This window comes from Sciurus carolinensis, chromosome 18 (genome assembly GCF_902686445.1).
Source record: "Sciurus carolinensis chromosome 18, mSciCar1.2, whole genome shotgun sequence".
NCBI classification, from domain to species: Eukaryota; Metazoa; Chordata; class Mammalia; order Rodentia; family Sciuridae; genus Sciurus; species Sciurus carolinensis.
Genome location: NC_062230.1, coordinates 30,939,755 through 31,011,843, shown reverse-complemented (window position 1 = coordinate 31,011,843; position 72,089 = coordinate 30,939,755). Strand labels below are relative to the sequence as shown.

The following is a 72,089-nucleotide window of genomic DNA, read 5'->3' as shown; positions in this document are numbered from 1 at the left end:
CTACAGACTCAAAGGAAAAACATATGGTATGATAGGAAGAAAAAAATGGTTTTGAATGTCTCCAAGAAGCAGGGCTAATCAGATGAAGGAGAGGCAGCCACCACCATGAAGCAATTTGCGAAAGAGCAATCTCCCCTAAATGAAGACACACTAAATAAACAGCTCCCAGCGTACACAGAAAGAGCGCATCTCCATGCCAAGCATTCTGGTCAGGGGCTGCCTGGGACACTGCGCCAGCCAGCGCTAGGGACTGGAGGTGTACCTCTAGAAGAAGCAGTGCTCCTCACGTTAATTCCCCTCTTTACATTCAAACTCCTCTGGGTGGACTTGACCCTCCTCAGAGGAAACAGGTTAGGAAAGCAATCAAGGCACCATGTTGCCCTAAGAGATGACCTATATTAACCATGGCTCTTTGTTTTCTGTACCTTGATGCTTTGGCATCTGGGTCTGACCTCAGACAACATGCTGATGAGTACCAGAGAGCAAATGACAGCCCTGGGTGCAGCTTCACATGCCAACAATCAATCCAGAGCCCTCAACCTCCTTCTATATGGGCCACCATCCTCTTGCCTAATCACTCCTGGGCCAGGTACTACAACCAGAGCCTACTGCAGATACACCAACCAGCCACTCCTAACCCACCCACCCTGCCTCACCCATCTTTACCAAGGAAGTTGCAATAACAGCTCCTGCCCATATTCCCCACCCGCCACCTCTTGGCCAACCCCTGTGTCTCCCAAGAGGCTTCCCATGGATGGAATGCCCCCTTCTCTTGGGATCTATGAGTACAACACACTGTCTGTCCAGTGGCATTTACCTGATCAGTTGGCCTTGCCATACCTAAATAATAATAAAACCTTATTTTAAAACATAGTCTAAGCCATCTCCCCAAAGCCACCCCATCCATTAGATAATTAGTCTACTGGTCTTGGAGTTTCCTTCCATGCAAGAGGAGCCACTAGATAAAAATCAGTTGAAACAAGGTAGATTTGCAAAACATTAGTTGACTTACAATGAAAATGACCCTGGGGAATTCCCTTCTCCTTAGACCTCAGGAGTATTCTCCTGAAGTCACTGTCCTCTTGGCTCATCCCTGAATCCACTAGTGAAGAGTCCCATGAGGAAGTGACATTTAGACGGAGATACCAAATGAAGGGAGGAAGTCAGCTACATGTGTATCTAAGGATAAAGTTCCAGGCACAGAGAGCAGCAGGTACAAATGCCCTGCGATTAGAACAAGACCTATTTGTGTCTTTGTAAAACAAGTTGCCTAGCGTAACTCTTTGAAGATTCATCAGGCTGAATGAAAGAAGCCAGACACTAAAAGCTTACATTGGGTTGGGGGTGTAGCACAGTGATGGAGCACTTGCCTAGCATGTGTGAGGCCCTGGATTCACATTTTGTATGATTTTAATTGCATGAAACATTCAGAATAGGTAGATCCATAGACACCAAAAGGCTACTAGCACTTTCCAGGGAATTGGGGAAGAGATGAATGAAGTACCTATTTAATTGGCACAGGGTTCCCTTTTGGGGTGATCTAAGTTCCAAGACTCATTATGACTTAGATATGAGGTGACCCCCAAAAGCTCACTTGTGAGACATAGCAAGAAAGTTTAGAGGTAAAATGTGTTATGGGAGCCTTAACCTAATCAGTGCAATAATCCAATGCATTGATCAAGGATTAACTGGGTGATAACTGTAGGCAGGTGGGGTGTGACTGGAGGAAGTGGGTCTTTGGGACATGCCTTTGGAATATATATTTTGTTCTAGGTGAGGGGAGTTCTCTCTCTGCTTCCTGGGACAATGTCCTGAGCCACTTTCCTCTGCCATACTCTTCCACCATGATGTTCTGCCTCACCTTGGGACCTGAAGAATGGAGTCCACCATCTATGGACTGAGACCTCTGAAACTGTAAGCCACAAACAAAATTTTCCTCCTCTAATTGTCCTTGTCAGGTCTCTTGGTCACAACAGCGAAAAAACTAAGACAGGATTAGACAGAGGTGGGGGTTGCCCAAGACTGGGAATGTATCAAATGCAGTGGAATGGCTCACTTTTAAGTGGCTAAATGGTCAATTTTCTATTTCATGAATTTTACTTCACTTTTAATTTTTTTTTTAAATGGAGCCACCTTTGTATACCCTCACATGCTTCTCTCTAGTCAGACCCTGCCCCCCAGGAGAATCTGTCTTTTCCTCTCCTTGTTCCTATTTTTCTCTGTTTGCTTTCTCCTTCCATTCCCCCTCTGGGATATCTGTGTAAGCATGACTAACTTTCACAGGGACCAATTCACCCAGAAGATGAAACCAAAAGACTTATCTGCCAGACCTTCTTCGAAGAAAACCCAGTATTTGAAGAAAAGTATAGGTTGCAATAGAGAGAGAGGAATGGACGAGTCGAACAAAACAGCAACCCTGACTAAAAATGCAGCAATGAACACATCACTTCATCCGTCCCATGCCTCTGTCCTCCCTTCTGCCCACTGAGGAAAAGACCATCATTAATCAAAAGACCACCTCATGCCCACTCTTTGTTCTCTCAATACCTGTCTAACCTCAGCCTCTTATGTGAACCCTCAGCTGGAACTGCCTCTTTTCTGTTTCCTTCTCTTCTCCTCTTAGATCTTGCAGGCTCAGGCAAGATCTGAATTCAGAAGAATTTTTAACAGAATATTTATTATGTTAATACCTTGATCTCAAACGTCAGATGGCGCCACCATGATATAACCGAGTTCTGATTCCAAGAGCAGACGCCATTGCAAGATGAGGCCAACTCCACCCTTCGGGTTCCAGCTCCATTCCTAACGGACTGGGCACTGTCTCCACATTGTTTCAAGTTTTCGTCATTGCTTATCCTCTCGCTGTCAGAAACACCTGTCCATTCATCCCTTTCCTGTGTATCCCAATCTGTCTCATCCTTCCAGGTCCACTCCTGCCACCTATGTGGGGATGTCACTGAGTCTCATGCTCAGAGTTCACCTCCCTCTTCTCTTGCCATTAGCACCAGTGGGGCTGATGTGTTTGTGGTAAGGAGTAAGCACATCTCAGTTAAGAATGTCTTGAAGATGGAGACTTTGCCTCTCTTAGCTCTGTGTCCCCAGCTAACACAGTGATTGGCACATGTGCACAGAGATATTGCTTTGTTGTTGAAACAAACTGTATTGAAAGTTCTCAAGGACACCTAAAGGATTTTTAGCAACATGTCCTGGACTTTGTGAGCCTTGTTGCTTCCATAAAAATGAGATTTGCAGTGAAGACCTTGGAAACTAATTAAGTGTTAGAACATTTCCAGGCTCAGACACAGGCGCCCGTGCACTTCAGTCACACTCCCACAGAACAGCACTATTGGCCCAGGTTCTCCCCTCTTAATTCATTAATATTTGACTTATCTGGCTTTCAGATGTCTTGAATATTTTAATTACAGAATCTTATTACATGCTCAGGGATTTTAAGAGAAACAGACACAATTTTCATAAAAGTTTTATGAATCTGACTCAATATGTGAATATATTTCAATCCAATAAGTATTAATAATAATTAAAATTTATGGCACGCTTACTTGGTGCCAAGCATTATCTCATTTAATCCTGACTACAGTCTTAATGGGGTTCAGAGAAGTTAAGTACTTGCCCAAGGTCACGCTGAGCCAGACCCAACTAACGCACTTTGCCAATTTCCAAAGTCGACAGCTTTATTATCTTTGTATTAGTATCTAATACTTATGGACCCCTTGCAACCCTCAAGGCAGTATGCTTGTTTTCAGAAATTCCAGGAAATCAATGCTGCTCTCTTTTCCCCAGGGCAGCCTCCAACCAACGCTGGTAAGCTGGTGGATTCATGGCCCTGCTCCTTCTGCCCCTCGGAGCTGCACCTGAAGGCTTCGTTCTCCACTGACTGCCAGAGCTGCCCATGGCAACCCACCTGGATGCCACACCTTTACTCGCTATCTTCCTTTTCCCCAGGTGACACCGCTGTCATCCAGTGGTCGCCCTCACAGGAGCGCCTCCCAAAGAAAGGGACTGACCCAAGTCCTGGAAGGTTTGCTTCTGGAAGATCCCAACCCAAAGTAAAGTTTTACACTAAGATTGGCAAACTTGCCAGGCGTGGAGACGCACATCTGCAATCCCAGCGCCTCAGGAGGCTGAGGCAGGAGGATCACAAGTCCAAAGCCAGCCTCAGCAACTTAGCAAAGCTCTAAGCAACTTAGTGAGACCCCCATTTCCAAGTAAAATGTTTTTAAAAGGGCTGGGAACATGACTACATGACTTAAGTGGTTACATGCCTCTGGGTTCAGTTTCCCCATACTAAAAAAGAAAAAAAATTCATATATATATATATATATATATATATATATATATATAAAATAATATATATAATATATATAATATATATATATGCAAACTTCTTCATAGTAAATATTTTCAGCTTTAAAGGCCAGACCCCTCTGTCTCAACCACTCAAGCCTGCCACTGTATCACCAAAGCCACCAGAGATAATATGTAAAGGAGTGAATGTGGCTATGTTCCCATAAAATCTTATTTATGGACACTGATGTTTAGATTTCAAATAATTTTCATGTGTTTTAAATATTATCCTTCTTTTGATTTCTTGCAACCTTTTAAAAATACAAAAGTTCTTCCTGGTGGTAGTTTGCCAACCCCAGCTTTACAGCCTTCTCTTGTAATCCTCCTGTTAACCGTACAAGACAAGGTCCGTTATTGTTTCCATCTTCCAGATGAGAGGAACAGAAGTTTAGAAAGGTTCATGGCTTTAATATTACACATAACATGCAAGCCCCTACCAATAACAGTGGTCTACCAAGTCCAGAGGTGGTCCTGCAGAAGATCTGCTCCAAAGCCCCCGATACCCCACCGCTCTGGAGAACGGAGTGATGATTTTAGTTCCTAGTCTGTACCTTCTCTTTGCACCTCTCAGCTTAGCCTGCTGACAGCAGCGTGGTGACTCAGTGTTCAGTATGGCAGGCAGCAGCTGCACCCAGATGCCAGCCGAACATGACGTGCTGATGCACACCCTGGTAACAGCTGCTGCCTCTGCCTTTGCTAAGAAACCACACACCATCCCAGCAGGAAAGAGGAGATTGAGAAGATCCCAGGGACAGCCAAGTGGCACCTTGCAGCCAGGAGAGCTGGAACAAGTCCTTCACCTGCCGTTCTGTTGGCACGACATCGACCTGCACTTCTCCTTAGTGTTTTTGTGTATAGGACCCACCTGTTTGTGTGATTAAGAACACAGTACATTGAGCACTGGGGACTCAACAGAACCTGGCTCAGACAAACTCCAAGCTTGGAGTGTGCATGCCAAGACCCACATCGAATCAATGTAGCACCACAGAAGCTCTGCCACGTGTCTCCCAGTCGGCACAATGACCAGGCGGAGAAATAACACTGCATAGGACTTATGTGGTCCTTGCCCTGGGCGAGGCACTGGCCTAAGACTTTATGTACATGAGCTCATTTCATCCTATGAGGCAAGTGTTATTAAAAATCCCATTTTATAGACAAGGTCTCTGAGTGGTCAAGGAAGTTTCCCAGAGTCACAGTCCAGTGTGTGGCAGCTGGATCCTGAACCCAAGACTAACTCTGAATCTATGCTCTAATCCAGGGGTTGGCAAACATTTTCTGCAAAGGGACAGATAGCAATGTTTGGGGCTTTGCAGGCCACAGATGTTCTCCTTCACAGACTCCTTTTTTGTTTTTTAACAACCCTTTAAATATGTGGAAACCATTTTTAGCTCAAGAGCTATTCAGAACCAGCCCTGTCTACACCATTATCCTATGGAATGAAGGTGCTATGGTACAGATGTTTGTGTGTCCCCAATCATATGCTAGATCTTAATGCCCTGGGTGATGGTATCAAGAGGGGAGCCCTCAAGAGGTGATCAGGTGATGAGGATGGAAGCCCTCATGGATGAGATTAACATCCTAAAAAAGAGGCCCCAGAGAGCTTGGTAGCCCCTTCTACCATGTGAGGACACAGCTAGATGTGCCATCCATGAAACAGGAAGCCCACACCTCGAAGAACACAACCGTAGCAGCATGTTGGACTTCCCAGTCTGCCAAAACTATAAGAAACAAATTTCTCTTGTTGTTTATAAGCTACCTCATCACTGGTGTTTTGTTATAGCAGCCCCAATGGACTAAGACGAGAGTCTTGAAAAACTAGCCCCAATTCCCCACCCCTACCTGTGCCTGCACCCTTTGCTATCTGACCTACAATGCCCACGCACTCTGACCTTGGGCCTGACCATGTAACTTGCTTTGGCCAATGGGATTTAGGCAAGAATGACCCACCCTGACCCACACATCTGCACAACTCTGGCTCTTGTGCCTTGTCTGCCATTGCCATGAGGATGGGCTGTGTTGGTGTCCACAGATGGTCTCCTTCACACACTCCTTTTATTTTTTTAACATCAAATGGAGAAGAACTCAGTTGCCCCATCACCAAGACTCCCCGGCAGAGGACAGCCTAAACCCACCAACTCCAGCCAACCCCTGGACTGAGAGAGCCCAGCCACGCTGAGCAGAGCTGGCTACCCTAGCCATAGCCACTGACAACTACAGAGCCTAAGCAAACCCAGCTGGGATCAGGTTAACCAAGTCTAGGGGTTGAACAGGTGCATCATCATCACCAAGTCCGGTGGCTGGGGTGCCATGTGACAGTGGAAATGAATACCTACAACACAAGGTAAGACTTCGGACTGCATCTAATAGAATTCCAAGTGTGTTCATCAGCTTCCCATCACTGTGACCAAAATACCTGACATGAACAATTTAGAAAAGGAAAATTTTATTTTGAGTTCATGGTTTCAGTGGTCTCAGTTCATGCTCAGACAACTGCATAGTTCTGGGCCAAGGTGAGGCAGAACATCATGGCAAAAGGGCATGGTGGGAAAAAGCAAGATGAACCAGGGACAAAATACAGTCCCTAAAGACAGAGCCCCAGTGACTCACTTTCTACAGCCACAGCCCCCTGCCTACAGTTACTACGCAGTAATACATTCAAAGTCCATCTAATGGATCAATCCACTGATTAGCTTACAGCTATCATAATCTAATCATCTCATCTCCTGCATTAACTCAGGAGGGACACTGCTATCCAAACCCTAATACCAAGTAAAGAAGAAGAAAAGCAGTGTCATCACAGGTTGCTAGAACAATCCACCGAGGTCAAGGACTAACACATCCTTCTCTAACCCTCCTTCTTCTAATCAGTACAGCCACCGGCAGTTCTTGAGTTCTGTATTTTGAGGGAAGAGACTGAAAGACACCCTTCCTTTTAATTCCAAGTAAAAATTCTGGAGGCACAGTCACTGGTTTTGGAATGTGGGATACCAGGATTTGCCTGGTTGGAATCATGAAACATGGATGCAATTGCTACCACCCATCTGTGTAAGGCAGAGAGATGCTTCGTGGAGACGATGCCGAGTGACCTCCTAACAGTAGCTACTCCCACGGAACAAGGTTAAGATGGTAGGCTCTGGAGCCATGCTGCTTTGGTTCAGATCTGACTCTGCCATTTACTGACCTACACGTTTATTAAACCTCCCTCTGCTTCAGTTCCCACATCCGAAAAGTAGCACTAATAACAGTGCCTATCTCGCAGGGTACTATTAGCAGCCTTATGAAGATCATAGGAGTTAACATTCGTAAAATGCTTGAACTGTGCCTACCATAGAGCGTGGCTCTCCTCTCTGTGGGGAGCAAATGCTCACCAGGACTTGGGTATCAGAGCCCACTAACCAATATGTGTATGTTGCACAGGGTGTAAAGGAGGCTGAAAGAAGAACATACTGGAAGAGTGACTAGCATCAGGAAATAGTGATAGAATCATTCAGACCCAGGCCAGGAAGAACAGGAGTTACAGTATTAATCAGAAATAAAAAATGATCGGCTGCCTTAAATGTTTATATTCTGCCAGGTGCCACAGTTCTTGCACATCATATATTTACTCTAAGAGAGAAACTGGAGTAATCAAGGCTAACCAACTGAGAGGAAAGTTGCTGGCTGATTGATGGCTAGATATTTCTCTGAGCTGCGGGAAGCTTTCCAGAGACTCATAAATGTCCACCCAAGTTCAGAATTTCCTGTAGATGTGACAGACTCTGCTATTTGACTACCCATTACCTGCTCCTCCATTTTTCTGTGACAACACAGCCTAGATTTGGACCAACCTGTGTGTCCAATCTCACAATTAATTCAAGTTCATCTCAGCAATCATATTCCTAAATTCTGCAGCCTCCCCAGCAGCTGAGAATCACATGAGACACAGTTTGGGCCATTAAGATATAAAGGAACTCTGCTACAAAGGTTTATGGGATGGGTCGGGATTATGGCTCAGTGGTAGAGCACTTGCTTAGCACATGTGAGGCCCTGGGTTTGAGTCTCAGCAGCACATAAAAAATAAACAAAGTAAAATAAAGGTATTGTGCCCATTTAAAAATACATTTTAAAAAGGGTTTATAGGATCTAGATAAGCTCTAAATGCCTTAATAAAAGGTTAGAGACAACCAGAAAGACCCTTTTTGTGTGTGTGAACCAGTTTTGAATGCAGAAAGAATGACCAGCAAAGCAGAAAGAATGACCAGATTTGTGACCATGAGGAAAAGACCAAAAGTTATTAGCCAAGTTATTAGCTAAAGCAACGTTGAAATCAGTGAAACAAGGCCAGCAATTGCCTACATTCTGAATTCTCGCTACATGAGAAAAATACAGTCTTGAATGAGTGTGCACTTTCATGAGAACGTGCTCCAAATTAACTAAAAATTTTTCTCCATTAAAAGGTAGTTCAAATAAGTGTGGGAAATGCAGCATCCTTAATTCCTACATCCTAGCATGCCAAGTGTGCACCAAGTGCTCCTGAATTTTGCATATGGAGAAGAGAACCTGACTCTTCTTGCTCTAGGGTCCAAGTACTGATTTCAGGAACAGGAACTCATGAGTTTATGAGACTGGAGCAGTGTGATCGTCCCAGCTTTATTCACTCTATGGTGCCTCCAGAGCAGGGTGACTTTGTTACATAGCTATTTCTGCTACCAGCATATATGTGAGGCTGCTGGACACCCTCAAGGTAGTAAACATCACAAAGCAAGTCCTCCACAGTGCCTAAATCACTACGGTAAAGATGATAGGACATTTAAAGGCTCTGGAAAGTCCTGCAATAAAGACACCTATACAACTTGACTTAAGTCAATGGTTTCAAAACTCAAGGAACAATGCCCCTCTTTGTTCTTTAAATTTTCCCTTCTCTTAAAAAATAACTTAACATCCCATAATATTAATTCATAGAATGAGCATTTCTCAAAATTCACTTTGGAAAACTGATGGAGAACAAACCTATCCTCTTCGCCGTCCCAGTAGAGGTGTTTTCGTACTGGCATTGATGCTAATTTAAGCACAGACTTATCCAGAGAGCAGAATAGAGATGAAAATAGTCAAAGATGGCCTGAGATGAAAGAGACCTTAGAAGTGAGTGGGTTCAAAGTTTTCTTTGTACTCCTGAGGAAACAGAAGGTCCAGGGAGTGGCCTGCTCGTGAGGCCAACAGCCCCGGCTCCTGGGGGAACATGGGCTCTGCAGACACAAAGCCATCTCCCCACCATGGTGTGGGCCCCAGTCCCTGTAGGGCCTCCCTGTCAGAGAGGACAATTCTGAGGCACCAGCTTCCCCACATGGAAGTAGCCCCACCATGCAGGAGCACCCCAAAGGGGCAGAGTCTGGAACACAGTTCAAGTTTTGACATTTTTTCAGTAGCATTAAGCACGGGTTGTGAATATTTTCATGGCTGACTCCCTGGTAACAAATTCAGCTTCCACCACTCACGAGCTGTGTGACCTTAGAGAAACCACTCTGCCTCTCAGTGCCTCTGTTATCTGATAAATGGTGGGTCTCCACTTAATAGAACTGTCATAATCATAAATGAGATAATACTCTTCAAATGCTTTGGGTTGCACCTGGATGGGGAATGAGCATTCAGGAAAAAAAAATGCTTTTATTGCAGGATTTCATTTACATGAAATGTTCAGAATAGGCAAATCTTTGGAGATAGATTTTAGATGAATAATTGACAGAGGTTGGGGTGAGGAGAGGATAAGGAGTGACTGCTAATGAGTGTGGGGTTTCCTGTTGGGGCAATAAAATTGTTATAAAATCAAATGCACAATTCTGTGCTAAAACCCATTGAATTATGAAGATGGATAAATTATATGCTGTGTGAATTATTTTTCAATAAAGATTTGATTAAAAATGAACAATGTGTGCTTTGATTATATGTAAAGGAGGCAACACACCATAGTCTACACTTGAACTTGGCACTTAGTAGGTACTCAATATTATGAAACAGAATTATATTGTATTTTCTTATTTCTAAGATGCTTTCTTTTTCTTTAAAAGAAGTTGGCACATCTCATGAAATTGATATGTATGTTATTAATGTCATCTTTCCCAAAAAAGGGAGCTGCTATTAAATCAATGGTTTATCTTGCAATCAGCAGCATCGTGGAATCAAGAACCAAGGCAACAAACTCATTCATCCAAATGGTTATTGATGATTATCACGTACCAGATGTCAGAGAGCATTATTGCTTATGCCTTCCTCAAATGAGGAGTCTAGTTTAGAATGTTCATCTACGGGCTTTTTATAGAACATGGTGGCAATCGACTTGGCTGAATGGCTGTTAAAACCTTTTTGGAGCACCATGACTAAGCTGAACTCCACAGCTTTGGATGTTGTAGCCAGTGCTGTCTCGGGTCCAACCCCGCACACCTGTGGCCCCATTGAGTCCACCGTCGCTGCGGGTCTCATTCTTCATACCCTGGATGACTTCACACTTTGGGCACACACGCCTCTCTGCTTTTCTGCTTGCAGGGTTCCTCCAGACTGGGTAGCTTGCTTGGAACACCCAGGCAGCCAGAACTGCTGGGGATTTGAGACCCTGAGAGGAGCTGTCACTTCATGAAGCCTGTCTCTCCTCCAGCTCCCTCATCTGGACAGTTCTGGGAGCATGTCCCACAATGTTTCTCCAAGAATCCCAGTGGGATCGAGCCCCACTCAGCCCAAAGGAACCTGCCAAGTGCACTCTCTGGCTCCCTTTCCCTGTCTCACTTACCCCACTTCTCTAAGGAAAGTGATCTGCGAACATCCTTAACTTGGGGTTTGCTTTTAAGGAAACCCAAGCTAAGAATGATGTTTTGAAAATAAATGAAACTTTAAATATCTTATCACTTGTATTTATTTTTATTTCATCTAGTCTTACAGAGGATCTGTGGTTTATTACATTCAATAAAATGATAATGGATTCATAAATAACAAGGAACTTAGACCATAAAATGAAGGAATGGGTAGAAATTTAATACATTGTCTTTTAATAATATGCATATATATCTGTTTTCCTCTTCAGAAATGGGTCTGCTTGGTTGGGTGGTTGTTCTGGTTTTAGCTAGACATCAATGGCTTTGGCTGGGAATAGAGGGGGACTCAGTTCTGCTAAAATGTCTCTTGTCCTTCCCCTGGGACCAGTGGGCTAGCCTGGGAATGTCTTCCTTCTGGCAATGGCAGACGTCAAGAGCAGACAGGCCCAAGCATGAAGCACTTTCAAATTTCTACTCAAGTCAGATTTGCTAATGCCCCACTGACCAAATCAAGCCACATGGCCATCCAGGCATAGTGGGAAGGCACTGCAGAGTCGCATGACAAATGTGAGCTCTCAGAAGAAGTGATAAATTGGTGCCATGTTTGCAAATTACCACAGAAGACAGACAGGAAGAGGGTCAAGGCTGTCTTGGGTCTAAACAGCTGACATTTGAACAATACAAAGTAGCCGAATTTATTTCTCCAACATAGTTACATTTTGTGACATTTCCCTTAAGTGCTACAAAAGGAATGGAAATAGAAGTTTCCCATGGACTTGGAGGTCAAGTAAGAAAGGTCCAGACACCCAAGGAAACGAGAGAAGACTTGAATCTCAAACAAGGAAATGACAGTGTCTGGTGTTGCCCCATGTGAGGAGAGGCCCCTGGGAGGGGTCCCCTACCTAAGGAACTGGTAATAAGGGGCTTTTCCACACTGGCTTTTTGCTGAGAAATCTTCAAGGTGACCCCATGCAGAACTTGAGACTCTGGGGAGGCAGAGCATCATCCCATAGAGGCAGGAGAATGGAGGGGGGCACATTTGCCTTTGCCAGTGGTTACAAAGCCCAGTTCCATACTCAAAATTAGGAAATTAAAACTAAATAAGGGAATTCAAGCAGAACCATTTCCATCAAAAGCAGCAAGCATATGGGCCATGCTGTCAAGTAAAGACCATCAAACTGAAAAGTGTAAATGAATCTGGGAGATTAGACAGATAACTCAGAAGAAGAGGAAACGTGCCTCTTGAAAGCCCAGATCACGGATCCGATTTGTCTCCCGCAAGAGGGCTGCCCTCCGCTTCTGTCCGGTCCTTTGAGACAGCCGCCTGCCTTAGAACATTTGGTGTTGCCCCTGGAAAACTTTCTACAAAGAAGAAGGAAGGGGAAAAAAAGTCCCCCAGGATATTACCCAGTAGAAAGCTCTTTTGAAAGTGTCTATAGCAGCCTGTTGTGTGTTTTAATGAGTTGAAACGTGCGCCTCCATTGGCTGGGATTTTAAAGACAGCCTTTCTGCCTGCTCCCTCTGGCTCCTACTAGCTCCTGTTTGATTCTGCATATTCATAAAATGCTCGGCAGGACACATCACAGTTCAAACACGCTTTCAGCTTTGACGACTTCAATAAGCCTGTTCCTCTCCACTTGGCAGTTAATTCACTGAGCTCATAAGACACTCCTACTGGGCATTTTGAGCTGCAAGTTGGCAGAGAAAGGTGCGGATTTCAAAGGCTGGTAACGGCCTTTGTGGGGGACAGGAGGAAAGGGTCTGCCAGACAGGTTCTGCCCTCTTCTGATTAGCATGGGGATTAGAAGCTGTCCCCATTTCAGTCCGCAAAAGAGTTTATGTTTTACTTTTCTTCTTCTTCACCTTTGGGAAGTTCTATTAAGCCAAAAGGCAGCTGTAAAATGCAAAGAGAGAGAGAAGAAGGGAGAAAACACCTGCCAGTAATTTATGAAGACAAAGCTCTTCTGAGCCCCTGACATCTGTTCCTCAGGTGAGGTTCAAGGTCACCTTGACCTTTTAGTTGGTCTGTACAGTTGGCACCCTCACTGCTTTCCCTGCCTCCACTGTGACCGGTGTCCTCTCTGTCATGTGACCACAACACCACTTCTAAAGCACGATTTGGATCCACATTCCCTCATTTATTCAGTAAATAATGCTTGAGGCATCCACTATGTGCCAGGCAAGGTGCTGGGCTCAGGAATACAAGATGAGGAAAGCAGACAGAGCCCTGGCACATGGCGCTTAGTCTAGCAGAGGAGGGTACGTTGGTCACATGATAGTAAAAATAGATGTGAAATGGCTAGTGTGGAGCTGCAAGCTGGAGGGGTGTGGAGCCCTAGAGGCACATAACAGAGGGACAGAGATCCTGGAAGGTTCCCTGAGGCGGAGAGGGTTGACAACAGCACTCTGCAAGACTCCCAAGACTAATGCAAGCAGGATGGCTTTGGAACAGGAAACAGGAAACAAGCATTCCAGCAAATGCAGACAGGCTTGAATAAAGCCCTGTGGTGGGAGGGAGTATGGCAAGCTTGGAGGGTCTGAGTCTGTACACTTCCTGCTTCACCTGCTCTTAGGAGAAGGTCCAGAGCCTCCCAGATCTAGCCCCTGACTGCTCATCTCCTTCCAGCCCCATTCTGCCTCTCATGCTTCCACCTTCCAGGCAACCTCAAACCTACCCCTGACACCCATCTTGGGACTCCTTGAAGGGAAGAGAAAAGGACTTGCTCGTGGAACATCTAGCCAGGCGCAGTGCTGGGGAAGTCGTCTTTGCGGCCATCGTCAACATCACACCCTACATGGGCATTGCTGGTGTTGCTCCCATTTCACAGGAGAGGAAACCAAGGGTTGGTGTGGATAAGCAACAAGACGAGCATCGCAGAGTAGGAGGTGGGACCAGGACTCAAACCCTGGTTTTCTGACACCAGAGCTTGACTGACATATTGTACTGCTCCCCTTCAGTGCAGCAGATGTTGGGAAGAGAAAATGGAGCAGGTCTTTGGGAGGGGATCAGGCGGCCCCATATGGCTCCTCTCCCAGGCCAAGTCCACCTCTTAGTGGGGGCTGCACCAACTGGGCTCAGAGGAGAGTCCAATGTGATTGGTTAGCCATGCTTGCCATGAGTACAGGACAGGAAGGGTCAGCACACATGCAGGTATTTTTTATCCCTGGACCAGATGACTATATCCTCTAGATTCCTCCCTCCATCTAAATTTGGGAAACAGAAGTGTGGAAGAAAGTTCCTTCTGCATAAGACTTCCCTGAGCCTCCTCCGGATGCTCCAGGGATTCTGTGTGTACAGCTCGTGTTCCACAGCTCCCAACTCCCTTGCAGATCAAGTCAGAGGTGCAACTGGGACCCAGGTGGGCACACTCTCCCGCCATGTTTCCTGCCACTAGGCTTCTCTTCTCAGGATCACCCAGGCCCACCCAGCCTCTGAGGAGCTACCCAACTCTCCCCACCAGGCATGAAAACCATTAGCCAGTTAGCTTCCAACTCATTTCCCCAATAAAACTCGAACACAAAAAGTAGAAACTTGATGTCCTCAGACCCCCTGGCCAGCCTTCAGCCACACACAGCCCTGCCGTTTTCAGAGACCTTCCCTGACTTCAAGTTGCCCCTGCAGGAACTTCATTTGCGTTTGGAAAATCCGGGGCTGTATCCCCTGGCAGTCTACAGTGACACCCATGAACCTGGCAGGGTCCAGAGCTGTGCCCAAATTCACCTGGGGGTTCAAGAATTTTGACCATGCCATCTGTGCCCAAAACAAGAGCAATAGAAGTAGCTGCTCCTTTTCATGACACGGAGCTTCGCAAACTTGAATTTTTCTGGAGGGAACATAAGTAGGCAAGTCCTCTCATCTTCCTGTGCCCTCCTTGGCTTTGGCACTCATATTACAAAGAATAGTTTTGGTGACTAGAAATGGTGACTAGAAATGCATTCAACTGCATCTGCCTTTTTTAAAAGCAGCCTTTCAAATCATTTCTCTGAGTCTAATTATCTTTTATAGGGAGACCAATACTTCATTTCACTGTGTTTTTCAGGCTCAACAGTCATCTTCCCTCCCACAATGACGGGGCCACAATTCAGAACACATGAGGATGGGGTGGGGAGGGGGAAGCTTTACAGGACCCAGGGGCACTTTCCATAATGGATACAGAGAAGGTTGGGTCCTTACCAAGCTTTTCCGGAAGCTTTAACTGTGATCGAAGTTGGCTTGGTGGGCTCCTCTGCATGCTCTTTCCCCCACCTCTCTGTTTCGAGGATGACTCTGAATTACAAAGAAAGCAAACATTGCCTTTTCTGCTTGGTCTTCCTAGACAACTAGAAGTAGAGGGTTAGAACACAGACCTTGGAGCCAGACCTCCTTGGTTTGAATCCTGGCAGCATCTCCTATTAACTGCACAATCCTGGGCAAGAGAAGCAACCTCTCTGGTCTTAGTTGACTCAGTGATTAGTAATTGTACCTCCCCATGGGGCTCTCATGGGGGTGAAAGGAGCTGATATTTGTACTTAGAATGGTTCTAGCACATAGGAAGTAATGGATACATGTTTGTTAAATAGAACAAATATTTTGGTTGGAAATGTCCACCCTGAAATCCCCCCACAACTCCCTTCACACCCAAAGAACAGCTGGCAGTCTCGGAATGGCAGAATGTGTGGACAGACAGAGACTAGAGTGGCAGCTGCCAAGGACCCAATGAGCTGGAAGTTCTTGCCATCCATATCACAGCAAATGGACAAGTTCTGATGTTCTTTTTCTCTTAGATTTTTTTTCATGCAATACCTAAAAGTATTGTAATTGGCTGTCATTATTTTAAAAGGGGGTTGTCACAAATAAAAATACGGTCCTATGGCTGTTCTTGAAATAATACATGAGCACTACCTGCTGGGCTCGCCTCCACACACAGCAGCCATGGGGGTAATGGGAAGGCTCTCTGCAGTTCTTGTGGCCTCTCTGCCTGCCGGCTTTGCTCATTTGCCTCAACTGCCTGGCCCTGATAGGTTATCTCCATGCTGTGCTTTGGGTAAGTCCCCCAAAGGCCCATGTGTTCAACCTAGTCTGAGGCACCACTGGGAGGTGGTGGAACATTTAAGAGGCAGAGCCTAGTAGGAGGTCTTTGGTCATTGGGGGTGTGCCTTAAAGCAGATATTGAGACCCCGAACCCTTCCTTTTCCTGTCCTTTGCATCTCAGCCATTAAGTGAGCAGCTTTAATCCACCATGCACTCCCCACCATGATGTTCTGCCTCACCACAGGCCCCAAATCAATACACAATGGAATATTATTCAGTCATAAAGAAGAATAATATTATGGTATTTGCAGATAAATGGATGGAATTGGAGAATATCATGCTAAGTGAAATAAGCCAATCCCAAAAAAACAAAGACCGAATGTTTTCCCTGATAAGAGGATGATGATATATAATGGGGGTGTGGGGGTAGGGGAGAGAGAAGAATGGAGAAACTTTAGATTACGTTGAGTGAAATAAGAGGGAGAGGGGTGTGAAAAATGGTGGAATGAGATAGACATCATTACCCTATGTACACGTATGATTACATGAATGGTATGAAATCTACATCGCATACAACCATAGAAACGAAATGATGTACCCCATTTGTGTACAATGAATCAAAATGCAGTCTATAAAAATTTTAAAAATAAATCAATGGGACAAAACAACCATGAACTGAAACCTCCAAAACTGTAAGTCAAGATAAACCTTTTTTCATTACAAGTTTTTTATCTCAGGTATTTGTAACAGTAACAGAAAGTTGACACACTTGATGTCCTAGGTATGATTCTTCAGAAAGGAAGCACCCAAAGTTCAGACCTCATGAATGAACCTGGGCACCCCACTTTCTGCTTCTAGTCTGGGTATATCCTTTGGTTTAATGAAAATTGAGTTAGACTTAGTCCAAGAATGTATATATTATAGAGTAAGGTTTTATATAAAATTTTATTTGGAAAAAAATTTTATTTAGAAAACAAGTCTGGTGTTTTGTTTTGTTTTGTTTTATTCATTGACTTTTATCTCTAATATCCTGTGCTTCAAAAGATTATCACCCTGAGAAAAACAAATACTAGGAAACTATTAATTTCTTAGAGTTGATATAACAAAGTTTAATGCTTTGGGTGACTGAAGACGAGGAATTTATTCTCTCACGGTTCTAAAGGCTAAAAGTCCAAAGCCAAGGTGGTAGCGGGTTGTTTACTTCTTGGAACTCAGAGAACATGCCCCAGGCCTCTCCTCCAGTGCTGGGTGGCTGCCAGTACTCCAAGCCATTCTGTGGCCTGTGGAAGCATCATTCCGATTTCTCTCTCCATCGCCACATGCCTGTCTTCCCTCTATGCACCTCCATACCTCTTCTTGTAAGGACACTGAAAATAAGACTTGGCCAACCCAAGTCTTAACAAGTATGAACTCAATTACAACAGCAAAGACTATTTCCATATAAAATCTCTTGTTGAGGTTCTGAGTAGACATGAATTTTATGGGGATTCTTTGCAAAATGGAGGCCAATGCTTGGTGGTCCAGACTTTCCTCCATTACCAGCTGACAACATCTAGGAGACACGCAACCTTTCAATAATCATTTGCTGATCACTCACTATCCATGGGGGCCCAAGTTTGGTATATAAATAAGGCACAAACCTCCAAGACTTCACAGTCTTCCAGGTGAAAGGATGTATTCCCAGGACTGGCTTCGATTGAAGCCCATCAGGTTTCGGTGTTATATCATGACATTTGGGGACAATCAGTAAGAATGAGTCAGCTGCCCCTGCTGTAGATGTACCTTTTGTAGAGCAAATAAATGAGCCTTAAAATATTGTGACATTTGGAAGATAAAGGAGCAATTGATCCATCAGCCAAGACAAAATAAGAATTGGCAAGGCTCAATGGGCATGACCCGCCTTTGCTCTTGTGTTCTGTACAAAATCCAGGGGAATGAGGCATTCGGCTGCCTCTCTGTGTGCTGCTGTCTCCCCTGTTCACCTGGGAAGGGAGCAGTATCCATGGTTTTTGCACATTCAGGGACAAAACGTGGATTTATGTAGCAAAATAAACAACTCAGAATAATAGAGTCATCTTAAGACCTGTGAGATACCCAGGATGTAGTTTCTGCTCTCACAGGAGGATCATTCTCCAAACAGTTGAACAGACAGAAACTGTTCTAATTAACTGATAGAATCACAATGAATTAATACAAGGTTCAATTTTTTTCTGGGAAATGAAGCCCTAGGAGTGTCCCACACAAGACATGAAAATGTTCTTCGTTCCCTGTGAGACAGCAAAGCTTGTCAAGGAAAGAAGAGAGAAGACCTGGAGGTCAAGCAGGCTCCCAGAGAAGTCACCCAGGGTGCCCATCTGCCACCATGAAAGACTGCTCCAACGTGGACAGGTGGCAATCCAGCCTGGTCAACAGAGATCTCTGGAGAAGCACATGCTGAAGGGCTTCTTCAGTAACTCCTCGTAATATTTCCAACCCTGGATCAGAAAGTTTTTCCTACAATTTGACTTCAGGTTCCATTGCTCAAGACCTTTCAAAATACTGAAGACGATCTGCACAGAAACTCCTTAACAGAGAGTTAGCTTCCATGTCTTTGCCAACAGTAAAGATAATAAGCATTATTCAGGGCTAGGAACTTTCTGCTCCTTGCAATAACCCTATGAGATAGGTTCTCCCATCATCCCCATTTATACATGCAGACACTGAAGCATGGAGAAGGCATTGGTAAGGATTCTTTCAATGATGAGGGGGAGAAAACTAAGTATCGATTAGAGAAAGGAGAAAAAAAGGGGTGCACTGGTCATGGAAGCAGGGAACGTGCTAGAGTCGTCCACGAGACGGAAAGAAGGGCTGGGGAAGCAGGGATTGAGGGCTGGCTGGCCCTTCTCTCTTCCTCGAGTCTCTTTCTTCCCTGCCCTGCCCCTCACTGCCATTCACGTCTTCTAGTTCTTGTTCTCTCCTCCTGCACAGGCCTCTCCCCACGTGGCATAGGGGCTTGTCACTGGTCACTCCTTTTTGCATTTTTCATCATTATTGGCAGTGACTGCAGTTTGAATGGAGGCATCCCAGGAAGATCTCTGCTGCAGCACACTGTCCACCCAAAGCCAGTCCATGTAGTCAGGGAAATGGGGGACAATGGTTGGCCAACTTGGGACAGACGCCCACGACTGTGCCCTAAAGAGCAAGGGGGATCATGAGGATCATGCTTCCAAAGAGGAGGGGACAGCCTGCTGAGCAGACAGGAGCAACAGCTTCCGTGGTTCATCCCAGAGCTGTCCGAGGGCACCTGGCCCTCTGGGCACCGCCTCCCTTCTTACCAAAGGAAGGCAGGTCTTTTAACTTATCCAAGCATTAATTTCTCATTGAACTAAAAACAGGAAAAAAATCCAAGCAAAGTTCTTGGAATTTGAAAGTAATTTGGATGGAAAAGAGTTTTCAAGAATACTCCATGGCACAGATAATTAAAAATGCCTCATTTGCATGCGACTGGGTCGCCAGCTCTGCCTACGCCTGCCCAGAGCTCCCCACTCAGCCCGAGTCCCCCTCCTAGATCTCCAGGGCTGGGTGAAACACACTGAGCAACCACTGACTTGTCCAGTCCCTTCTTGGTACAAACAGGAAGCCTAAGTCCCCTAAGTCCCCTGCTGTGTCAGCCTCCCCTTCAACCCTCAAGACAGCACCCCTATGTGACTACTGAAGGAGACAGACTCTCAAGGTGCTGCCTCCCACCAAGAGCCCCACCTCTTGGAGTTCACACGCTGGTATGATCCCTCTCCTGGAATGTGGGTGGGACCCATGACTCGCTGTTGCATAAATGGGCCACAAGTGGCCCCTGAACATTAGTCCCATGTTGTTCACTTCCTCCCAGTCAACCAGGATCACTAGGTCAAAGCCCACCAGGGCCAAACTCCAAGTTTTATATATCTGACTCTCCCTTGGGAGATCGCTTGCCCTGGTTCCCTTGTAGTCTCTGGCCTGTGCGACTGTGTCTGGAAGGTCTCCTGCTGTGAGATGCCCCCCTCATGAAACTCGTCGAAGCGCCACCCAAATAAAGCTTCTGTCTTCTTGTCGTTTTAGCTCTTTCCTTGATTAGCTTCCAAGTCCTCAGACTTACCACAGGTGCTTCTAGCCATGCAGAATACAGCAAAGCAACGGGGTGTTTGTGATAATAGGTGCAAGATCACATGTGCCAAATTACATTTCTTCCCATGCTTACGCAAGGAGATCTGCTCTGCTCAACTGGCTTGATGAAGTAAAAAATCATGTTGGCCAGAAACTGTGGGAACTGTGGGGAGTTTCTAGGGGCTGACAGCATCCTCTAGTCTATGGCCAGGAAAAAATACTAAGTCCTGATGTCCTGTAGCTGGAAGGCAATGAATCATACCCACAGCCTAAGTGGGCTCGGAAGCAGATCCATCCCCAGTTGAGCTTCAGGTAAGACTACAGACCTGGCCAACACTTTGATTTGGGTCCTGTGAGACCCTAGGAGGAGGGCCCACTGAAGCCTTGCCACACTCCAGTGAATATGTGTTGTTCTAGCCCCACCAAGTCATGGGATTTATTATGCAGCAGTAGATAATACAGCCACTGACAAGTCCTTTCCCAATGATCTCCACATTGCAACCAACAGATTTTGGAAGTCAGGGCCAGACACCCAAACCCAGTAGCAATTTGTATTTCACCAGAAAAGAAAAAGTTAGCATGGAATCTATGTAGGCACATTTACTAAGCAATGGGGACCTTGCTACCCTTCAGCAATGAGCAAATGTGACTTAATGACCGAAAAAAAAAAAAAAAGAATCCCTGAGATTTATTTGGCCTTCTTTTACTGCCAATTGCTCAGCAAGAGCCCTTGATAGTTAATGTGTTGGAAGACAGCACACACAGATATACAGTCCTTATCCTAAGCCTCTGAAATAATCCAGTGCCAGAAAATGTGCTGTGATAAAAGCCACTGACTCATCCCAAAGCACTCGCCTATAAAAGTAGGGGAACACTGTAAAAGTAATGGTATACCCCAAAAGTTGGCACAAGCAACAACTATGGTAACATTTTTTTCCCTTCAAAATATAAATGCAAATAATAGAGATTAAGAAGTTCAATTGACATAAAGTAAAATGTTATGCATGTGTAAACCAGAAAGCAAAATAATTTACAAAAATCAATTGCTGATGAGCATGTGAGGAAATAAGCACTCATTCACTGACCTGGCATGATATATACAAATGGAAATAATTTAGAAAAAAAAAGGTGCATTTACATCGATCTTCCCGGGAGTTTGGCACAAGGTGGGGAAAAGTCATTATTTGTAAATGTGTAAAGATGTTTACTGGAATGTCCTTTAGTTAAGGACAAAACAGCACTTGAGAAAATTGTAAGAAGGATAGGAAAGAAGAGAACCTGCTGGGTGGAATGGTAGATTAAGAGGTCATGAGGAAAACAGGAACCTCACACCTGAGGCAAGATGAAACAATGATCCAGAATCAGAATCCCAGGAGTGTGCCCCAGGAAGGCTGGCGACATAAAGTCAGACTCACCTGCCCAGATGACATTCTGCCCCAGGGTTTGGTTTCACCCTACAAAGCTGCCAGTATTTGGGCCTAGAACTAGGATTTCAAATATTACATTTGAGAACTTGAGAACTACAATTTTTCAAATATTAAATTTGAGTCTTCTCACTGATATCTTCCTTTTATCTCATTCTGAATTGTCTGTTTTTATTCTCCACCCATAAGCTCTTTCCCGCCCATCACCTTAGTAGATATAATGAACTGTGTTCCCAAGACAAAGAGCGTCTGGTAAGACTACTGGACCCTGATGAAGATTGAAGTTGTTTTTGTTTCTTTCTCTCTGTCTCTCTCTCTCTCTCTCTGTATCTGCTCCAAGGCTCACAAAGCTACCTTGTGAAGGTAAGTCACAACTGAAGCATTAATGTCACATGAAAACCTCTAGAGAAGGGTTCCTGGGTGCCAGCACAATTGGCATTCAAAATGGATGAGTCTTTGCTGAGAAACTGTCTTGTGCATTACAGGATGCTTCATGCTGTCTCTGGCCTCTCCTGCTATATATCAGTAGTAGCCCTCCCCTTCCCACCTTATAACAACCAAAGTACCTCCAGATGCAGCCACATGTTCCCTGGCATGGGTGTGGCCTACGGAGAACTTCTGATCTAGAAGGTCCAATGTTGGAGAAAACAGAGTACTGAGTAAAAGAGGTTAAAGAACAGTCTAAAGTTGGAAAAAGAAGGGTACTGACGTCCTTTGATTCTGGGGATTTTAAAAGCAAAAACTGCTTATCCCCAGTGCATGGATCTTTAGGATAAAGATGAAGGACAGTGGTCACACATCTCTAAGGGACAAATGCCCATTTCACTTGTGCCACTCATCCCCACTACAGGTGTGTTTGGGACCAAAGACTTTGAACACCAATTGTGATGTCTTTAGCCAAGTATGGTCCCAAGAGATCACCAAAAGAAGATGACTCTGCCAACCCCAGGACGTCCTGCATGAGCCAGGTTTAGCCATTGAACCGTTGGCTGGATGTCCCATGGCAACATTTTGTGGCAGGGAGAAGTAATGGCAGTAGCAGGCTTCCCTGGCTCCAGGTTTTCCTTACCTAATCCTCCCCTAAGCTGCAAAAGGCCCCAATATTTTTAGCCAACTCACAAGATGGTAAGAACACTCACCTTTCTAAGTTAAAAAATAATATAGTCATATTTGCGCCCACCATTTTTGACAAAATTTGTCCTGGATTCTAGATGTTTGGAAGTGAACTGGAAGGTGCTGCGTGGTTTAACAGGAAAGAGCCTGCTGTCCTTGAAGTCAGGAGCCCCAGCCATGCCACTACTAGCTACAGGGTCTTGGAGGAATTGCTCCACCTCCCAGGATCTCAATGTCCTCTTGAGACAATCTGAGGTCCTCCGTAGGTTCTGCATCCACACTCTGCCCTAGGGAAGCTTCAGTCTCATTCTAAGCAGCATTCAGAGTTTTCCGGTGTTTGTTTTAGGATTAAATTAGTAAACAACACATTGTAGATAGCTTAACAGGGTGCTTAAGAGGTTCCTTGTTTTGTAGGAATAGAAGCATGAAATTTCAAGTGCTGGAAGAATGGCTTAAAGATCAAATAGAAAGGATGGAAAATGCCAGACATCTGTGCTGCTACCTCCCATCCTGCAGACACGGCAGACATCACTAATTGACCACAGCTCAGCCTCAGAGTTCTCAACAGAGAACTTCAGACAGCCATTAGCAATGGACTTGAGTTGAACCTATTTAATGATTCTCATCTAGAATCATACTCCCTTTTTATAGATCAGAAAATCTGGTCCTTTGAAATTAAATGTGTGGTCCAAGGTCATAGAACATACCAAAATAAAACCAGAATCCTGAACCTTTGATTTTCTATTACTCTTTCCTATATCACACTCTCCTAAACTTTAATAAAATATGATTTGAAGGTTGCTGTATTAGAATTTAAAATAAAGCTTATCTTTTTGTTCTAAAACAGAGTCAAAGAAAACTGTTAGAAGTGAAATATAGGACTAGCTGACACGCTGGAAATCTAATTTCCTTTACACTTCATCAGAAAGTTTCTTAAATGCCTTTCCCGGTAAGCTATAGCAGTCACAGAGCCAGAACCTGAGTATTATTACTAGAGAAAATGGCAAAAATGAGGTGGTTTCAGCACCCTGGTTGGATATTTTCAAGAATTAGAGAATCCCAAATACACTTTACCAATTCAGAAGGCAGGATTGGCTCCTGCAGAACAGGTATCAAGTGCTTCCAGTCTCTCTGAGAAAGAGCTACTGACCCACCTCTACAGAAATTGTTCTAGAGTCCTACATAGACAAGGTGCTTGAGAAAAAAGCCTCAAATGGAAACCAGCATCTGGGTTCACATTCATGAGAATTAATACTGAGCTATAAAAACATAATTAAAATTTGCCAGAAGGTCGCTGTCCATCATTGCTTATCTAATTGCCCCTGGAATCTAATGGAGGCTGATCTTTAAAAGCTCTTATCCATGAAGGTAAAATTTCTAAGAGGAAAGAGCATGATGGGAACAAAGAGACAGGAGAGCCTGTAAATTTTAGTTAAAGCCAAAGGGTTCTCTTTATGATACTAGAGCTGACAGAATCTCTAAGAAGCAATTAAAGAATTATAATGGCTAAAGAACACAGAGGGCCAGGAGTGTAGCTCTGTGGTAGAGCACTTGCCTAGCATGCGTGAGGCCCTGGGTTCCGTCCCCAGTACCACACACACACACACACACACACACACCCTACAGCATGCAGAGAATTTAGGAGCAAGGGGCTGGGATCCGAGTCAAGGGCTGTAGTAATAATCCTGACAAGAGACAATAAGGCCCGAACACAAGCCGGGCAGTGGGAAGAACTGCCCGTGCAGAGGGGAGGGGGTAGGAAAGCCGTTGCTGGAGTGGCGCTCACAGGATGTGGCACCAGGACTGGAGGAGATGGGCAGCTAAGCAGGACTATGGGAGAGTGGCTTCACTGGCTCAAGTGTTCGGCCCCTAGAGGTGCAGCCTGCTGTGGGCTGCTGGTGTGTGGCTGTCCCTGTGGTGCGTACTGGCTTCTTGGAACAGTGTCTTCACTACTGCTCCACAAGGTTATTTACAGATCCTGTGGAGGGCCAGGGAGACTGTGCACGGCCACTCCATTCTCACCACCAGAGGCAAAGCACTGTGTCTGGCCACGGTGCTCAGAAGTGGACACTGATGTCACAAAACTCCAACAGCCTCTAGGCTCCTCACTGGCCTGAAAACGTCAGGCAGGAGTTTGGTGGTGACAAGGGCCCAGACAGATGCCTTCGAAAAGAGACTCATTAAGTGAGCAGCTGCAGTTTGCTGAAGATCCTTTCCTCTTTAATAGCCCTAACTGAAACTACTCAGGGTGCATTTCTGCAGGGAAAGACCCTGGAAGCTGCCCCTTTATTCTAACCAGTTAAAATCTGAGCAGACTGAAAAATTAACAACTCTTCTTGGATCCATGGGAAAGTGAGGCCCCAGGGCAAAACTACTGCGTCCAAGATGGGAGAGACAGGCAGGCGAATACAAGGAGGCCTGACTTCCCGGAGCAGAGACGCACACATGGGGACCTTCCTGAACCCGTTAAGGTGGGGAATCTGACCTGTAATTAACAAACTGCGAGAGGCTCTGTGTGGACAAGTCTGAGAATTAAAACTTCCAGGAGACCCAGTTACTCACACGCCATGCTATTGTGAATTTTATTTCCAGGAGTTTGACCAGATAATCACAGTAAATATTAGAGGAAAATCTCTCATGCTTCTGGCAAGGGGAGGGAGAAAGGAGTCATTTTGAAATATGCCAGAGTGTTCTGTTCTTCTTAGCAATATCTGCCTTAAGAAGGAACATTAACCAGAGCCAAACCTTGGGTTTCATCAGAACCTAACTGATCTGAAGAAGGGAAATACCCAATCCAGAAAGCTCTGGCCATTCTGTCCCACCTAAGAAGGAAAGGGAAATTGAGAAGCACTTATGAAGTGCCCAGTCCAGAGGCAAAGGCCCACTAAAAGACTAAGACCTAATCATAGGGCTGCGGAATGCTACCCCTGCCCCCACACCTTACCACCACCTTAAGGTCTACTAGTTACCCTCGTTCCTTGTACATCATATCCTACTAGAAAAGAAATTTTTAAGGTAAAAACTTATCTGATCTTAAAGTATCACCCTTTCCCTGTGGAGCGCTGGGGGACCAAGCTGCAATCTATTAGTGCACAGGGAAGAGCACCCAATCAGGAAATGGCCAAGAGGGCATCATGAAGTCTAGAGAGTCGCCCTGAGCCCCAGCTCCCACATCTGAGAGTGGACCTAATGAGTAACAACTCCACAAGGTCATCCGAAGGATGCCACCATCTAACTGCCCATGACAGACTGGAATGCAGACCCTGCACCTTCACCAGGCCCCAGGATGGTCCTCAACCCCAGGCTAGCCTACCTCATGGAGGACGGCTTCTCCTCGCTCATTCTGAGGATTCTCAGGAGTAAGGACTAAATTTACCTGTTCATTTCTTGCATGTTTTCTATGCTTCTGTAGTCTTGGCCAACTCCTCTCTGAAAAATCTCTTCAGGGGATGTCTTTCTACTCATCTTTCTACTCATCTTCAAACCACACTGAATTCATCCTCAGTTCTTTCATTATTTCACCAAAGCACCCAAAACACAAGAACAGGAAATGAGTTGCAGATGTTCCCAGAAGGTTTGGAGTGATGGAGGGGTTTCCACACAGCACAAAAAGGACCAGGTGACAAATCAGAGTTGGACATTATACGTCACTGCATATTGTAGGCCACCACCACAGTTCCTGGGAGATTCCTTTCTGGCCACAGCCTCCTGAGACCCTGTCCATCACTACCCACCTTCTTAGGTCTCCCTTGCCCTGGGTTATCTTCACATCTTCCACATTTCTCTTATCCTAAACCCCTCACTCTCTTTTCTAAGGACTGCTAGAAAAGTTAGATTCTATTGCCTCTTACTACATAGTACAAAGAAGCCCCTTTTACTTTTCCATCACTCAACCAGCCTCAGCAGGGCAATGGAGGGGGCCCCCGACTGGAATCAAAATACCCATCAAGGTATTTTTCTAAACAATAGAACCTTCGAATCCCTGAGATTAATTATGCCATTCCTCTAGAAAGCAGAAAAGCCTACAGCCAGCTTTTGATTACAATAGAAATAACAGCTCAACAATACTGATGTCTGAACATTTAGTAACATCTTTTCCTTTGGGCTTTTCTACCACAGTTCCACCATATCCACCTGGAACCACATGATCTACAAAGGGAGAGAGAATCTCTAGGTTTATGGGCAGAGCTAGGACCAGAGCCTGGAGCTGTGAGGGCCAGCTCAGGGTCCCCGCCATCTCTACAGTGATGTCCACATTCCAGTGTTCTCCAGAATCGCATGAGGTGGGTTCATCAGCAGAGATTCTCCTTCTGTGGGTGCATATGGATTATGGTACTTGAGCTGTAAGTCATGGAATCTCAAATGGCAGTAAGTTTATTACCACACATAACGGGAGTCCATGGAGAAGAAAGGACAGCGCCAAGTGGTTCAGTGATGTCACTCAGAACCCAGTTATTTCAGTCTCTTCTCTCTTTGAAGTTGGCTTCATCTTCAGGTGGGTTATGAGAAGCTGCAGCAACACTTCGAGGGAAAGCACTCTGACTCAGCAACATCTAGGGGAGAAGGAGAAGTTCTTTTCCCATGCTCTTTTATTAGGAAAGAGGAAACTTTCTGCAGCTTTCAATAGGCTTCCGTTTACCTCACCCTGGACTAAGTTGAGTCAAACACCTATTCTTGAAGTACTCATTGTCAGGAAAATAGAATTCCTTGAAGACAGTCAGGCCATGACCTAAGATTAGGTTTCCTGGGGTTTTATGATATTACAAGTAGGCTAGATGTACCCTGAACCACAAAAGCATAATTCTGCTAGGAAAGAAGAGGGCAGTAAGGCATGTGGCACACACCCATAATCCCAGCTACTCAGGAGACTGAGGCAGGAGGTTTCCCTGAGTTCAAGAGCTCGAGACCAGCCTCAACAACATAGTGAGACCCAATCTCAAAAAGGAAAGGATAAAGAAACTGTGGTATATATATACAATGGAATAAAACTCAGCTATAAAGAATAATAAAATTATGGCATTTGCAAGCAAATGGATGAAATTGGAGAATATCATGCTAAGTGAGATAAACCAATCTCAAAAAACCAAAGGACGAATGATCTCGCTGATAAGCAGATGATGACACATAATGGGGGGTGGGAGGGGGACAAGAATGGAGGAAGGAGGGACTTTATAGAGGGAAAAGAGGGGTGGGAGGGGTGGGGGGAAGGAAAAAATAACAGAATGAATCAAACATCATTACCCTATGTAAATGTATGATTACGCAAATGGTATGCTGTTACTCCATGTACAAACAGAAACAACATGTATCCCATTTGTTTATAATAAAAATAAATTAAAATTTAAAAAAAGGAAAGGAAAGGGAAAGAAAGGGAAGGAAAAAAAGGAAAGGAAAGGGAAAGAAAGGGAAGGAAAAAAAGGAAGGGAGGGAGGGAGGAAGGAAGGAAGGAAGGAAGGAAGGAAGGAAGGAAGGAAGGAAGGAAGGAAGAATGGATGAGAGTGGGAAATGAGATGGATGCTAGACAAACAGGCAAGAATGTCCACCTCCATGGGTCTAAGGTGAGACTTAAGGATGCTCCAGCTCGAAACCTTCAGATGATCCTAAAAATCCTGGTTTATAAAACACACTCTGAAAATCATGGCACACTATGATACATATATAAGCACTCATTTCCAGAGACTGTGCCTCAAGGCTGGATGTAGACATTTCAGAAACTACTGCAGATTGGATCAGGAATTTTTGAAGTCCCAAAACTTTTAGGTTATAGATTTCATGTGAGCCAACTCTAAGTTTCTGAAAATGACCTCTTCTCCCAGTTCCTCCTCAGGTGTTCTAGTTTCCCATTCTCGTTTAAGTCCAGAAATCATCACAAAGCAATCCTAGCTTCATTTATGAGCCTGGTTCTAGTTCCTGTCCTGTCCTATAAATTACTTCAATTAGTACCTTGAATACACAAAAAAAATGCAACAATATTTGTTTGTTCATACATTTGATGGTGTCCCATAAGTCAGTTATGCTTTCTTCACTCTTTTTCATTCTTCTTTCTTTTTTTTTCCCCCCTCCATCTGGCGAGCTGGTTTCAAATGAACCATCTTCAAGTTCACTAATTCTTTCTTCTGCATGACCAGGTCTGCTGTAAAAGCTCTCCAATGAATTTTTCAGTTCTGTTATAGTCTTCTTCAACTCCAGGATTTGTGTTAGGTTTTGTTTTTTCGTTTTTATTTTTCATACACCATTTTCCTAGTTTCATTTTGTTGTCCATCTGTGTTTTCTCGCATCTCAAGAAGCTTTCTGTTATGGTTTGGATATGAGGTGTTCCCCAAAATCTCACATGTGAGACAATGCAAGAAGTTCAGAGGAGAAATCATTGGGTTGTAAAAGTCTTAACCCAATCAGTGATTTAATCCCCTAATAGGGATTAACTGAGTGCTGAGCGGTAACTGAAGTGGTAGGGTGTGGCTGGAGATTGGGATTGAGGTGTGGCTTTGGGGTATATCTTTTGTATCTCTAGAGTGTAGTCCCTCTCTCTCCCTCTCCCTCTCCCTCTCCCTCTCCCTCTCCCTCTCCCTCTCCCTCTCCTCCCTCTCCCTCTCCCTCTCCCTCTCCCTCTCCCTCTGCTCCCTCTCCCTCTCCCTCTCTCCCTCTCCCTCCCTCTCTTCTTCATGATCATGCCACGGAACCAGCCTTCTATGAAATTAGACCTCTGAAACTGTGATAAACCTTTCCTCCTTTATAGTTGTGCTGGTCAGGTCATTTAGTCACAGCAGCAAAATAGCTGACTAAAACACTTTCTTAAGATGGCTACTTTGGATTCTTTTTCAGGCAATTCATGGATCTCCATTTCTTTGGGGTCAAAGAAACTGAAGCTTTACCAGTTTCATTTGATGGCAACTAGAGGTTTGACATATCAATTAGTGTTGATCATTAAATAATGTATGACTATATTAAATAATATTTTACACCTTGAATATTTATAATTTTTATTTGTAAATTAAGATTTTTAATATTTTAAAAGGCTATAATATTGGGTGAAGCAAATATCAGTTTATTGTTTTCAGATTTACAGGAAAACATCCTCTTGTCCCCAAAAGATGAGAAAAAAGAGATGCCTTCAGGAGGTCAGTTTTCATGTTTTATCAGACCCCAGGCCGGGACATGTCCTCATTGCCATCACATTTAGCACTGTGTTTTGAAGATACCCCTTTGTTTGTCTAGATTTGAGGTCCAGTGAGTCAGGGCAAAAGCCATTATCTTTCTCTCCAGCGTTGCTGTCTTCCCAGGATGCTCCCCCTGAGACCTTCCCATGTGTCCACCACCTGACCAGGTCCAAAACACCTAAAGCATTTACCGGGAGCTGACTTCCTCTAGGAGGCTGTCCTAGGCCTGCAAAGATAAATGGGCTTTGTTTAATGCTTCCAACATGTCCTGTGCTGGTATCTAAGACTTATCTCACCATATTATAATTTCTAGGGTCCCTGTGCTCCTTTGAAATATTTAATTCAGATCAAACCTGAATTTTGTCAATCAACCAGTGATTTCTGTGAGTGTCCACAGTTTCCTCCTGCTTCCCTCTGCCTCTGTGTCCCCATCAATGCCAGGTGCCCCTGTCTCAGCCCCTGAGAACACTAACACAATAGGTCACAGAGCTCGCGGGAACATGAACTTGTAGCCTGTGCCCTTCGTAATCGTCATGATCGGAAAATCTGGGCAGCCCCGGCTTCAGCCTGCTCTGGGTTTCAATTCCTTACTAAGAACTCTCCCTGGGGATTCAGAAGTCTTCATAAATGCCATATTATTTCCTCATCTCAGATCCGGAAAAAGACCATTATGTACAGCACTTTTTTTTAAAACAAAAGACGTGTTTTTAAAAGATATGTTTAAATGAGCAATAAATTATATATGTGGATTGAGATGTAACCACAAGGATTTTCCTAGCAACATTCTCTACAATAAACATCCACATCAACCTAGATGTCCACCAATGGGGAACTGGTTAAATCTTACACATTTAACCACACAGTGGAATTTCAAGCAGCCATTAAAATTGATGAGATATTTCTAAATTTGTTGACCCAGAAAGAGGTCCATGGAATAATGTGGAGTACAAAAGCAGGTTACAGAACAGTCACAATGCAATCTCATTTACATAGAGGCATATGAGGGTATCTGAGTGTGTGGGTGTGAGCATGCATGTGAGAGAGCGTGTGTCTGTATGTGAGTGTGAGTGTGTGCCCATGTGTGTTTGTGCATGTGTGAGAGAGGAAAAGAGAGAGAGGATATATGCTTAGAAATATCCAGAGGAATATTTATAAAAATGTTAAAAGCAATTATCTCTGGATAGTGGGAGTGTGGAAGGTTTCTCTCTTTCATAAATATATATGTATATATATCCATACTGTGTGAATTTTTATTTTATAATAAGCACATATAATTTATAATTTTTGCAGTGAGGGGGCTCTTTCCTGTTTCTGTGACTTTCAAGGAAAGCCTTGAACAGGGGCAGAAGCCACAGGGAAACCACCCCCCTCCTTTTGCCTTTGTGCTGGGAAAGAGACGGGTCATGAGCTGACTGACTATAAATGAGCTTGGCTTCTTTTTTTAAACTTTTTGTGCCTGCAACCTACAGTCACTCTCTCTGCTCAAAAGACTCTGAAACTGAGGACCCCCTTCTGGGCCCCAGTGGGGGCATTTGCCCCAATTTTCCACTCCCTGGATGCCTCTTTGCCCACACAAAGCAGGCATTTTCAAACACATCCAGAAACTTCCAGAAGGATCTGTGTTCAGCTAAGCTATCGCCCCATGAATCATCCACCAAGGGAACAGTCCTCTCCCATCAGCATTGTGGCTGCCCCTCACTGTGCCAAACCCCTGTGAAGAGGCCCCAGACTCCACCTGTTGTCCTACCGCCCAGGTGGAAATTCTAATTAGAAACCATCCTTTTCTCCTTCAGTCTCCTCCAGCCTGGGGTCTTCCAAAAGGACACTACCCATCTCTAACCCTTTAACCACAACAAGAAGATGATGAACCACAGGAAAGACATAAAGACCTTATTTAAAGATGTTTGGGGGGTTGGAACCATTGGTACTGAAAATGCTCATTTGCACTTCATGAGTTCTGCTTACAGTTCCCAGAGATTTACCCTGAAATGCTGCTAATTTAGCACAGCCAGGGAAATGTGCAAGGACTTTAAGAAATGATCTATAGGCAGGGTCTGAAAATGGGAGCTCTGTTCTGGAAGACAGTGTCAAAGGTACAGGGTGAAATCATTGAGAAAGGTCCCAGGTGATCCATCCAACCTTGACTTTGGCAAAACCTCCACTCTTCCCTAGGTAAAGGATGTGTGGAGGGTAATTGTGTGAACCAAAGGAACATAAGGTTCAAATGCTTTCCCTCACCTCTTCAACCAGAGCACTGACAACCCCCTTGACCTTGGCTTTGAATTCTAAACCCACTATATCAACCAAAACAGAAGCAGGGCCCATAGCAGACAGATATTGAAATTTATCACAAGGAATTGGTTTACATGGTTACAGGATCTGGCAGGTAAGTCCCAAATCTGTAGGGGCAGAATGTCATAAAGGCAGATGCAAACCCCTGGGCTGAAGCTATGGTCCTCAGGCAGACTTTATTCACCAGCTGAAGCTCTGCTCTTAAAGCCTTTCCTGATTGAACCAACCCCACCAAGATTACCAACCATACTCTTCCTTACATAAAGCCAACCAATTATGGACTTTAATTGTAACCACAAAATACCTTCACAGCAGCACCTAGATTAGTGTTGATGGAGTCACCTGGGGCTGTAGCAGTGACAAGCCTACACATCAAAAGATCATCACACATCTGTACCACCAGCTCTCCCAGGTCTCCAGCTTGCAGACAGCAGATTGTGGGACCTCCTGCCTCCATAATCACACAAGTCAATAAAACACACACACACACACACACACACACACACACACACACACACACACACCTGATTTTATGTCTCTTGATAACCTGCCTAACATAATAATATAATGATGTAGAGATCATGTTTGGGACAGAGGGGCAGAGTTGTGAGCTCATTCCTCCTAATTTGTGTGCATGATAAGAAAACATAAAACCAGTCATGATTAGTAGGCAATCTAAAACAAAACCAAGAAGCTTTAAACAGAGCATAGTCTTAAATATACTATTCATACCAGTTTAGGGGAGGGGAGATTTCAAATGCTCCTGTCTGAAGATTCTCAGATCAAAGAACTTAAATGACATCTAGGAGATTAAAGGCCATCTGATCCACAGACAAAACATTCCATTTCCTAGGAGAGAGATTTACATCAAAACAATTATGCCTTCATTTTTTAATAGCTATGTTCCTATAAGGGCCATTTTTATTTTATTTTTTCGTGTATTTAATAACTATTTGGTGTTATTGAAGGTACTGTTTGGGGTTGGATACACACAGGGTTCAATAAAAGAAATGCTCTAGTTGTCTCAAAAAACTTACAGGTTTGGGATTTGGGTGGACAAATAAACAGGCAATTACCAAAAAAAAAAAAATTAAAAGCATTATTATTGGGTGATTTGAAAATACATAGGAAGGACATCCACCTGGGCTTGGGAAGATAATGGAGACTGTTAATTCTCACCAATTATCCTAAATTCCTCCCCTATCTTTCCCAGATTCCTCTGCAATTAGGATGGGACCATGTGACTAGTTCTGGCCAATACACTGTGAGAGGAAGTAACACCTGTCACTTCCAGGCTGAGGTCATTAAAAGCTATTGTCCTTCACCTTCCTTCTCTCTTCAGAGAGCTTGGAGGCCACATGTTCTGGGTACCTTGGCAGCAAGGCAGACCAGGCTACGCAACTTGAGTGGCATTTTATCTGTGTGGGAGAAAAATCTCACTTGAACGGTTGTTTAGCTTGCTCTGCCATGCAACTTATATAATTTCCTAATACACTAGAGGTCAGAAAATGCTTCATGAACAGAAGGACCAAAGAAACAGGACGGGAAGATTGAACAGGATTAGGCAGGCAGAGATGTGGCTGCCCAGGCGTCCAAGCAGCAGCAACAGAGTCTGCCAGGCTTTGGAGATGGTTGCTTATAAGCAGAATTTGGGTTAGAGGTGGCATTTTTTTTTTTTTTTTTTTTTTTTTTGGTTTTTTTTCCCATTAAGTTGCCTTAGAGACTTACAAACTTCTTTATGTCTATTTCTCCATATTCAATGGCAGGAATTTCTAACTTTTAATTGAAGCCTCTCAGCTTATTGTTCCCCATGTTCTCCTTCAAGTAGCTAATGACCAGTAAATAAAACCACAAGGGCCCAGCCTGGCTGCTGTTTAAACAAACATTTTATGGGAATGCTCTGCAGAGCTGCAGCTCCAGAGCTCTCCTGAAAATCTGCAGCGTTGTGTGTTTTCACAACCGGGCTCTGCCTCCTGCTTTTGCAGCATAAGCCCTTTTCCTTTACTTTCAACTGTGCTGGAAATGGTCTGCTTTAAAGTGCTTAGTGGTTCGGACAGTTCCAGTCCATCCACTCCAGCCCCCAGAGCTCGCTCCAGGTAACGCCCAGAGCAAAGCTCCCTCTTGGCACACCCACTTTCACCCAGAGTGCACCCAGAGGGCAGTTCCTGGATTCCTTGTCCACAAATAACCGGTTTAAGTAGCCAGTCGGGCGGAGCTCTTAGCCCAGGGCCAGGGCTAACTAGATTTTCAGCCCTCGTTGTTTCGTTTTCCTTCAAAGGCCTTTTCCAAAGCAATTCCGAGAGTGATAAATGGAAGGAGAGAGATCAATTTGCAGAAGATACACTGGTAGAAACTCAAGTCCCAGTTCTCAATAAAAAATACCTCCAACCCTGATTAGCAGAGCAAGGGGATCCATCTTGTTGTCTACTACATGGATAAAAAGGAAAAATGAAGCAGAGGCTCTGGACTGACATTTGGAGCCCAAAGAACACACAGGATCAGATAGGAGAAAAGCTGGAATATCCAGATCTCAAAGAAGCTATCAATGGAAAGAACTGCTTTGCAGTTTGATATAATAGAAAGAATACAGGCATTCAAGTGAGCTGGATCCGAGGTCATATCCTGGATCTATGTCTTACCTTAGTTTTCTCCTCTGTAAAATGGGCTAACATTCTGAGTTGCCAAATTGTAAGGGTTGAGAGATAGTAATGTGTGGGGGAGTGTCGATGCTGCCATCAAGTACAGTTTAAGAAGCCATACATACGTTCATTTAATCCTAACAAGACCATGAAGTAGATACAACTAATGTCTCCATTTTTCAGCTGAGAAAATTGAACAGAGAAGTCGAGGTCACACAGGGAATGCAGATGGGATTCAAATGCATGCAATCTGATTTCTAAGCTCAATCTTTTAGTCGCCTCGTTATATACAGTGAATGTTCAAATCCATGGAAGTAATTTTTGCTGCTAGATCACAGGAAGGTCAACAGTTCATTGTATCGAAAGCATTATGAAAAATGACCCATCGGGTCCTGGTGGTAACCTGGCCAGGAGGTGGTCGTTATTCTACTTACAGAAGAAGAAATGGAGGAAGGCAGACTGAGAACTAATCACCATACATACTGCCTTTCTAGGTAAAGGCAAACCAAACCCTCACTGAGTTCTCAGTGGGGATGAATGCCAGCCATCCATTTAACTGCTGAGTGGTAAGGACCCTGAGAGAAGAACTTTACCTCCCAGAGCCACTGTGTACAACAGGTGTTCTAAGCTTCACCCCCCCACCCACCCACTGCTGTATTTAGCTTCACCCTTGGCACAAGAGAAATGGCATAATAGAAAACCAATATTATTAATTACATGCCAGATTATTGGGGGAGGGGGGTAGGAAGCACAATAAATTTCATTTCTTTAGAGTCTCATCTGGTTTTTAACTAAAAATTATCCCAATCTGCTGAAACTTATCCGGCTTTCTAGACATGACTCTGTCTTTTGATGTGGCCCCTTTGCAAACAGAAAGTTCTGCAAAGGATAAAGATTTGCTAGTTTCTGGACTTGCACACAAAAGTGCTATGGGTTCTTGTGGTGATAAAAGAATCTTTCAAGTGATGATAGCAATCAGGTAGTGTAGAGTCTCAATGACCTTGAAGAGGCCAGCATTTATGGGATTCTTCATTTGGCTGAGTACATTTGGGTTTTTATGAAATTTTAGTAATACCCCAAAACTTCTGTTAAGCTATACAGATGCTCCTCAACAAACAATGGAGCTATATCTTCGTAAACCCATAGTGAGCTGAAAACTTATCATGTTTTAAGACTCTCACAACAAAGCTGAGCCAGAGGGCACACTGTAGCATATCAGCCATCTTCCCTCAGGATTGGGAGCTGCAGCTTCTTGCTCATGAGAGGCTTGTACCACATTGGCTAGCCCAGGGAAAGATAAAAATTCAAAACTTGAAGAATGATTTCTAATGAATGCATGTGGCTTTTGCGTCATCATAAATCAAAAAAACATTAAGTCAAGCCATCCTAAGTACAGCACCATCTGTAGTGGTATGTATTAGTCAGGATGGGTGCAGTAACAAACAACCCCCGAAACCTGCCACAATTGCCACAGTGTGGGAAGGGTTGTGGTTGTTCCAGTCCTGGTTGGTAAAGTCTCTGCCCAGACACCCTTCCCATTGGCCAAAGCAGGCCAAGCTTAACTTCAAGGGTGCAGGGAAGCATGATGCTATTGTGGACACATTCTGTGAACAACGCTGACGACCGATACACACTACACCTCACCTCACGTACTCATTCTTTTAATGCGAACAATATGTGCAGAACACACAGGGGAGGCAAAATTTTACTCCTTAGTAGTTCTCACCTGGACCTGAGCACGAAATTGATGTAGGACAGATTAGCAAGAGAAAAGCATAAAGACTTATAAAAGTTTTGTATGACATGGAAATGAAGGAAATGAAGGACGCAAGGAAGTGGCAAAACCTTCCAAGTTGAACAAAAAGAGGCAAACCTGGGAAAGAGACTAGACCACGCTGAAGACTGAGGGAAAACAAGAACTGCACAGAACCCCCTCAACGCTCCCCCTTGAAGGAGGGTCCCTTTTTCCTGGTATAGGGAGGAAATCTTTCATATGGGAAAGATCTCCTCTTTCAGGAAGAAGACAGTTTTGAATGCCCCTGTTGCATCTACTAGTTTTGAAGGGCCTTTAGCTCAAAATGATCCGTAAGCCACCATGGGCCATCTTGGAGTGGCATATTCTGCCATCCTTCCGCACCTACCATGTACCAGATGCACAGAGAGTGAGACACCAGAGCCACACACCCCAACACTCTCATCATAACACACTGGTGACTGGGTTTCCCGTAAACAGCTTCAGAATGCTACTGCTCACGGAGCATGAGTGAGGAATGAACTCTCGCTGTGTCCAGACACCTGTATTTGATTTTGGAATAATAATGCTAACGCCTGCTGAGTGCTTACCAGGAACTAGGCACTGTGCTATGCACCTCACAGTATCCTCAGGATGTTGCTATGAGGGCCGTACTAACTATCCCCATCTCACATGTGAGGCAGTGGTGGCTCAGAGAGGCTGTGATTCAAGAAAGTCTGCACAGCCTACACATGGGGAACTGAGGTCTGCAGCAGGAGACTGACTCCTAAGTCTCTCTGGTGTCTGTCCCTGCTCCCTTTAGCCCCTGCCCATGCTTCCCAGAATCACTTAGGTGTAAGTGAAGGAGGAAGCATGAAGTCATCCAAACGGCCTAGACTGTGCTCCTTAAAGGCCACTCCCCACTCATATGACCTTGGGAAAGTCACTTATCTTTTCTAGGTTCCCTGGACACATAGATAGACCAGACATCATCTTTGATCTCAAGAAGTCAACATTCTATTTTCTTAAAATGAATTCTCCTTTTGCACAGTAGTTACACCATGCTTTAAAACAATTTACCTTTTTGGAATGCAAAAGCAGTATGTGCACCATTAATGCATTGTGAAATGCAGCACAGTGGTCAAGAGCCCAGTTTGGAGATCAGTGGCTCTATGATTTAGGTTGAGTGATGGATCAGTAAAGAAACAGATCCTGGCAAGAAGCAGCATACTCAGAGGTGGGTGCTATGGTTTGGGAATTACATGCTAAAAGCTGAGACCCCAGTATAGCATGTTGAGACTACAGAACTTTAAAGAGACGGAGCCTGGTGGAAGGAAATTAGGTCATGGGGGCTCCACTCTCATGAATGAATTAATGCTGGTCTGGAGTTGCTGGTCAGTTCTGGTAGAATTGCATTAATTCCCAAGACAGCAAATAATTATAAAAATAATGAGCCTGGCCCTGCCTGTCTCTGGCTTCCTGTCTCTTCACATGAGCTCTCTAACACATGCTTCCTCTATTATGATGCCACCTGCCATGAGGCCCTCACCAGAGCTGAGCACATGCCAGTGCCAGTGCTCTGCTCTTGAATCCCCAGAACCATGAATAAACCTCTTCTCTTTATAAATACCCAGGCTTTGGCATTTTGTTATAGCCACACAAAGTAAAGATGATGTGAATAAAGAGAATTTAATGAAGTAACAATTTGAAGATGTGAGCAGGACTAAAAGATAAAGAAATATCTAGGGACTAAAAACAACCAGAGGCCATTACCACCTGTGAGCCTAGGTGGACTGGGGAGGAAGCTCTTGCAGAACCTAGGAGACCTGATGCCTTCAGTAGAGGAACACTGCACTAACAAGCCACAGTCCAGCAGGGAGAAAGCCAGGGCAGCAGGTATTCCAACCTTTCACTCCAGGCCCCTGTCAGAGCCTCCCACTGGACAAATGCAACAGAAGCCAGCTGACAAAGAACTCCAGTCAGTGCTGTCCACAGAGGTCAGCATCAAGGGCACAAAGAGGGGTGGAGAAAGGTCCTCACCCTCACCCTCTGAGACTCCACTTCTTCTTCTTTTTTTTTTTTTTTTTTTTTTTTGGTGCTGGGGATTGAACCCAGGGCCTTGTGTTCAAGAGGCAAGCACTCTACCAACTGAGCTATGTCCCCAGCCCTCACTTCTTCATCTTATAAAGCAAGATACCAGACATAATTACCAGCTGGGAGTGAGAATTCGGCAGGTGACAGTATACAAGAGGCTTAGCACAGGGTAAGTGCTCTGTGAATGTTACTGGAGAGGTTGCTGTGGTTAGTTACAGAGGAGGAAATCAAGGAATTGCCCCAGATGGCGCAGCTGGTAAATAGAGCAGCAAAGATTTAAAGATTAAAGAAGGTTCTAGAGTCCATTGTGGCTCCTATCAGGACCTCACACGTAATCCCCTCAACCAACCCATCTGCCGACACCCACAACTGCCTTCCTTGGGGCTCTCTCTGGCTGCCAGAGCCTGCCTGACCACAAAATGCTGAATTAGATGCTGGGGATTGACATCCCTGGAAGCATCGGTGGCTAAGCACCCAGCTACCTCACCCCAGGGGACGACTCTGAGGTGCGTGTTCCACCCTGGTTCCTGAGCTGCAGGCGGCCACACGGTGAGCTGTCTTGTTGATGTGACCTCTACCTAACCTCTACCCACTTCCCTGTCTCCCCTGACTCATTCCCACTTTCCTCGACGGTGTTTTCTGGCATCACCTCCCAAATAAACCACAGCACAAATCATTATTCCAGGGTCTCCTTCTGGAAGAAACCAAACCAACATATCCATTCTCTTTCCCCTGGACTCCACTATCTCCGATGTTGCTTAAAACAGGAATGGATAATGAAAATGTGGCCCCTCTGTGCAATGGAATTAGTATTCAGCTATCAAGAGCCAAGCGCTGATGTATGCTACAGTGAACATGAACCTTGAAAACGCGCCTAAGGAAAGAAGCCAGACACAAAAGGTCGCATATTGCGTGATCTCATCTACACGAGCCCTCTCCAACAGGCACATTTGGAAAGACAGAGCAGAATGGCGCATGACCAGGGCCGAGGGACGGGGAAATGCAGATAGCTCACTGGGGCAGAAACTACAAGGAAACATGGTAAGGGTGTGGAGAAAGAGCGGAGGGCGGGAATGATGAACATGTTGATCTAAGGCTCACTATCACGGGCAACTGGGGCTCAGTCTTTAGACACTCCTGAAACATCGCACAGAACAGGTCTCAGGATTGGTCCAGCAAGGGACAAGGCATCCGGGATAATGATTTTCCAGCTCCGATCCCTCAATGGTGGAGGGTGGTCTTCAGAGCACTACATCGCTGGTCCTTTGGGATTGTCCTGTGCACAAGCTCCTCACCCCTGGAGAGAGCCCTCAAGCCAAGAGGCTTAGAGATGCATGTGCTCAAAGGTCAGGCAGGTAGCATGTATGGGACTGTCCACCACAACTTACAGAGGACCAAGGGATTGGTGAGAGGGATGTGGCATGAAGCACTGGTCATGGGACAAAACTTCACCAGCAATGTTTTCTTCCTTCTTTAAATATCTAAAGTAAATATGATAAAATGTTAATAGTTGCTAATTCTACCCAGTAACGCATGGGTGGTTGTCATATCCACCGTTTTCCAACACTTCCGACCACCCTAAAGAGAAGTTAAGCAACAACTTATTCCCTTCTCCTCAGCCCATGGTGATCTCTAACCTTCCTTCCATATCTATGAATGTGCTTATTCTAGATATTTTATATATAAGAATACAACATTCGTCCCTTTGTTGGCTTTGACAAAAGTTTTGTACAAAAGTTTTCAAGTCCATGCATGTTATAAACTGTATCAGAATCTCATCCTTACTTATGGCTGAATAATATCCCACTGGGCAATTAAAGGACACATGAACACTTGGGTTCTTCCCATCTTTAGCTATTGTAGCTGTGCTGTAATAAACATTGGTATACAAGTAGCTATTGGAGTCCCTCTTTCCAATTCTTTGGTATGTACCTAAGAATGGAATCGGCCAGTCATGGGGTAACCTGTATTTAAATTACTGAGAAAACTGTGCTGCTTTCCATAGCATCTGCACAAGTTTTCATTCCCATCAGCAGGGTGTAAGGGTTCCGATTTCTCCCCCTCCTTCCCAACATGTGTTTCCCTCTTTTCTTCTTTCCTTCCTTCCTTCCCTCCTTCCTTCCTTCATGTTATAACCATCCTCGTAGCCCAGTGAGGATGAAGTACAGCATTTCCTATATCACTGTGGTTTTGCCTTGCATTTCCCTAATGACGATCCTGAGTATCTTCTGATGTGCTTATTGGCCAATTGCATATCTTCTTTGAAGAAATACTTATTCAAGCTTTCTCTAGTTTTCAACCTTTTCCAAATAAAAATGTAAAGTCTTACAGCTTGCAGTGGAGCCCATTACTTGAAAAAAAAAATGTCTACTTTTTCTAGGGATGTTGCTTTCTTATTTGTTGTTGCTTTTGTTTTTTGTTTTTGTTTTTGTTTTTGTTTTTGACAATCATTCTACCTCATCTCTCAGCAAATTTCAGCCTCGACTGTATCATTCATTCCTTCAGTAAGCAGGTTGGCTGAGAGAGTTTTATGAAGTTTTTTGGCAACATCTGAAGTGACAGGCAAATCCATCTTTGGGCAAAGGCCCAAAGAGTTGTGCTCCAGGAGGCAGGAACAAGGGTGAAATCAAGTTGTCATCTGCTGTCAGCTTGTCCTTCATTCTAGACTAAGGGGATTTGGACGTTTTCTTTGGGTTTTAAGTAGGAAAATGATATTTATCATGACCAAAACATGGAACAAGAAATGAAGAGAAGGAGGGCTTTTAAAAGCAAGTTATTCCCTCAAAAAAAAAAAAAAATACAAAACCCTCAACTTTAGTTTTGTGTCAAAATTCAGGTCCTATGAAGTTTTTCAGACTTACAATATAGTTTCTCTCCACTGAGATTTGACAGACATTTCTACATGATATTCAGTGGGAGACAGCACTTGTGAGCTGGGTGCAGGGCCTGCGTGTGGACTGCAGAGTCAACAGTCAAGGGTGAGACTCAGCTTTCGCATTTAGCATCAGTGTTGTTGCCGCTGCTGTTGTTATTAACGTCTCTCAATCCAGTTTTTTAAACTGGAATATAAAGGAAATAAAATCATGGCAAATAACCATAACGCCAACTTTATCTCACTTAAATAACACAGATATTTTTAAATATATCTCATTTGTAGTCCAGAGCTTAAGTGGGATTCAGGACTGGTTAATTCAGCCACTCAATAATCTCATCAAGGATCTGGGTTCTTCAAACTAGGCCCTTCAACAGATGAATGGATAAAGAAAATGTAATACATATACATAATGGAATATCACTCAGCCATAAAGAAGAATGATATTATGGCATTTGCTGATAAATGGGTGGAACCAGAGACTGTCATGCTAAGTGAAATAAGCCAATCCCAAAAAATCAAAGGCCTAATGTTCTCTCTGATATGCAGATGTTAACACACAATAAGGAAGAGTGAAGAATAGCAGTTCATTATATTAGACAAAGGGGAATGAAGGGAAGGGAGAAAGGATTGGAAAGGAAAGATAGTAGAATGAATCGGACATAATTTTCCTATGTTCATATATGAATACATGACCAGTATACAACCACAAGAATGGGAAGTTATACTCCATATATGTATAATATATGAAGACACATTCTATGGTCATGTATAACTAAAAAGAACAAATTTTTAAAAATTTAAGAAAAGGATCTGGGTTCTTTCCATTTTGCTGATCTGCCAGACAAAGCATTAAAGCTATCCTAAGGCCAGTTCCTAATACTCAGTTCCTAATACTCAACTACAGGCATCTTTAGAATACCCCCAGAAGTCAGCAAGATTCTCCTCCAACCTGATAATGAGTAGAGATGTTTTCCCATTAGACTGATCAGACAGAATTGATAAAAATCTCCTGAAACTAGTGAGTGTTATAACAAAGATTTCAGGATACAAGGTTATGAAATAAAAGTCAGTCACTTTCCTATAAACCAGCAATTAAAAAGTAGAATTTAAAATTTAAAACACACCACCATTGTCATTACTATGTCCCAAAATAAACACTTAGACATAAACCATATATATACAAACATATGTATAGAAAATTACAAAACTCTGATGAAAGATATCCAAGAAGAACCAAGTAAATGTAGAGATAGCCCATGTTCATGAATAGGAAGACTCAATTTGTCATAATGTCAATCTTCATGACTTCATTTATAAAAATCAATGCAATCTCAATCGAAATTCCAGCAAGTAACTTTGTACATTTTAACAACCAGATTTAAAGTTTATATGGAGAAACAAAAGGCCCAGGATAGTTGACACGATGTTGATAAAGAAGATAAAAACTGGAGAACTGACACTATTTGTAAAATTTACTATTTGGGGAATAGAATAGTAAATACCAGAAGCTGGGGAGAATAGAGTGGAGGGAAGGGTGGGGAAAGAGTGGTTAGTGGGTACTAAGTTGGATGGGAAATATAAGTTCTAGTGTTCTTCTACCTATTGGGGTGACTGCAGAGAATGATAACATACTGTATGCTTCAAACAAGCTGGAAGAAAGGATTTTGTTTTGTTTGGTTTTGTTCCAGTACAGTGAAGTGCAGTGCAGTGAAGTGCAGTACAGTGCAGTACAGTGCAGTGCAGTACAGTGCGATGCAGTACAGTACGATGCAGTGCAGTACAGTGCGGTACAGTACAGTACAGTACAGTACAGTACGGTGCAGTGCAGTGCAGTGCAGTGTGGTGCAGTAGAGTACAGTACAGTACAGTATGGTGCAGTGCAGTGAAGTACAGTGCGGTGCAGTACAGTACAGTACAGTACGGTGCAGTGCAGTGAAGTGCAGAGAAGTGAAGTGCAGTACAGTACAGTACGGTGCAGTGCAGTGAAGTGCAGAGAAATGAAGTGCAGTGCAGTACGGTGCAGTGCAGTACAATACAGTATGGTGCAGTGCAGTGCAGTACAGTGAGGTGCAGTGCAGTGCAGTACAGTACAGTATGGTGCAGTGCAGTGCAGTACAGTGCGGTGCAGTACAGTACAGTACAGTACAGTACAGTACGGTGCAGTGCAGTGAAGTGCAGAGAAGTGAAGTGCAGTACAGTGCAGTACAGTGCAGTGCAGTGCAGTACAGTACAGTACGGTGCAGTGCAGTGAAGTGCAGTACAGTGCAGTGCAGTATAGTACAGTACAGTATGGTGCGGTGCAGTGCAGTACAGTACAGTGCAATGCGGTGCAGTGCAGTGCTGAGGGTCAAACCCAGGACCTCACACATGCTAAGCAAGCACTGTACCATCAAGCTACAACCCAGTCCTAGAAGAAAGGATGTTGAACATCTTCTCCACAAAGAAATGATAAAGGTAAGGAGATAAATACACTTATCTTTATATGAAAAATGTACAATGTATGAAAACATCTCATGATACCCTATAAATATGTACGATTTTTACATGCCAATTAAAACAAACAAATTCAAACATTTTTAAACTTATTAAAAGGTACAATAATCAAAAAAGTATTGTATTGGCAAAAGAATAGACAAAAAGATCAATAGAACAGGACAGCAAACACAGAAATAAACCTACATAAAGTCAACTGATCTTTAACCAAGGAGCAAAAGCAACACAATGAGAAAGGAGCCTTTATGACAATTGGTGCTGGAACAACAGAACATCCATGTGCAACAAGATGAATCCATTCACACTTCATGCTCTTGACAAAAATCAACTCAAAATGAATCACAGACCTAACTGTAAAATGCAAAACTATAAAACTTCTAGGAGAAAATCTAGGCGACCTTAGGATCAGCAATGACTTTTCAGGTGTAACACCCAAAGGCATAATCCACACTCTCTCTTCTCTTCCTCTTCTATATGGTTTAGGTCGTCTCTATCCATTGGCACCAGGGTGATCCCATAACCAAGACCAGGCTACCCAGCACAACTCCTCCTTAGTACAGGCATCGATTCGTATATGGTTACTTGTCCAAAGCTACTTGAAGACGATCCCTTCAGCCTCAAACTCTTGATGGAACATTCATTTCTCTGGCATTACTAAGCAAGCAGAAAGGAAGACTAGAGAATGTATGGGTCGTGTACAATGGAGACACCATGTCTAGGAAAAAGTCTTTGTGGAGACAAGTTATAGAGCAAGAGAAAGGAATGGAACTATGATAACACTATTTGAGCTCCTGGATCCAATACTTCCTGAAGTCGAACTATGGATCCCTTGAATTTATCTATTATCTATACCAGTGAATCACATTTACACACTATTTTTAATTAAACCAAGTTGAATTGAGTTTCTGTCAGTTGCAACCAAAAGAACCCTAACGAATAAGGGGGTGAAGGAATAAATAAGAGCTCAAATCATGGAGGGTAAGAGTTTGCAAGCCAAGAATCTACGAGAAAAAAAAAAAAAAAAAGAACTTGAGACCCTTGGAGTTTAAGATGGGTATAGATAAACCTAGTGAAGTAGCAAGAAAAACAGATCATGGAGGGCCTTGAGACTGTTGCCAGAGTTGAAATGACTTTTAAAATTCTTTGCTTCAAAAGTCTCTATAATCCAGCAAAATCAGTGAAGTTCTGCTAGAGATGAGATGCTCATGACAGGAGACAAAGACTCACCCCAGAATGTCTCATCCAGTAAGTGAAATAAATACAAAGCCTCGCCCTGGTTGATGTTACTGTTTGACTGTTTGGGTTGTGTGCTTTCAGCTTATTCTGGCTGCTGTTGTTTTTAAGAAAATCCTCATCCAAAATCCTCCAGGCTCGTCAGAAAGCACTGACTCCTCTGGGCACCTGGCACCTACAGGGCTCGTCTTCTGAATCTGTAACGCACACAAAGGATAGCTGCTCAAGGGGAAAGCCAGTCCCTCTGGCACCTCCCCTTCTCCACAGTTCAGAGAAGACTCAAGAATCCCAGGCTGCACTAGTGGGGATTCTGGCCTGGGCAGAGACAAGGAGGTGGTTCTCGTCCACTGAAATTGTGGACTTAAGGGCTGACCTTAAAGAGCAACAGAAGGTAGGAATCAGATAATAATCAATCTGAAGGAATGATGCCGTTAAGGTCCAGGGAAGATGGGAGGAAGCAACCCACAGCCCTGAGCAGTTGCTCCTCTGCTTCTGGCATCCCTCACCCTGGCCTTAGCACAAATGACAGAGGAGACGCCCACCTGCCCGAGGCCAGAGAATGGGGTCTGTGTGAACCTCGGTCTCATAGAATCCTGCACAGCAGCATGTTAATATCAAAATGCAAACATAAAGTGGATAAGCCATGAAGCAAGCCAGGGTGGCAAGCTTTCCTGTTCCTCCTCCAGCCTGCTTTTCTCCCCGCTTTCATCTCGGTCCTGAATGTCAGTCCTCTGTCCTGGAGTCAGGTGACATCCTTGGAAAACTTGGTACTATTTACGCATTTGGAATAAAATGACTGCGTCTTGTCAGCATAGATTGTAAAGCAAATATGGATGAGAGCAAAGGCTTTCTATGTGCATGGAGGTCCAAGGAGCCCTCTCTCCCGCTGACCTGGTTTCCAACACAGGCATCGGAGTGCCATCTTGTGGTGAGGTGTAAGAAGGACACTGGAAGCCTCTAGGATCCCACCTGAGTACAACTTTCTGCCATCCAGGAGGAAAAGAACAACACACACTTCAGTCTAAATTTCCTCACTAAATTTTGGCCATGCCTTAAAAACTCCCACCACAGCTCCCTAACCCAGAGCGCCTGCAACTCATCTTCCTTGGCTGCAGAAAGTGTTGCAGACCTTAGAAAATCCTCCCTTCAACACACTCACCAAAGTTGTTTGGGGACAATGATCAGTGATTTGACCCAGAAGCTAAGGAAATTTTTTTCCAATTGAACTTTATTAGTGAAGCGTTTTCAGTGCCTGGACTCTCCCCTCTAAAATTGCAGTTTTCCTGGAGTAATGGAGGGAACAAAACAAACACCAACACACACGGGGTGTGCAGTCTCGGGAAATGTTCCTGGCCCTCCTGCACCTGTCTCATTATGTCACTGTGCACGTCCACATCACAGGAGCAAGCTTTGCAAAACCTCACACAGTCCAAAAGCTTGATCTCTTTATAACATGGTCCCAAAGCTGTACCAGCTCCAAGACGCTTCTTTACTATAGCAGCCAGCATAAGCAGCAAGGGGCTGTCACCAGGAGAGATGTCACCAGGAAACTGTGGTAGGATCAAGGAAATTGGTACCGGTGAAGTGCCAGGAAAACAGCTGGCACACGGCAAGGCCGTATGTGTTGGCTGCTCTCACTTTAGTAGTAGTATTATTATGCACGCTTTAGGGCTTTCTTCTGAGATCCTGGTAGGAGCCAGGTATACAATAATGTGCACCAGTAGACACACTACTTCAAACTCTCAATAACTGACAGCATTGTAAAGGAAGTTTCCCCCACTGGGAGCAGTTGTGCCCCCCAAGGGACATTCGGTAACATCGAGAGACATTTTGGGGTCGTCGAAGTGGGAAAGGGGTTCTACCAGCATTTAGCAGGTAGAGGCTGGGGAAGTTATAAGCAACCCAGCACACAGCACAGCACCGCCGAGACCAAGAATTATTCACCCTGTCCAGTGCCCAAGCTGAGCAGTCTCGCCCTATCGCTTTATGGTGTGGTCTCCTTCAACATTCTTAACAGTCCTATGAGGCAGGTATTATTACTCCCCCATTCTGCAGAAGAGGAAACTGAGGCAAAGAGAAGCTCCCCCACACACTCGAGATCACACAGCAGCCAAGCAGACATGGGGGTAAAAGCCAGGCTTTTCTGGCTCCAGAGCCTGGGGTTTTTAACCCCTGCACTGAGGCACTTCCAGCACCCTGGTATTGGAGCCATGCCCTAAAACGCTCCTAAACTGCATTAGTTAGCAAATATGAATGACATGTATTCAATGCAGAAAACGCAGGAAGGGTGAATTCCACCTCTCACCCCACCCCAGACTGCAGGAGAACTTAAAGTGTTCTGAGACAGTAAGAAAGGCAGCTGCCTTTATCCCACCCTAACCATGTCAGCCGCTCTGAGAATTTGAGAACACAGACTGGCAAGCTCCAGTCCCTAAGACAAATCCAGACCCTGGCTTGATTTTGAAAATAAAGTTTTATCAGAACACAGTAACATCCATTCATTTACATAATGTCTTTGGCTGCTTTCAGATCCAAAACAACACTGAATAGTTGCAACCGAGCCCATCTGCTTGATAAAAGCTAAAATGTTCACACTATTGGGCCCTTTACAAGAAGTATTTGTGAGTCTCTGCTCAAGACAACTCAGGAAAGTGGCTCAATTGGTTTGAGGCACCTGTTGCCAAAATTTGCCTTTTGTCTATGGCCCCATGAAAAAGTGAGCTTCGTGCCTAATTGAGCATCCCTTTCTCCCATGGAAACTTCTCAACACATATCCAGGATAGAGTTCAGGAGGACCTTGTTCTGCCTAAATCATCTGTGCTTAGACCTTTCTGGCCACTGATAACACTACCTGTCCATCAATAAAACAGGGACACAGGCATGCCCTGAACCATGCTAACACACGGCTTCCAGACTCCCTCCTGTGTACATTGTGTGTCCCAAACAAGGGACATCATAGTCACCAATGCCATTGATAAAAGTATTAATTATTTTTAAAAAAAAAACTTGAATCATTTGTCAAGCATTTAGCAGATGAGGTATTATCTCATTATAAGTATTAACCCTGAAAACAACCCACACAGTAAGTAGTATTATGCCCATTTTACAGATGGTGACTGCCTCAAAGATGGCTTGACCAAGATTAAGAAAGCAATCTGACTCTGTAAAAAATTAAAATATATTTTTAAAAAGCTTTGTATTCACTGGTCTCGTTGGCCTTTTACCCTGTTACTCAGCAAACATTGAGCCAGCCAGGCCCAGGTACTCATTAGTTCATTAGACACAAAGTCTGTCCTCACAGAGTTCAACTACATAGGGGAGGCTGATTGTGGGGCAGATACTAATAAGATGAGACCATTAAGCACGCTCATACAGACAAGCCTGGTATAGTGGGAGTGGAAAGAAAGGGTGTTGAACCCTGTATGGGGCTTCCTAAGGAAAGGAAACCTCAAATTTTTTTGTTTGTTTGTTTTTTGTTTTGTGGTGCTAGGAAGGGAACCCAGGACCTCATTCATGCTAGGCAAGGACTCTACCACTGAGCTACCTCTCCAGCCCTCAAGAGATTCTTTTTTTTTCTTTTTTTTAAATTTATTTTTATTTTAAACAAATGGGATACATCTTGTTTCTCTGTACATGAAGTAGAGGCAAACCATTTGTGTAATCATACATTTACAAAGGGTAATAGTTTTTGATTCATTCTCTTATTTTTTTCCTTCCCCCCACCTCTCCCACCCCTCTTTTCCCTCTATACAGTCCCTCCTTCCTCCATTCTTGCCCCCCTCTCACCCCCCATTATGTGTCATCATTCACTTATCAGTGAGATCATTCATCCTTTGGTTTTTTGAGATTGGCTTATCTCACTTAGAATGATATTCTCCAATTTCATCCATTTGCCTGCAAATGCCATAAGTTTATTATTCTTTATGGCTGAGTAATATTCCAGTGTGTGTGTGTGTGTGTGTGTATATATATGTATATATATATATATATATATATATATATATATATATATATATATCACAGTTTCTTTATCCATTCATCAACTGAAGAGCATCTAGGTTGGTGCCACAATCTGGCTATTGTGAATTGAGCAGCAATAAACATTGATGTGGCTGCATCTCTGTAGTATGATGATTTTAAGTCCTTTGGGTATAGGCCAAGGAGTGGGATAGCTGGGTCAAATGGTGGGTCCATTCCAAGTTTTCTAAGGAATCTCCACACTGCTTTCCAGAGTGGCTGCACTAATTTGTAGCCCCACCAGCAATTAAAGAGTGTACCTTTCTCCCCACATCCTCAACAACACCTGTTGTTGCTTGTATTCTTGATAACTGCCATTCTAATTGGGGTGAGATGGAATCTTAGGGTAGTTCTGATTTGCATTTCTCTTATTACTAGAGATGTTGAACATTTTTTCATGTATCTGTTGATTGCTTGTAGATCTTCTTCTGTGAAGTATCTGTTCATTTCTTTAGCCCATTTGTTGATTGGGTTATTTGTATTCTTGGGGTAGAATTTTTTGAGTTCTATATATATTCTGGAAATTAGTGCTCTATCTGAAGTAAGATAGAGCAAAGATATTCTCCCACTCTGTAGGCTCTCTCTTCACATTGCTGATAGTTTCCTTTGTTGAGAGAAAGCTTTTTAGTTTGAATCTATCCCAGTTATTGATTCTTGATTTTATTTCTTGTGCTATAGGAGTCCTGTTAAGGAAGTCTGGTCCTAAGCTGACATGTTGAAGATTTGGACCTACTTTTTCTTCTATAATATGCATTCAGATGGCTAATATCATTCTAAATGGTGAAAAACTGAAAGCATTCCCCCTAAAAACTGGAACAAGGCAGGGATGCCCTCTTTCACCACTTCTTTTCAATATCGTCCTTGAAACTCTAGCCAGAGCAATTAGACAGACCAAAGAAATTAAAGGGATACGAATAGGAAAAGAAGAACTCAAACTATCCCTATTTGCTGATGATATGATTGTATACTTAGAGGAACCAGGAAATTCCACCAGAGAACTTTTAGATCTCATTAGTGAATTCAGTAAAGTAGCGGGATATAAGATCAATGCACATAAATCTAAGGCATTTTTATACATAAGCAATGAATCTTCAGAAAGAGAAATTAGGAAAACTACCCCATTCACAATAGCTTCGAAAAAAATAAAATACTTGGGAATCAATCTCACAAAAGAGGTGAAAGACCTCTACAATGAGAACTACAGAACACTAAAGAAAGAAATTAAAGAAAACCTTAAAACATGGAAAGATCTCCCATGTTCTTGGATAGGAAGAATTAATATTGTCAAAATGGCCATACTACCAAAAGTTCTATACAGATTCAATGCAATTCCAATTAAAATCCCAATGACGTACCTTACAGAAATAGAGCAAGCAATCATGAAATTCATCTGGAAGAATAAAAAACCTAGAATAGCTAAAGCAATCCTTGGCAGAAAGAGTGAAGCAGGGGGTATCACAATACCAGATCTTCAACTCTACTACAAAGCAATAGTAACAAAAACGGCATGGTATTGGTACCAAAATAGACAGGTAGATCAATGGTACAGAATAGAGGACATGGATACAAACCCAAATAAATACAATTTTCTCATACTAGACAAAGGGGCCAAAAATATGCAATGGAGAAAAGAGAGCCTCTTCAACAAATGGTGCTGGGAAAATTGGAAATCCATATGCAACAGAATGAAACTAAACCCATATCTCTCACCATGCACGAAACTAAACTCAAAATGGATTAAGGATCTCAGAATCAGACCAGAGACCTTGCATCTTATAGAAGAAAAAGTAGGTCCAGAGCTTCAACATGTCGGCTTAGGACCAGACTTCCTCAACAGGACTCCCATAGCACAAGAAATAAAAGCAAGAATTAATAACTGGGATAGATTCAAACTAAAAAGCTTTCTCTCAGCAAAGGAAACTATCAGCAATGCAAAGAAAGAGCCTACAGAGTGGGAGAAAATCTTTGCCAATCATACTTCAGATAGAGCGCTAATCTCCAGAATCTATAAAGAACTCAAAAAACTCTACACCAAGAATGTAAATAATCCAATTGACAAATGGGCTAAAGAAATGAATAGACACTTCACAGAAGAAGATATACAAGCAATCAACAAACATATGGAAAAATGTTCAACATCTCTAGTAATAAGAGAAATGCAAATCAAAACCACTCTAAGATTCCATCTCACCCCAATTAGAATGGCGATTATCAAGAATACAAGCAACAACAGGTGTTGTTGAGGATGTGGGGAGAAAGGTACACTCATACATTGCTGGTGGGGTTGCAAATTAGTGCAGCCACTCTGGAAAGCAGTGTGGAGACTCCTTAGAAAACTTGGAATGGAACCACCATTTGACCCAGCTATCCCACTCCTTGGCCTATACCCAAAGGACTTAAAATCAGCATATTACAGAGATACAGCCACATCAATGTTCATAGCTGCTCAGTTCACAATAGCCAGATTGTGGAACCAACCTAGATGTCCTTCAACTGATGAATGGATAAAGAAACTGTGGTATATATATACAATGGAATATTACTCAGCCATAAAGAATGATAAAATTATGGCATTTGCAGGCAAATGGATGAAACTGGAGAATATCATTCCAAGTGAGATAAGCCAATCTCAAAAAACCAAAGGACTAATGATATCGCTAATAAGCGGATAATGACACATAATGGGGGATGGGAGGGGTTAGTGTTAGGGTTAGAGTTAGGGTTAGGGAGGGGGGCAAGAATGGAGGAAGGAAGAACTGTATAGAGGGAAAAGAGGGGTGGGAGGGGTGGGGGGGAATGGAAAAAATAACAGAATGAATCAAACAACATTACCCTATGTAAATTTATGATTACACAAATGGTATGCCTTTACTCTATGTACAAGCAGAGAAACAACATGTATCCCATTTGTTTACAATAAAAAAAAATATGCATTCAGTAAAGTAGCAGGATATAAGATCGATGCTCATAAATCTAATGCGTTTTTATACATAAGTGATGAATCTTCAGAAAGAGAAGTTAGGAAAACTACCCCATTCACAATAGCCTCGAAAAAAATAAAATACTTGGGAATCAATCTCACAAAAGAGATGAAAGACCTCTACAATGAGAACTACAGAACACTAAAGAAAGAAATTAAAGAAAACCTTAGAACATGGAAAGATCTCCCATGTTCCTGGATAGGCAGAATTAATATTGTCAAAACGGCCATACTACCAAAAGTGCTATACAGATTCAATGCAATTCCAATTAAAATCCCAATGACATACCTTACATAAATAGAGCAAGCAATCATGAAATTCATCTGGAAGAATAAGAAACCCAGCATAGCTAAAGCAAACCTTAGCAGGAAGAGTGAAGCAGCAGATATCATAATACCAGAACTTCAACTCTACTACAAAGCAATAGTAACAAAAACGGCATGGTATTGGTACCAAAATAGAAAGGTGGATCAATGGTACAGAATAGAGGACACGGACACAAACCCAAATAAATACAATTTTTCTCATACTAGACAAAGGTGCCAAAAATATGCAATGGAGAAAAGAGAGCCTCTTCAACAAATGGTGCTGGGAAAACTGGAAATCCATATGCAGCAGAATGAAATCAAGTGATTCTTGAAATGTAAGTAGGCAGATGAAGCACAGCCTGAGAAAAGGCAGAGTGAGAAGATCAACTAAAATCAACCTGCTTAACAACAACCCCTAATACAATACCATCACATTAACTTTGAGATGACAGATGTGTTCATTTGCTTCACTATGGTGATCACTTTGCTATCTCTGCGTTTTAGTCAGCATCTCAGCTGTGACCAAAATGCTTGACAAGAACAACTTAGAGAAGGAAAAGTTTATTTGGGCTCATGGTATGACAGGTCCAGTCCATGGTGGACCAAGTCCATTACTCTGGGCCCAAGGTGAGGCAGGACATCATGGCAGAAGGGCCCGGTGGAGGAACGCTGCTCAAATCATGGTGGGGTCAGGAAGAAGAGGGGAGGACCACGGGAAGATGCACCCTTCCAGGTCACGCCTCAGCAACCGCCTCCTCCAGCTGCACCCCAGTGGCCCACAGTCACCACCCAGCCAGTAAATGGCACCAGGATGGCTGATCGGGTCACAGCTCTCACAGTTCAGTCTCTTCACCGCTCAACATGCTGCATTCATTAACACAGGAGCTTTGGGAGGACACCTTACATCCAAACCAAAGCAACACCTGTCTCATAACGTCATCTGCAAACCCCAAATACATTCAGCAAAGCTCACTTAAAAAGGAAAGGAAGACCGAGGCGGTGCAGAGTGAGCACAGAGTGTAGGACCCGAAGATGGAACCAGCAAATAACTTGTCCCACGCCTGCCTCTGGGACACAGTCCTCCCAGTGGCTCTCCAGTGGCACCATCGCCCTTTCAGGTAGTCTCAAATGTGTGGTCCTAGGTTGACTCCAGCCTGCAGATAAACTTGAATTGGTCTGCATGATATTGACCCCATGGTAGTCTTTTATTTTAAATAGTTGTTAAGTGTACTGCATGAGCAGTTTCCTCAGAAGAATCTAGATTTTCAGCTTCTTAAAAAAAAAAAAAATTGTAAGATTGAGCATCCTCAAGCCAGGTTTCCTGGGCCAGCTATTGGCTGAGTGGAGACAAGAGGACCTTGTCATTTTCCACCACATTTATGCCAAGGGTTCCCCATGCCTGGGCAGCCTCATTCACTGACACAGCTACCGGGCCTGTGTAGGGCATGAGTACTCGATACTGGCCTGAGCCTTAAAATCTAAATCTGTGGGTCTGGCTCTTCATCCCCGGGCTTCAGTTTTACTTTTCCAGACTCTTCCCTCACAGTGGCATATACACACTCACACACACACACACACACACACACACACACACACACACACACACTCTTTTTGTTTGTTTGTTTTTGTGGTGCTGGGATTTGAACCCAGGGCCTTATGCATACCAGGCATAGCACTCTATCAACTGAGCTATATCCCCAGCCCAGCACACACACATTTTTTTCTTGAACACAAACTTCTGGAGTTCTCCTGACCTCCAACAATGTTTTCTTAAACTTTCCTATATCCCCTTGATTTCTGTCTACATTGGTCCAAAAAGCACAGTCTTACATGCAGAACACGCTCCTATGCAGAACGCTAATTGTCCCCCTCTCTTTTATGCTCCTTAAGAATGTTGTCATTGCCTCCTGGAACCCCACTACCCTCAGCATTATGCCTACTGAATTTTTAGTTCTTAACACTAAAAATTAAAAGTTTGTTTAGAGCTTAATGCAGTTTCTGGGAGTTGGGATGGCCATTCCCAGATATGCTAACCTTCTGGTGGAAGGGACTCTCAGTTGACAAAGGGACTGAGCACCCAGCACCTACTCAGTGGCAGGCCCCTCCCAGGCAGACTCTAATCACCCTGGCTCTAACCTTATTTATTGCAGAAGGAAGTAAATGAAGAGACCTGCAATGGAGACATTTTATCCACCACAACTACAACCTGGCTAGAGAATTCTGGAATCTCATGCTATATCCCCCTTCCCACCACCCCTTTCTCCCATCACAATTAGGACCTAGATACCATCCTTCTGGATTCAAAAAAAAAAAAAGAATTTTGAAAGGTTGTATGCAGTAAGCTCCCATCTCAAAAGAAAACCATAAATTGTGCTTCAACCACTCTTAAATGTCCATAGTACTTCACCCAATAGTATTCTTCTTAGTATTCTACTTTAATGAAATAATCACATGTGCAGTCAAAGGTTCATGTTCAAAGGTGTTCACTCCAGCATAATTTATTAATGGGGAAAATAAAGAAACAAAATAATCAAAAGAATAAATTATGATACATCTCTGCAGTAGAATACCATGTGTTTAGTTTCTAAGTGGTTTTGAAAAATATTTGATCAGATAGTGTACTTATAGAAGAAAGGAATATCAAAGGAATTCTAGAAGATTCTCTGTCTGAAGCAGAAGATTTCTTTTCTGGAATCACACAGTCTGTGGTAGAAGCCGTAGTTGAAGAGGACAAACAAAGTGTTTCAGAAATAGTGTCATCAGCTTGTGTTATGACTGTAGAATCAGGAATTTGCACTGGGGATGAGAAGATAGTGAGCAAAAAGGATATTTCAGAAAAAAGCAACATGGATGAAAAGGAGGAGAATGAAATTAATACCAAGGAAGCCAGAATGGATCTACAGATAGGAACAGAGAAGGATGAAAAGAATGAAGCTAAGATGGTTGCAGAAAAATTGGAGAAGATTAAGGTAGCAATGAAAGAAAAGCCTGCAGAGAACACTGTAATCAAGGCCTGCCCAAATAAAGGAGTGGGTCAGACCAATGAGCCTGATGAAACTGGTAAAACTAGTATGCTGGCTGTATCAAATGTATCTAGCAGTAAATCAAACACCAAGGCTGCTATGGTCTCTTCTCCTAAGGCAAAAACTACAGCGTCAAAAACTGAAAATCAGAAAAGTTTTCTAAAATCTGTGCTCAGAGATCAAGTAAATACTGAAAAGAAACTTTCAACCAAGGAACTTGGTCTACTTAAAAGTACCAGGACAGGCTTGGCAGAAAGCAGAAGTAAACTCAAACCCACTCAGAGTGGTGTTACCAGAGGAGGCCGTGGAAAGATCTCAGCCCTGCAAGGCAAGGATTCTAAACTGGATTACAAGGAAATAACCAAACAGTCTCAGGAAACAGAGGCTAGACCTTCCATCATGAAACGCGATGACAGCAACAATAAGGCTTTGTCTGGGCAAAACACTAAGAATTTTAAAATCCCCGCTGGTAGAAGTTCCAAATGTAAAGAGGAACCATTATTTCCAGTTAACTTGGATGAATTTGTTACTGTGGATGAGGTTATAGGAGAAGTGAATTCTTCTCAAGCCAAGCAGAATCCATTAAAGGGAAAAAGGAAAGAAGCTTTTAAAAATACTCCTTCCTCTGAACTTAACTTGAAAAAAAAAAAAAAGAAAGAAAGGGAAAACCTCTGCTTCTCGTGGTGTTGAGGGAGAATTATCTTTTGTAACGTTGGATGAGATTGGGGAAGAGGAAGATGCAGCTGCACAAGCTCTAGTCACTGTGGATGAAGTAATTGATGAAGAAGAACTAAATATGGAAGAAATGGTAAAAAATTCAAATTCACTTCTTACATTAGATGAATTAATTGACCAGGATGATTGCATTTCCCACAGTGAACCGAAAGATGTTACTGTTCTATCAGTGGCAGAAGAACAAGATCTTCTCAAAAAAGAATGCTTGGTAACTGTGGAGAAGTAGAAGAGCTGCCTTTAAATGAGTCAGCAGACATAACTTTTGCCACCTTAAATGCTAAAGGAGATGAAGGAAATGCTGTAAGGGATTCCATTGGGTTCATTTCTTCTCAGATGCCAGAAGACCCTCTACTTTAGTCACTATAGATGAAATACAGGATGACAGCAGTGATTTGCATTTAGTGACTTTGGATGAAATAACTGAAGAGAATGAAGACTCTGGCTGATTTTAACAACCTTAAAGAAGAACTTAATTTTGTTACTGTTGATGAAGTTGGAGAGGAGGAAGATGGAGACAGTGATTTAAAAGTTGAATTAGCACAAAGCAATAATGATGGTCCTCTAGATAAAAGAGGAGATAGAAAGAAGAGAGCCATGGACACAAAGAAGACAAAACTTGAAGCCTTGTCCCAAATGGGTCCAGTAAATGAGAATATTACAGAAGATCTGAAAACCATGATTGAAAGACACTTAGCAGCTGAAGCACCAATGAAGAGAATTAGAATTGGTGGTAAAGCACCACCCTCAGAAAAAACTGCTGCAATAGAATCAGCAAAGGGTGAAGAGGCCTTCCAAATTAGTGAAGTCGATGAAGAATCTGGATTAAAGGATTCGGAACCAGATGGAAAACGCAAGAAGATTGAAGACTCTTGTTTAGGCAAATCAGTGACACCTGATATCCTAGAAGATTTAGATTTTCTTGTACTGAAGGCTGGATTTTTCTGTCCAATTTGTTCCCTCTTCTACTCAAGTAAAAAAGCAATGACAAATCACTGCAAGAGTACACGTCATAAGCAAAATACAGAGAAATTCATGGCCAAGCAAAGAAAGGAAAAGGAGCAAAATTAGGCTGAAGAAAGAAGCTCCAGGTGATTGAGAGAAAGGGGAAAGAATTCATTAGAAATTTTTTTAGAGTCCAGTTGATTTGTGTATTTTTGTTATCACTTAATTTGTAATTTTTGTTTCAGAAGCAAATATTCATGTTGTACAAATTTCTGATTTCCCTTGATGTAGAGAGACTGATGGGGCAAGTATGATGGGTTTGATTTTTATATCAAATCATCAAGCATGGAGAAATGTCTTTTAGAAGTGTTAAAATAAATGTTCCAGGGCTGGGGAGATAGCTCAGCTGGTAGAGTGCTCACCTCGCAAGCACAAGGCCCTGAGTTCCATCCCCAGTACCGCAATAAATAAATAAATAAATAAATAAATAAATAAATAAAATGTTCCCACTGTATATTTTTAAAAAAAGAAAGAAAGAAAAATATTTGAGAATATAGGAAACTTTTCCTATTGTGCTAAGTGAAGAAGCAATGGTAAATGTATGTAGAAGTGTTTGGGGGAAATGCTGATGTTTACTGTTATCTGCAAATTATGTTGAAAAGCACTATAAAAATGGAAGGATGGATGGATGGATGGATGGATGAAGAGATGGACAGGTGAATAGAGGGATGGATGACTAGAAAAAAAGAAAGAAAGAGAGATGGATGAGACAAGGGAAGGGGGAACAGAAGGAGGACCAGATACGTGATAAAGCAAGTCAAGTAACACATAATGGTAGTAGCTACATGGTCATTCATGAGTGTCCATTATCTAATTCTTCCAATTATCTGTATGCTTAAATTTTAATAGCAAAATGTTGAAAGACTATGTGCAAACTATAACTGTTTATAGTATACATTTGTAAACATAAACATGTGACTATATTCACATAAACATTTGTACATGGATGCTCATTGAGATAATATGAAAAGAAAACAAACGCAGATGCTATCAGTGATTTCTGGTAGTGGCATTATTGGTGATTTGGACTTTCTTTTTAACACTTTTGTTCGTATTTCCCAATCTTTGAACAATGAGTCCGTATTACTCTAATAATTAGTTGTGGGGGAGGTATTTGAGAAGAAAGATCACCAGAAAAGAACACTCAGTGCCCCTTATTCTCTTATCTTGGATTTAAAAGTTGGGAACATCTCTGAAAATAATAAGTTGTAAAGAACAGAAAATCCCGCTGAGAATCACTCCTGGGCTATGACCCTCTCAGGTAGCAGAAGGGAAATCAAAACTGCACTGTTTTCCTGGAGCAGAGCCGCAGGACAAGTCTGCAGCTAGGACTTGGGTACAGTGCTGATGAGCATAAGACAGATGGAGTGATTCTCCTCCAGGGGAGGCTCGGGGGTGAGGCCGAGGAGCAATGAGGTGGCAGTTATGAGGGTCCCAGGGGCCCACACGTCCACAGACCCTGAGCGGAAGACTGTGAGTCAAGACATCAATCCTGTCCTCTCTCTGTTCCTTTCAGACACAGAACAGCATTTCTGGGATATCTTTCATCAAAGACCAGGAAGAAGGAGAAGTGACTAGATGGGAGAAGTTTGTTCCCCAGGATCCCAGAGCCCCAGCCAAACTCTCCACCCAAACTTGACAGTTTCGAGCCATGATTCACTTTTGGACCACATACCATTTTATAATGCCAAAGTGTATGCAAGTCACAATTTTTTAAAATTTGAGAGCATGCTTAGAATTCACATATTCATGATAACAAGAGCCTAAAGGAAATCAGGAAATTTTTACCCTTGAGCAACACAGATCCTCTGGGAAGAAATGATGATGGTGGCGATATTTGCCAGTTAAGTGTTGGTTTTCCCTGTCAAAGGGCTCTAGTTATAAATGTACTCGTGGCGTTATTTTAGACTTGTGTTGCTCGTTTACATAGGGCAGATTTCAAACTAAGCCCTCATGTTTCACATTATTCTGTTGGTAAGTGATGTATTAACTGAGGTGTCTGCAAAGACAGGGGAAGAGGACCACAGAGAGGGATTGGGCGTATCAGGCAGAGCTTTGTAAGTCCTGTGAGACTTTTGGTTTCTATACTCAGTAAAATGACCCACTGTGGGTTCTGAGTAGAGAGAGGACCTGATCTGAATCTCACTTAAAAGAATAACTATAGGGAACACAAGGGCTGAAACCAGACTCCCAGCAGAGGAGACCGTCTTGGTGACCAGGTGAGAGGGGACTGGGTCTCAGAGCAGGCTGGAGAGGGGCGAGAGGCACTCAGGTCCTGAAGATCGTTTGATGACACAGCGAACAAGATTTCCAACTGAAATACTTGTCTTTCTTTGGTGTTTTAAAGGACAGAGGGGAGAATAAACCTTCAAACAGTCAGCAAACTTCAACTTGTTGGATTCTTTCCACCCGTGGTTTGTGGAACAGGCATTGAAAGCTCCCTGCCCCACCATCTCCTACTGCCCAACACACGCACACAGTCCTCCAGGGCTCAGTCTCATTTCATGACCATTACCTCTGTGTCCCCATAATTCTCCCAATAAGCTGAGAATGAAGTATGTGTGTGTGTGTGTGTGTGTGTGTGTGTGTGTAGAAGAATGTACAACTAATGTGGAAAAATATCTGATATATTATTAACTGACAAAAAGCAAATCCATAATAATACGCTATCATTTTATGAAGGAGAAAAAGATACTTTATATTTATATTGTGATTACCTCTGGAAGAATAAACAGGAACTCCAGGGAGAGGAGGTTGGGAAATGAGGGACAAGGAAAGGACAGAGACCCTCTCCGGGGCAGGTCCCACAAGTCTTGTCTCAAGCATGTGCTTACAACCTACACAGAATAATAGATGGTTATGAAAGAATAACCCCACAGACATTTCAGCTGTGATTTCAAGTGCCTGAGATATTACTAATAGGTGAACAGCACTTTGTGGTGGTAGTTAAAGGAACCGTATAGATCTTGTTACGTTAATTATGTTTTACACATTGTCTTAGGAATAATCTTGAACATGAACAGAAATAGGTAGAATAATGTGAGTCACCTTCCTACAAACTCTTCCTATAAAGAGCCAGGTAGTAAATACTTCAGGCTCTGCACACACCGCAAGGTTTCAGTTGCAGCAACTCAACTCAACCACTGTAGCAAACTCAACCAGAGAAGGGAGTGCACAAGGGGACGTGGAGGCATTCTGACCAAACTAGGAAAACAGGCACTGGTGGCATTTGGCCCCTGGACCACAGTTTTCTGATCCCTGATATAAATAAGCTCCTCTGTACCTATGCCCCCACCCCAAATACCATTAACTCAAGGCAAATCTGCCCCATCACTCACCCACCCCCAAATTACCTGGAAGAGAATCTCAGACATAGTATCACTTCCTCTTCAATGTTTTTATGTAAGGACTTACCTTTCACAGTCAACAATATTAATACTATTAATAATTACTTTATTACTATCAAAATCACTATCAATATTAATATTACCAAAAGTTAGTCACTACTTAAACTTCTAGGTATCTTATAAATGTAATACATTTTAACAGTTGTTGTTGTTGTTGTTGTTTTTTAATTCAGACACAATTAAGGTCCACACAATACTTTGGGGTACCTTCTGTATTTTTTACATTGATTCTACTTCTTTGTCTTTCACCTTTTTTGTGTGTGTGTGCCAATTTGGACATTTGCATTCTTAAATGCACCTTTTTTTTATTGTAAACAAATGGGATACATGTTGTTTCTCTGTTTGTACATAGAGTAAAGTCATACCATTTGTGTAATCATAAATTTACATAGGGTGATGTTGTTTGATTCATTCTGTTATTTTTTCCCTTCTCCCCACCCCTCCCATCCGTCTTTTCCCTCTATAGAGTCCTTCCTTCCCCCATTCTTGCCCCCTTCCTAACCCTAACTTTAACACTAAAACTAACCCCTCCCATGCCCCATTATGTATCATCATCCACTTATCAGCGAGATCATTCTTCCTTTGGTTTTTGAGATTGGCTTATCTCATTTAGCATGATATTCTCCAATTTCATCCATTTGCCTGCAAAACCATAATTTTATTATTCTTTATGGCTGAGTAATATTCCATTGTATATATATGCCACAGTTTCTTTATCCATTCATCAACTGAAGGGCATCAAGGTTGGTTCCACAATCTGGCTATGGTGAATTGAGCAGCAATGAACATTGATGTGGCTGTATCTCTGTAGTATGCTGATTGTAAGTCCTTTGGGTATAGGCCAAGGAGTGGGATAGCTAGGTCAAATGGTAGTTTCATTCCAAGTTTTCTAAGGAATCTCCATACTGCCTTCCAGAGTGGCTGCACTAATTTGCAACCCCACCAGCAATGTATGAGCGTACCTTTTTCCCCACATCCTCGCCAACACCTGTTGTTGCTTGTATTCTTGATAACTGCCATTCTAATTTGGGTGAGATGGAATCTTAGGGTGGTTTTGATTTGCATTTCTCTTATTACTAGAGATGTTGAACATTTTTCCATATGTTTGTTGATTGCTTGTAGGTCTTCTTCTGTGAAGTGTCTATTCATTTCCTTAGACCATTTGTCGATTGAGTTATTTGTAGTCTTGGTGTTGAGTTTTTTGAGTTCTTTATAGATTCTGGAGATTAGTGCTCTATCTGAAGTATGATTGACAAAGATTTTCTCCCACTCTGTAGGCTCTTTCTTCGCATTGCTGATAGTTTCCTTTGCTGAGAGAAAGCTTTTTAGTTTGAATCTATCCCAGTTGTTGATTCTTGCTTTTATTTCTTGTGCTATGGGAGTCCTGTTGAGGAAGTCTGGTCCTAAGCCGACATGTTGAAGATCTGGACCTACTTTTTCTTCTATAAGATGCAGGGTCTCTGGTCTGATTCTGAGGTCCTTAATCCATTTTGAGTTTAGTTTCATGCACGGTGAGAGATATGGGTTTAGTTTCATTCTGTTGCATATGGATTTCCAATTTTCCCAGCACCATTTGTTGAAGAGGTTATCTTTTCTCCATTGCATATTTTTGGCCCCTTTGTCTAGTATGAGAAAATTGTATTTATTTGGGTTTGTATCCATGTCCTCTATTCTGTACCATTGATCTACCTGTCTATTTTGGTACCAATACCATGCCGTTTTTGTTACTATTGCTTTGTAGTAGAGTTGAAGTCTGGTATTGCAATACCCCCTGCTTCATTTTTCCTGCGAAGGATTGCTTTAGCTATTCTGGGTTTCTTATTCTTCCAGATGAATTTCATGATTGCTTGCTCTATTTCTGTAAGGTACGTCGTTGGGATTTTAATTGGAATTGCATTGAATCTGTATAGCACTTTTGGTAGTATGGCTGTTTTGACAATATTAATTCTGCCTATCCAAGAACATGGGAGATCTTTCCATGTTCTAAGGTTTTCTTTAATTTCTTTCTTTAGTGTTCTGTAGTTCTCATTGTAGAGGTCTTTCACCTCTTTTGTGAGATTGATTCCCAAGTATTTTATTTTTTTCGAAGCTATTGTGAATGGGGTAGTTTTCCTAACTTCTCTTTCTGAAGATTCGTCACTTATGTATAAAAATGCATTATATTTATGAGCATTGATCTTATATCCCGCTACTTTACTAAATTCACTTATGAGTTCTAAGAGTTTTCTGGTGGAATTTCCTGGTTCCTCTAAGTATACCATCATATCATCAGCAAATAGGGATAGTTTGAGTTCTTCTTTTCCTATTCGTATCCCTTTAATTTCTTTGGTCTGTCTAATTGCTCTGGCTAGAGTTTCAAGGACAATATTGAATAGGAGTGGTGAAAGAGGGCATCCCTGCCTTGTTCCAGTTTCTAGGGGGAATGCTTTCAGTTTTTCACCATTTAGAATGCTATTAGCCATGGGCTTAGCGTAGATGGCCTTTACAATGTTAAGGAACATTCCCACTATCCCTATTTTTTCTAGTGTTTTGAGCATGAAGGGGTGCTGTATTTTATCAAATGCTTTTTCTGCATCTATTGAAATAATCATGTGATTCTTGACTTTAAGTCTGTTGATATGGTGAATTACATTTATTGATTTCCTGATGTTGAACCAACCTTGCATCCCTGGGATGAAACTCACTTGATCATGGTGCACTATCTTTTTAATATGTTTTTGTATGCGATTTGCTAAAATTTTGTTAAGAATTTTTGCGTCGATGTTCATTAAGGATATTGGTCTAAAATTTTCTTTCCTCAATGTGTCTCTGTCTAGTTTAGGTATCAGGGTGATATTGGCTTCATAGAATGAGTTTGGGAGAGTTCCCTCCTCTTCTATTTCATGGAATACTTTGAAAAGTATTGGAATGAGCTCTTCTTTAAAGGTTTTGTAGAACTCGGCTGAGAACCCATCAGGTCCTGGACTTTTCTTTGTTGGTAGGCTTTTGATGACTTCTTCTATTTCATTACTTGAAATTGGTCTATTTAAATTGTGTATGTCCTCCTCGTTTAGTTTAGGCAATTCATATGTCTCTAGAAACTTGTTGATATCTTCGAAATTTTCTATTTTGTTGGACTATAGATTTTCAAAATAGCTTCTAATTATGTTTTGTATTTCAATCATGTCTGTTGTGATATTTCCTTGTTCATTCTGAATTTTGGTGATTTGGGTTTTCTCTCGTCTTCTCTTTGTTAGTGTGGCTAAAGTTTATCAATTTTGTTTATTTTTTCGAAGAACCAACTATTTATTTTGTCAATTTTTTGTATTGTTTCTTTTGTTTCAATTTCGTTGATTTCAGCTCTGAGTTTAACTATTTCCTGTCTTCTACTACTTTTGATGTTGGTCTGTTCTTCTTTTTCTAGGGCTTTGAGCTGTAGTGTTAGGTCGTTTATTTGTTGAGTTTTACTTCTTTTATTGAATGCGCTCCATGAAATAAATTTTCCTCTAAGTACTGCTTTCATAGTGTCCCAGAGATTTTGATATGATGTTTCTTTGTTCTCATTTACCTCTAAGAATTTTTTAATTTCCTTCCTAATATCTTCTGTTATCCATTCATCATATAATAGCATATTGTTTAATCTCCAGGTGTTGGAGTAATTTCTGTTTTTTACTCTTTCATTTATTTCTAATTTCAATCCATTATGATCTGATAGAATACAAGGAAGTGTCTCTATCTTCTTGTATTTGCTAACGTTAGCTTTGTGGCATAATATATGGTCTATTTTAGAGAAAGATCCATGTGCTGCTGAGAAGAAAGTGTATTCACTCTTCGTTGGATGGTATATTCTATAAAAGTCTGTTAAGTCTAAATTATTGATTATGTTATTGAGTTCTATGGCTTCTTTGTTCAATTTTTGTTTGGAAGATCTGTCCAGTGGTGAGAGAGGTGTGTTAAAATCACCTAGTATTATTGTATTATGGTCTATTTGGTTTCTGAGATTGAGAAGGATTTGTTTGACATACATGGGTGAGCCACTGTTTGGGGCATAGATATTTATGATTGTTATGTCTTGCTGATTTATGGTTCCCTTAAGCAGTATGAAATGTCCTTCTTTATCCCTTCTGACTAACTTTGGCTTGAAGTCCACATTATCTGAAATGAGGATGGATACCCCAGCTTTTTTGCTGGGTCCATGTGCATGATATGTTTTTTCCCATCCTTTCACCTTTAGTCTATGGGTATCTCTTTCTATGAGATGAGTCTCTTGCAGGCAACATATTATTGGATCTTTCTTTTTTATCCAATCTGCCAGTCTATGTCTTTTGATTGATGAATTCAAGCCATTAATATTCAGGGTCATTATTGAGATATGATTTGTATTCCCGGTCATTTGACTCATTTTATTCATTTATTTGTTTATTTTTGACACGACTTGGTTCCTCTTTATTTGAGAGTTCCTTTAGGATAGCTCCTCCCTTTGCTGATTTGCTTCTTTGTTTTTCATCTCTTCCTCATGGAATATTTTGCTGAGAATGTTCTGTAATGCTGGCTTTCTTTTTGTATATTCTTTTAGCTTTTGTTTATCATGGAATGATTTTATTTCATCGTCAAATCTGAAGGTAAGTTTTGCTGGGTATAAGATTCTTGGTTGGCATCCATTTTCTTTTAGGGCTTGAAAAATGTTATTCCAGGCCCTTCTAGCTTTTAAGGTCTGGATTGAAAAATCTGCTGATATCCGTGGTTTCCCCCTGAATATAATTTGGTTCTTTTCTCTCACAGCCTTTAAGATTCTGTCTTTATTTTGTATGTTAGGTATTTTCATTATAATGTGCCTTGGTGTTGGTCTGTTGTAATTTTGTGTATTTGGAGTCCTATAAGCCTCTTGAACTTGATTTTCCATTTCATTCTTCAGATTTGGGAAATTTTCTGAAATTATTTCATTGAATAGATTGTTCATTCCTTTGGTTTGTTTCTCTAAGCCTTCTTCAATCCCAATAATTCTCAAATTTGGCCTTTTCATGATATCCCATAGTTCTTGGAGATTCTGTTCATGATTTCTTACCATCTTCTCTGTTTGTTCGACTTTGTTTTCGAGGTTAAATATTTTGTCTTCAATATCTGAGGTTCTGACTTCCAGGTGTTCTATCCTATTGGTTGTGCTTTCTATGGAGTTCTTAATTTGGTTTATTGTTTCCTTCATTTCAAGGATTTCTGTTTGGTTTTTTTTTCAATATCTCTAACTCTTTATTGAAATGGTCTTTTGCTTCCTGTATTTGCTCTTTTAACTGTCAATTGGTGCGTTCATTCAATGCCTGCATTTGCTCTTTCATTTCATCGTTTGCTTCCCTTATCATGTTAATTATGTACATTCTGAACTCCCTTTGTGACATTTCTTCTGCCATGCTGTCATTGGATTTTATTGATGTACCATCCAGATTTGTTTGAGGCATTTTCTTCCCTTGTCTTCTCATGTCGTTCAGGTATCAGTGGACTGCTGAGATGTTGCAGATTTCCTCTATTGACTTATAATGTCCCTGAAGATTGCTAGTGTATCCCCTCTTATCCTTCAGTAGCCTGAAGTCTTGGAGGAAGTTGATAATGCGTTGCTCCACAAGGAAGCTGCCTCTCTAGGGTTGGGGACCCTCAGGTGGGGTATATTCCCTGCTAGTGGGCAGAGGTGCCTCCACTTGTTGACCAATGGTCATCCAAAGGGGAACTAGACTGCGGGCTGAGGCAAGGCCTGTTTGTGCCTGTGTCTCTGGTTTTACCGTCCTTGTGGGAAAACCTCACCCGGTGGGGAAGACTCACTCGGTGGGGAGGTCTCACTGGTACGTTCCCCTCCTAGAGGTTCCCCTCAGTCCACAACTACCGCCTGGGCAGGGCAGCCTTCCCAGGCAACGTTCCCAGGGGCCCCGACCTACCTCCTGGGCCTGGGAGCCTCACCCTTTGCAGACGAGTCTCCTTAGGTTGCCCCTCCTCAGAGAAGCTGCCCGAAGTCCTGGAACCTTCGCTCCGCCCCTCAGCTTGTCTCTGTGTAGCTCTTTCACCAAAAGGCGCCTAGGTCTCTGGACCGTGCTTTGCACCTAATCGCCTGGCTATGCGACCCCTCCTCTGAGCAGCCACCTGGAGCCTCGTACATATGCTCCGAGCCCCAGTGACCCGCCGCTCGCCTCTTCCTCTAGGCAGTCACCCGGTGTTCTGTGTGGGCGCTTGGAGACCAAGCAACTCACTGCGCACCTCCACCTCCTCAGGAAAGCCCCCCCCCACCGTTGTTCAGGAGGTTGCTCTGAGTCCAAACAGCTCGCCGCCCAGCTCTTCCTCTGGCAGCCGCCGGAGCCCCGGAAGGTTGTTCCGAAACCAAGCGTTGTGCTGCACGGCCTCCTCTGCAAAGTTCCCCGCTGTCCGTGTTCACTGCTCCAGTGGGGAGAAGGGTATCTTGCCGCCTAGGCAGGGCAGCCTTCCCAGGCAACGTTCCCAGGGGCCCAGACCTACCTCCTGGGCCTGGGAGCCTCACCCTTTGCAGACGAGTCTCCTTAGGCTGCCTCTCCTCAGAGAATCTGCCCGCAGTCCTGGAACCTTCCCTCCGCCCCTCAGCTTGACTCTGCAGCTCTTCCACCGAAAAGCCACCTAGGACCTGGGACCCTGTTCTGTACCTAATCGCCTGCCTATGCAGGCCGTCCTCTGGGCAGCCGCCGAAGCCCGGCGTTTTACTCTGAAACCAAGCGCTGTGCTGAGCAGCATCCTCTGCAAAGTTCCCAGTGGTCCGTGTTTACCGCTCCAGCGGGGGGAGGGGTGTCTCGCCGAGCAACTCTACTTCACAAAGTTCCCTGCATTCCGGGACTACCGCCCCATCCGGGACGCCTCCCCAACAGGAGAGACTCACCCGGCGGCTTTGAGTTGGTCCCAAGTCACTCACTATCTCCTCTTTTGAATCCTGAGTCCTGGAGCAACATGAAATGCAGCCGCCCTCTAGTCCGCCATCTTGAAAACCGATCTGTCTTTCACCTTGTTCAATTGGGTTTTCCTAGGAAAATTGCCCAACATGTAATGCAAGACACCCTGTGCTTCCTACAAAGTATGTTGATTGCAATCTGAGGAGTGGCCACCAAGTGTGTGGTAATGCCAAAATCGTGGGCTTGAGACCGGGAGAGCCAGTCATCTGTTAATGACTGTTTAAGCAAGTTATGTCCCGTCACATGAAGTTTCCCCCACTTCCCTCCCATCTCCTCAAGACTCCAGGCATTTAAAAGAGAAAAATTCCCCTGTGTGTTGCCAGTCATCTCGCTCCTAGGAATTCATTCTGATAAAATATTCAGAGATCCAGACAAAGATGCTGATGGAGAATTTCATGACTACATTATTTATAACATCACCATATTAAAAACAACCAAAACATCCAACAGTGAAGAGATGATAGCACTGATTACAATACTGCTTCATTTACCTGGTGGAATATTACTCAAGGATTAAAAAGCATATTTTTAAATATTCCTGTTGTTGTAAGTCAATGTTCTTGACATAATTTTTAAGTGAAAAAGGCAGAACATAAAACTGCATACAGATATTTGTGATCACATGAATCGTGACTATCTGGATAGGAACTAATAAAAGATTGTATGCCGCCTCTAGAGAGGAAGTTATTCACTGCACATTTACTCACTTTTAAGTTTAATGTGTATGCTTGACTGTTTTTAATCAGAACAACAACGTTATTAATTCTTTCAAGATCACTACTCCTCCCTTCCCGGGCTCCTCTGGTAGGTCTGCTTGCTCTCGACCTTCCTGGCTCACGCGGCTGGCTCTCCTTCTCAATCTTTGCCAGGCATTAAATCACTCCATTTTTAATTTTACTCAGGACCAGAGTGTCTATCGTTCTCAGCATCTGGCCTACACAAACCCAAAATAAACGGGAGTTAAATAAATTAAATCAAGTGCCCATTTCCCACCATCTGCTTCCCTTCCTGGAGCAGGACACCCAGAAAGTGACAACCACACAGCATGCTCTCTGCCGATCCTGCTAGAAAATCAAACACTCACGCGTCCACACACCCTCCACGGCCGTGTCCTTGCTGTTCTCTCTGTGACACTTGTTATTTGGCAGGTAACATATTTTGATTATTTATTTTATTATTCATCTGTCCCCAGCCCACTTGAAAAGCAAGCTCCATGCAGGCAGAGATTTTTGTCATTGCCACATCCCAGTGCCTAGAAAAGCTCCTAGCATGTAGTTGTCCCTCAGTAGATATGTTCGCACTTACTGACTTTAAAAAAAATGGATAATTTATTTTTGTAGTTGTTTTTGTCTTGTTGGTAAGTTTTACCTGTTTTTATTAGTGCATCAGAGTTATACATAATATTGGGGTTCATTTTGATGTAATCATTGATGCATGGAATATTATTTGCTCCACATTCAGTCCCCAGTGCTTCCTCTTTCTCTCCCCTCCTCCCTCACCCAGCTCCACTTCCTCTACTCTCCTGGTCTTCCTCCTGTTTGTTTGTTTTTTTAATTGGTGCTTTATAGATATACATAAAGGTGGAATTCACTGTGGTATATTCATATATATATACACAGCATGATGTATTCCTCTGTTAAAAAAAAAACAGAATAGGTTCAAATCTGTCCCTGTGTGTGTGAGTGTGTGTAAGAGATTGAAATGATACATGCCAAAGGTTGACACTGGGGCCCTGTGCATGCTGGGATAGTGAGTGAATGAAAGATTTCTTTTCTCTCGTCGTTCATCTGCGTTTCTTAAATCTGCTGTAATGAGCAGGCACCACTTTCCCAGCAGAGTGTCGGGTGCATTGCTTCTTAAGATGTTTCAGTAAGAGGATTTGAGATTGTTCCTCCTGCCAGGTAGACCAGGAGCCTCATAGAGTCCTCTTGACCTCTTCTCTGCTACCCCCAAGTGGTGGTTTTCAAGCTTACAGGTCACCGCCAGCCTGGGATCCTCATGGATCCTGGCAAGTACCACTCCTTCCTATGCCCTTGACCCAGCATCTGGGGAGGACATGGGCAAATGTGTTGAAAGGACTAGTGGCATTTTGGGAAGAGAAGAATAAAGAGTTACTACTCTTGCAGTGATGGTGGTGAATCCCACTGGAATTCCCAGGAAGCACTGAGATTGTGAGTTTTAAACACCCAGGCTGCAAAGGGGATGCTCACCATGCAGGACACTGAACAGCAACAGGGCCTCAACACCAGGCCCTGGGGAAGGTGATGGTTCGTCCAGCTCCACAGAGGATCACTGAATTGGGGGCAGAGCTTAGGGTACTCATGGAGGCCCTCCCTGCAGGCCAGGCAGGATGCTCAGCAGTAACAAAATATTTGCCACACCCGGTGAACTAGCTTCCAAGTCACTAATTCTCTCTTTGCCTGTATTTGGAGACCAATGTATCCCCTTTAAACTGAGTTTAAAGCCACACCTGGGGCTCATGTATAATCCACAGAGGGGTCAGAGGTCTCAAGAGGAGAGAGACATTGGACTTGTTGACATTAGTGTGAGGGATGACTCTTGAGAACAATTAAAAGATCAGGGCTATATTTTACCCCAACCTGGGGAGTAACTCCTCATGTTCATACATTTTAAATAAATACATAAAATACGAAATCGTAAACATACGTCAGAGACAAATGAACAAATATTTTAGTAGATGAATAAATAAATTAAATAACCAACCAAGTCAATATGTTGTTTAAAAGATGAGAAAGAAGGAAACCTGCCCTTCGTGTTTCTGAGGCCTTGTGCACGGATTTTGATTCCTGTGAGTCCTGCTTTCTGAAATGCTAAGCTTGAGTTCACATCATGAATAAAGGGTCTGCATCTACCCTGTAGTGAGGAGACAGAGCTTTATTCTGCTGCTGCTGCATCCATCAGCACCCTTAATCATCCTCCATCAATGGAGGTTTATCATCTTCCAGTTATTCCATTAGTCACTCTGCTATTAGGAGGGCAAGAACCATTTCATTTTTTTGTTGCCTGATCATATCTTTCAGCTAGAAAGCATCATTAAGGAACCGCAGCATAAAAACCAGGGATCCACCACTCAATAGTCCCCTCTAATGCCATGCTGGTGAGAGGCTGCCATTCTCAATGGGGCCATGTTGAATGCTGTAACTTCAGATACCTTGTTTCTGTGGGGATTTTAATCACAATCCCAAAGATGTCACATGAAAGCCCTGCATGCACGTTTATGGCCTATTTAGCAAAACCAGCACAGGACTAGGTATGACTGCTTATGTGGAAATGCAGCTGAACTGGGGCAGTTTGAGAGAAGACAGTAGACGGGAACAGTGGACAGGGGCTAGTTGCAGAATTCTACGTGGAAAAAGATGAAAACAGGTATAATGGTGCACACCTGTAATCCCAGTTACTCCAGAGGCTGAGGCAGGAGGATCACAAATTCAAGCCAGCCTGGGCAATTTAGTGAGGCCCTGTCTTGAAATAAAAAATAAAGAGAGCTAAGGATATAGCTCAGTGGTAGAGCACCTATGGGTTCAATGTTTAATACTGAAAAAAAGAGGAAAGAAAAAAAAGAAATGATACCCATTACGTGGACTATTGCAGAAAATAGTGTTCATTTAGATTTCAACTGGGAAATTGCTCTTCCTGTCAATAGGAGAAATGTTAACTCACTTAAAATACAAGGCACATAAAATGATGGCCAACATCATTAGTCATCAAGGGAATGCAAATTAAACCACAATGACACATCACCACCCACTCTCTAGAATGGCTTAAATGAAAAGGACCGACCATTCTAAGTGCTGGTGAGGGGGCAGAGCAACTGAAAATCACAGGAATGCAAAATAAGACTACGCTGGAAAGCAGTTTGGCAGTTCATTTGCCTTATTATTCCGCATGTCCACTCCTAAAGAATTTCACAAAAATAAATGAAAACATATGTCAACATTTATGTTAAGTGAAATAAGCCAAGCAGAGAAAGACAAATACTGCATGGGGTCTCTCATGTGTAAGCTAAAATCGCTGCCTCATGAAAGTAGAAAGTAGAATACTGGTTAGGGTCTGGGAAGGTGGTGGGGTGTGGAATAGAGAAAGGTTGATTAATAGGTAGAAAATACAGTTGCCCAGGAGATTAAGTTTCCAGTGTTGTATAACACTGTACATTTAAATTTGTTCATTTTGTTCTCTGTTATTGCACACCAATAAAAACTTCCTAAAGTGCAAACCCCAATATTTGTAAGAGACTAAGAGCTGTAGAGAACAGCAAAAGGAAAAACTAGAAGATTTCCTGGCCAAACGCAATAGGCATTTTGCAAAGTGAACTAGAGGGACTATAGCTAGTA

The 72,089-nt window shown here is 42.9% G+C and overlaps 1 protein-coding gene across 1 annotated transcript; it reads left to right on the top strand.

Moving 5' to 3' along the window:
* The first annotated feature begins 26,055 nt into the window (after positions 1–26,055).
* LOC124969951 (zinc finger protein 638-like) lies at positions 26,056–57,485 on the top strand. Its single transcript, XM_047532953.1, is given in 7 exon segments — positions 26,056–26,173; positions 55,249–56,312; positions 56,314–56,605; positions 56,608–56,739; positions 56,742–56,829; positions 56,831–57,300; positions 57,364–57,485. Coding segments are annotated over 7 exon segments (2,286 nt in total).
* The last annotated feature ends 14,604 nt before the right edge of the window (positions 57,486–72,089 follow it).